Here is a 72,089-nt window from a genome sequence, read left to right on the forward strand (position 1 = left end):
AAACTCAACTTTAATCATGAGTAGATTTTGCTAGATTTATCATCATATCAACTGTGTTTCATTTTATGCACAAGCATTTTGGTTTAAAAATTATACTTATATAGTAACATTCTTAAAGCTCTGTGATATACAGGATTTCTATTTTTATTTTTTGTTGTATGTATTTAAAGCAAAATGCCAAAACAGAAAAGCAGAACAAGAAGAAAGGCTGCTCCACAAAACCTTGAAGAAGATGTTCAAAATTTAGTGGAAGAACAAAGTCATGAGATACCACCATTATACAGGCCACCAGTGCACAGCCGCAAGACCAGACAAGCACTTCCAGAAACAAATACTGAACAGCCGTCTGTGCCAACTGCAAATGACATTGATGATGCTTTGTTCCGAAAGTTCGAAAGTTCCGGCGTGTAACTTGTAAAAGACAATACAGCAAATTAATGACTTAACTGGTATTTTGTCGTCATCATCTATACAATAAGAAAATTCGACAAATACTGACTCTCAGGGTCCATTGTTAGCCGTCTTCCAACCGCCAATGTCTTCAGACCCGAATATCAACACTTCTTCTGATGGTGAACTATTAACTCAAATAACTCATATGAAGAGAATACATATGCATGTGAAATGTTGAGACATTCTATACCTTTAGACTTGATTGATTGATTGTTGGTTATTTAACGTCCAATGGCAAATATTTCATGCATATTCAGGACGAGAACAAGTTCACAATAAATACAATAGGCAGTTGTTTTGAAGGTATCAATTATATTTCATTAAAAAACATATTAAAGAAATAGATATAAGAAGATATAGTATGAGCGCCAATGAGACAAGAGTACTCGGTCGATGCCACTGTCGGTGAAGATTTATTTCCCCGAGGGTATGACAAGCCCAGTAGTCAGCACTTTTTTGTGTTGACATGAATTATCATTGATATTGTTTTATTTATAAATTGACGGTTTACAAAATTTAGAATTTATTGAAATCTTAAGGCTTTTCTATCTCATGCATAGAATAAACTCTTTTAGGAATTATTGATATCAATGCTCTTCAGCGTCACTGATGAGTCTTTTGTAGACGAAACGCGCGTCTGGCGTATTTATAAAATTTAGTCCTGGTATCTATGATGAGTTTATTTATACAAACACATACACTGTCAGAGTTTCGTCTTTCTGGTATAATTTCGTATCTTCCACACAACTACCCTGTATGCTTTCATTTTATGTTCTAGTCTCTAAATATTTGGAAAATTATCTGTGTTGTTTGGATACAAGACAGTAGAGTTGGCAAATGCTTCGCAATTAGTAACTTTGATCATAAATGAGAAAAAAAGGGCAATGCACATCATAGTTTTATCAGTTTATGTCAAATAAACGATTAAATTAAATTTGCATAAATGGGGTTGTAAATTCACTTCTAATATAGTGAGTAATGTGTTTTGGCTATGAATCCATTTAAGTTTCCATATTATATGATGGATATAGGAAGATGTGGTGTGAGTGCCAATGAGACAACTCATCATCCAAATAACAATTTAAAAAGTAAACCATATTATTGTATTCCAATTCAAACGAAAATAGTTTTTTCTTCCCATAGCCACAACAACATACACTAACAGCAAGCAATGGGTACGCCTCATCCCCACAAAGTGCACAACATCAACCTATACTTAGTCTTCCAACTCAACCGCCAGAAATTCAATTTATAGCAACCCAACAACCTGCAAGGTTTATCGCGTTAACAGAAACAAAGAGACACCAGAGTAATGACATAAATCAAAACAACATAACAAAAAAAAACCCCATAGATTACAGCACACTATCAGTATGAGGACGTAACACCAGTTAATCGGGATGAAATTGTTGATAAAAAAAATCCTGAAATGCTGGATGCTATTTGACTAGAACATAGGACTCTCTGGGATAACTTCAATCAACATTTTCAGACATACTTTATAACATTCCATTTAGTCATTTAATTTTAAAATGTCCACATGAGGAACTTTCCAAATGCGTTTATCATCCTGTTTTGACAATGATATCAATAAAAAGTTCGTGATTGCATTGAATTCGTCGTAGTGGTTTCTTTAATCAAACATTGTTTATACATAGCATGACGAAAAGTCTTTTTTCCGACGTAGTAGTGTTTGTGACCTTTGAACTTAAGGACGCTTGACTATGACAACAGAATACGCATGTTCGAAAATCTTTTCTGTGATTGGACAACATGCTGTCATGGTGGGTGATTTGGTTGTGTTTGAAAAAACGTCTCGTTAATTATATCGTGATGGAAAGCAAGTTAAAAACTATAAATATTTAAACTAGATCTTAGAAAGATTTATATTTTTATTAAAATAATTGTTTCTCCAATAGCTCTTTGCATATATGACAGCTGTTTATTCGGGACAATCATATAATTTTTATCTACGCATGTGAAATTTCCGCGTTTTTGTTTTTAAATATACACTCAAATCTAAATACGTGGGATATACTTTTTAAAGATAGTTCTTGTTTAATTCTCATTTTGCTATTCCTTTTCCTTCTCAGATGTAATTATAATGTCACCATTTACATCTACTAGAGTTTCTGCATAAGTAATGCTATACATCTTAGATCTTATCATAACGATACAAAATAAAAAACCATAAAATAAAATGCAGTAATTATTATTGTTTTTCCTCTGAAATACTTTGATCCCCTTTTTTCTCAAAAGGGGGGGCGGTATAATTCATGACCTCCTTTTTATTTTTAATTAAATTGTTCCCATCATGTATCCGAATTATTATCAACGTTTGGCGTTAATGTTTGAAAACTATCATCCATTAATGAAAACAAATTTAAAATAAATGTGTATTGGTCTTTTTTTTCTATCGATTTATGAATTTCGAACAGCGGAATACCATTGTTCCCATTATTTATTTATTTTAATTACTATGTAGTTTTTTGTAAATTGTACCTGTCATGTCTGTTTAGAATGTCTGTTTAGAATGTTTGTTGTATAACATAAATGTCACGGAGATCATTGATGATAAATTGTTAACAGGATACCACTTTCATCACTATATTCAGACTATTAGGGGTTTTCCATAATATTTTGTTTTACCGCTGATTCAACAGTTCACGCAAATTCAAATTATGTGTAAAATATCAACAAAAGAAACGGCTGCCTATCTGCTGGATGTTTATTCCATTGTTTATTATAATTCTAATAAGTATGGCATGTATGGTCAAATCACAGAATGTTTGCTATAAATGTGAGTGCACTATCAGGAAGAATGATTCTTATTCCAGCTAAAACTGACAGCTAACGTAGGCCGTCTGTATGAAGATCATTGTGATGAAACTGCAATTGCAAGAGCAATAGCTATCATTCATCAAAGTAGATATTGCAATTTCATCGTCAGAATGTTTGCTATAAATGTGAGTGCACTATCAGGAAAATGATTCTTATTCCAGCTAAAACTGACAGCTAACCTAGGCCGTCTGTATGAAGATCATTGTGATGAAACTGCAGTTGCAAGAGCAATAGCTATCATTCATCAAAGTAGATATTGCAATTTCAGCGTCAGTGTTTTATAGAGAATTTTGGTGAGTGTAAGCAGCTGCTAAGAGGATTTATTGCATGAAAAGGAAGGAACGACATTTGTTCGATACAATTGTCATGAAAGTGTACTAGTAACAGTAGTGATGTGTACTAGTAACAGTAGTGATGTGTACTTAAACACAAAGGATGAATACTTATTCAAATAGATAATGATAAAACCTATAAGGGAATTTGGCAAATACCTGTCCTTTCAAGTGTGTTATGCACTCCAATATATTCAGTATATCCAAAATCGTACGCCTGGACCTTAATCGCCCCATTTAACCTAGATAATATAAACATAAACCACCTATTTACATTTTTTGGATAACTACAAGGAGTGCGGCTATAAACAACAAGCACTGGGTACCAGATCATTTTGTTCCTATCCAACCTATAGACAACATCATTATAGAAAACAATGGATGTAAAGAGTTCAGGGAAAAGGGAAGAGAAGTTATACATGAAGAGAATAGTGGCTTACCTATTCATTTAAGACTCATTTTCACAATTACACGGAGTAAACCGACAAAACATTTCAAAATTCTACTGTCGGCTGAAAAGTCATGCTGCCAGTATCAAGGATCATCATCAATTTCACGGCTCAGTGAAGCTTCAAGAAATAAATCATATACAGTTTGGGTTAAGAAACGTACCGTATTCCGGTATGAAATTGTACTCTGTAAAACTGTTATGTATGTAATAAATACAACTAACCTTTTAGATATACTTATAGTAGAGTACCTAGAGAATAGTGAAGACGAATTTAAAAATCAACAGTATACGTACAGAATCTGAAAATGAAGTGACCAATAAAGAAGAATTTGAAAATCAACATGGTCACTGAGGCTCGAGTTCCCCCGACCACAGCAAGTATATAGATCCACGGGGGAGCCTTTAATTATTGAATAGATCCCAAAAAAATGTTTGAAATATGGTGAAAACTGTTCGGGATAATTCCCATTAGAGTCGAAACATCCATAATTTTATTTTCATTTAAATACAAGGCAATTCATGAATATTGAACGGCTGAATAATTGGGTCTGTATTGGATATGGATACATTCAAGTTTCCATATTATATGAGGTAATTCATCAGCTGCATATTTACCACTTATATGCTTTTTAATTTCATGTGTGTGTTGATCTATGTTTTTTAATTATTCACGTATTTTTAGTTTATGTATAAGATAACCCATCGACAAATTTTAATTTACAATGACGTTTAAACATTAGCTAAAAGCGATCTATTATTTTATTCCAATTCAAACGAAAAGAGTTTTTTTCTTCCCGTAACTACAAAAACATACACTAACAGCAAGCAATGGGTATGCCTCATCCCCACAAAGTGCACAACATAAACCTATAGCTAGTCCACCAACTCAACAGACAGAAATTCAATTTATAGCAACCCAACAACCTGCAAGGTTTACCACCTCAACAGGAACTAAGAAACACAAGAATAATGATATAAAATTAAAACAACATTACCAGAAAACCCATAACCAACAGCACAGTATGAGCATGAGCACGTAACACCACCTCATCAGGTTGAAATTGTTGAAAAAATACCTCCTGAAATGCTGGATGCTATTCTACTAGAGCCTAGGACTATCTGGGATAACGTCAATCAACATTTGCAGACATACATTATAGTAAATAAATATGTACATCGACATTTCACCAGTATGTTTAGTTAATATTAAAATGAATATGTTCAATAAAATGTATGCATATAAGGGAATAACATTGGTCAAACAGTCATTTAATTTTGAAATTTCCAAATGCGAAGTTTTCCATTAGCATTTATCATCCTTTTTTGACAATGATATCAATAAAAAGTTCGTAATTGCATTGAATTCGTCTTAGTTGTTTCTTTAATCAAACGTTGTGTATACATAGCATGACGAAAAGTATTTTTTTAATTCACATTTTGCTATTCCTTTTCCTTCTCAGATGTAATTATAATGTCACCATTTTCATCTAGTAGAGTTTTGCATAAGTAATGCTATACATCTTAGATCTCATAACGATACAAAATTTAAAAAATAAAATAAAGAAAAGATTACTGTTATTCCTCTGCAATATTTTGATCCACTTTTTTCTCATCTGTTTTAAAATGGGGCATGGGGTTAGAATTCATGACCTCCTTTTTAAAGTTATCACACTAAGACCTACAAATATAAAAGCAGCAAGTGGCATGTCTTTTTCTCATTTACACATTTCATATGCGAGAGATGGCCGCCAAGGAATAGAAGATGTTCTGAAAGAGGAGGATGTAAATGGAAAAGTGCGTGTTACCAAATCACAGAAGATAGTGGATGCAATATCAGACTTTTATCAAAAGTTTAAAACCAGATTCTTGATGTAATTTAACATATTTGTATACTCGAATTAGAACTACATTCCAATTTTACTTTAGATTATTTCATATTCAAAATTTATAATAGATATCTATAGATTATGGTGTTCAGAGGATAAATTGGTGTTCTTCAAAAAATAAATGCCATGTAAAATTATGGTCAGGTAATTTTTGTTATTGAGAACGTTTATTTTTCTTTTTCTTGTATATAATAAAAAAGATAATGATTGTATATTATTTATTGATTGTTGGTCAGAATTCATCTGAAAAAAAACAATCCCCTTGATTAACACCTCGCTCTGAAGTGAATGTAGTACTAAGACCATTTGAAAATTTAATTGTAGTGGTAGTATTTTCATACATTGCAGAAAAATATTAAGAAACTTTTAGGATAAACCTGATTTTTAAAGTTTAAAAAATAAGCCTAATCTCCACATCGTATCAAAGGCTTTACGCAGGTCTATGAAAGCATCAAATACTTTCTTCTTTTTTTACTTTTATAGTGATCAATAATGATTTTAAAAAAAAGTATGCGATCAGCAGTACTACAATTTTGTTTAAATCCTACTTGATATTGACTGATAAGATATATGCCGCTATTATATCTGCGGTATTAATTTTGCTTTTGTGTTTATTTTCTTTATTCTATATTTTGTCATTTGTATATCATTAAGAATAAATAATAATCATTGTAATTAATTGTTTGTAATTATACTGCTCCTTAAGGCGTCCTTGATTGACAAAATATATCATCATCATACTTTATTTCCTCCTATAGGAGATTGACATAAGACAAAATACTAATATTATATACAATAAGAAAAGTTTAAAATCACATAATTAGAAATGTCAATAACTTAATATTTTGAATGGAAAAGTATTTAGTCTACAGTATTTTAGGAAGGAAAATCCCTCGTTAAGGACTTCCAAACGATGTTCCGGTATTAAAATGTCACAGAGATCTTCATGGTTGCCAAGCAAAAGGTCTGTGAAGCTCTCATCCGATTTTGAAACCATTGTGTAGTTTGGCTATATGTTTAGCGGTTAAAAGTCTGCCACTAATTTTTGCATATTGCCACAGGAAATCATAGTTATTATTTTCATATAATCTTAAGAATTTGACGAAATCATTGTCCCTGCGCATTCGCTCTTCCTTTTGGAGTCTTTCAATTGGGTTAGCAGCACTACTGACAATGTTTTGTTTTTCCACAGAAACTTGGTCGGGAATGTGCCTGTAAACATATAGTTAGTCAAATATTTCAAAAGGGAAAACTTTGATTAAATGTTAATCACATCTGGGATGAATCCATATTGTTTTCTACATGTATCTTCGAAAAACTGGTATAGTCTGTAGATGAAAATTTATTTTGTAAGAGATTCTGCCTTCATTTCACATAGTTTACATAGGAACACCAGTTTCCGTTTTTCAACTAGTACTGGTAGTCTCTCGAGGTTGATCATCGATTCGCACATATCTGACCGTGTTCGTCTAGGAAGGCCTTGAATATGTTTCACAATGAAATGTTGGAAATTTTCTAGTGACGTTATATCTTTCATTTTTAACCTTTTCCAAAGAGTACCGTAGGTATTACAATTTTATTGTAGAGGCTACACACAGTTAAGGGATTTAGCAAACAAGTTCCAGTATACCGGCTATAGCAAAATACGCATATCGGCCCTTCCTACATGAAAGATGAATATCTGAGCTTGGCGATAAGTCAACCGTTATTATTCCAAGGTGCCTTGTTTCGGTTAAAATGTTAACATCATTATCTCCAAGATTAAGGTTCATCATAACCTTTTGACTAAAATGGTCGTATTTACACCCCAAATTTTACTCTGAGTACAGACTAACCTATACACCTGCAACAGTTTTAAGGGATGGCAGGAACTAGATATATAAATTTTAAATGCATTTTATGTTTCAGAAAATTATAAACTTTTCTAGATTTTGCTATCCATTTTTTTTCGTTCCTGCAGAAGGTGCAAAAATTAACTAAGTAGTGAAAACGATTGAGAAGCTCCCCTCATATAATCAATGTTGTGAGTAGTATTGATTAAAATGGACAATAGATGGACAAGAGACACCTGTAAACAATAGGTGATTTAACAGGTTTAAACTGTGTAACTGAGTGGACCGTATCAAATGAAACTCGGGTGTTTGTTTATTTTGCTATCTTCTGCAGACTGGAAAAAAATGGACATCAAAATCCAGGTAAGTTTTTAATTTTCTGAAACGTAGACTTCATATAACTTTCATATAACTAGTTCCTGCCATGCCTTAAAACTTTCCTGGATGTACCAGTTTGTCTGTACTCATAGTATTTTTTTAGGTGAAAACACGGCCATATTTTTCAATTCCTTATGATGAACCTTAAATACGTGTTCTAATTCATTTTCGTAGCATAAAATGACAGATTTTAGCGGATTTAACTCAAATCTCCATTTAAGTGAGTAATCGTAAGCACAATTTAGCAAAGTTTGGAGTCTTTGTGGTGAGGTACCGATGCACACTACGTCGTCAGCAAATGATGGATTACATGTATGAATATTTGAAATATTTGCAGTTCCAACTTTTTCTGATTCATTTAATAGATCGTTATATTTTATTGTGATTAGTTACTTTGAAATTAAATTAATAATCTGATGTTATATACAGATTAACTTTATAATTGTCAAGACTTCTTTTAAAATTTCCACAATCCACGAACCGTCAAAATTATTTGTTACCTGATTCGCCTTCAAGAGAAAAACCTGCAGTTAGATAAACCTTGAGTCTGAAATCCTCCCCCAGAGCTGCTTTTATAAATTTGTTCTAATAAACTGGATTATACAGACATAAGAAACAATTTAAATTCACTACAACTCAATTTATGATACATCATAATTGTATACTTTAAACGGGAAAATAATTTTTTGTACACCTGTGTGACGCCGTGTAAAAAGTTCAATTAAGTAAATTACCTGTGAATCGACATGGCTTTGGAAGTCAGCTTAAATAAAGTTTTTTTTCAGCTTTTCACCATATATTTACAATTAATCATTAGTTTTGAAACAGATATACATGCAAATAGGCTTGGAAGGAATGACTCAAATATGACACAAAAAGTAATTGAGGTCATAAACAATGAACGTCAAAATTATTCTTAAAGAATACCTGTGTGACGCGAGTACAAAGTTCAGTGAAGATAAATTATGTATTGTTGTTAAAGAAGCTTAACCAATTCATATGGTTATGAATGTTCATATGGTTATGAATGTGTTTAGCTGATTAAATGTATCAATATGTTGAATTAGTGGTATATCGGTTATAAATAATAAAATAATTCAGACCCAGAGATATATTTATGTCTCAAATTAAAGATAAATGAAATCCTTTATCTAGAGCTCAACGGTTCTTCATAATCTTTTGAGGTCATATACAATGAACGTCAAAATTATTCCTAAAATTACCTGTGTGACGCAGTTCAATTAAGATAAATAATGTATTGTTGTGAATCGACATGGTCTTTCATAGCAGTCAACATAAATTAAGCCCTTGACAGTTTTTCGTGTTCGAATCAGATGTACATGTTTTTAGGCAGTGAAGGAATAAGATTTCTTTTGATTTTGGTTCAAATATGAAACAAAGGTATTTGGACAGGGTGATGAATGTGTTTATTACAGTTAATTTAATGTATCAATACGTCGAAGTAGTGGTACATTAGCTATAAACAATGAAAATGACTAACACCCGAAGATATTTAATGTCACGAAATAATGATAAATGAAAACGTTTATTCTAAGGCTGAAAATTTATTCATTATCTATGAGTTCATATACAATGAACGTCAAAATTATTCCCTAAATAACCGGTATGACCTTAGTACAAAGTTCAATTGTGAGAAATAAATTATTCTTGGTCTTAGCAGTCATCAAATTAATCACAAGTTTTGAAACAGTTATACATGCATTTAGACATTAAAGGAATACGTTTTCCTAAAACTCAATTACGACAAAAAAAGGTAATTGGACAGGGTGATAATGTGTTTATTACAGTTGATTTAATGTTGTGTTTATTACTGTTGATTTAATGTATCAATATTTCGAATTAGTGGTACATAAGTTACAAATGATGAAAATGAATAAGACTCGAAGATATTTCATTTCTAAAAATGAAGATAAATGAAATCCTTCATCTAAAGAACAACGGTTCTTCATAATCTTTCAGCTCATATACAATGAACGTCAAAATTATTCCTAATGACTTACCTGTGCGACTTTAAGAACATTGGTCAGTCCTTGAAACGTTAATTTCATTCAATCGCGTAGGTTGTGGTATTAACTGTGTTTGGATTATTATAAATTCTATATATATATAACTGTTGGACTATTTTAAATCTCGGGTCTCTTTCTGAAAGTTATTCTTACATACTTTTTATTTATTCACCCTGCATGCTAACAGTGCTTATGCAAAATGGTGTATGCACATTGAACGACAAATTTCTGTGACGTTTAAAAAATTTCTGACCTTAGACACAATCAAAGCAGATGTTTTTGAGTTCTGTTAAATTGTCCCTTTTAAAATTGTTTAACGATGATGGCTGATGTACCCATATCTTGACTATTTTATTTACTGTGGTTGTTTATTTCACACATCAATGTTAATATAACGGAGTTTGACGAGACTGTCATATAAGGGAGAGGGTTAGCGCTAAAGCACCAGGTTTAATCCACCATTTTCTACATTTGTACATGCCTGTAACTAATCAGGAATAGGACAGTTCTTGTCCATTCCTCTTTTATGCGTTTTGTTATTTGATTTTGCTGTGTGATTAAGATATTTTCGAATTGATTTTACTCAAAGTATTTTTGTCCCCAATGGTGACTGGGGTATAGAAATATGGTCACTTGGTCTTATCCCGACCGGCAGTAAAACGCTAGCCTAAGTGGGGCGTCCGTTTGGCTGTGCGGGATGTATCAAGTTCGCAGTCACGTCCGGTCAGAAGGGAGACGTTAAATCCGATGCCTCGTGGAAAGAGAGTGCCACGCTCTTTGCACGTTAATAACCCTTGCGACAACTCTTTGAGGGGTCGGTAGGTGGCCTGTTGCAAGGCAAAATTTCTGTCCCTATCCAATATACCCTCATTTTCCAGTGGCAGTCCAAATTTCCCCGACCATCATCCTAGATGGCCTCTATTACAACAACCTACCTATTGTATTTATTGTTAACTTGTTCTCGTCCTGAATATGCATGTAATATTTGCCACTGGACGTTAAGCAACCAACAATCAATCAATCAATCAAAGTATTTTTGTGATTTTACTTATTTTTGGCAACAACCGATCCATTGAAATATGTGTTAATCCTTAATGTCTATTGTTGTTCATTAAGGGGATGTTAATATTAATAAGAATATATTACTCATTGCTATAGTATTGGGTAAGAATTATTGTGTTTTGGTGTTGTGGTATGTATTAACCCGACAATTGTAATGCCCTTTGGCGCAATCTGGGGGAGGCTGAAGGCCGGGAAACAATGGCAAAGAAAAACCAAACTAAAATATCAAGAAATTCGCTATTAACATTATAGCGGCTTGAAAACTTTATATACTAATTTGTGCGTGTCATGAGCCTTATCTATTATCATTATCTGTAATTTCTAACCCTGTTCATTAATAATGCCTAGTTGACCATTGTCCATAGTGTATGACCTAATTTGTTAACCTTTATCACAAACACAAATGGAAGTTTTTAACGACCTTGACTGGCTATACAGCCCTTTATCAAACAAAATTAAGTAACATTTGTACTCTCAGAAAGTCACTTAGAACAGCGTGACATTTACTTGAAACAAAAGTTTTTTTATGTTGTTTTGTTCTTACGTCCAATTAAACATGAAAGTTTGGCTTTTAAGTATATAGCAGTTAAACAATAATTGACTATAAAATATTTTTCACAGAAGATTTTACATGTATTAATGAGTAACTATATGAAATCAAATAAAGTACATTTTTCTATTACAATAATCGCTCTCCCTTTGAAAAGGAGATTGTTCCACCAATCTAAATTACAAACACCATGAAATAACAAACAATAATGAAACAATATTTTTCTTTGTTTAGTTTTGTTTTCATATTTTTTCTTCTTTTTTTTTTTTTTTTATAATATATATAGATATACAATACAATAAAAGACACAATGAAAAAAAAAAAAATTAAATACAATTAAATAGATATATAACATAAATCAATGATTAAAAGGCCTTCAAATATTTACAGATGTACTTAAAGATACTTAATTAAATGACTATTTTAGAAACAATGATCATTATAATATATCATTCAATTAAGATCTAGTTAACTTTCCATGACGTTAACGATTTTCCCTTTCATGCCTAAACAAGGGACATTTTTTTTTACTTTTTGTATAATCTGTACTTATATCACAATGGCAGCGATGATTTCATTTTATTTGTAAACAAGTATTTCGCATTTATTCGCGCACTTGAAGGTAGGAAATTTGAGGATAGTCTAAAATGAAGAGGATATATATGAATGTTTTACTCTGTTGCAATATTGTAAAAAAAAAAATATTATGAGAAACTTTGAATAAATAGTAAATATAATATACTTATCGATTGACAGAATTTAAATTTAACGAAAGTATTTTCTAAGTTGTCTGTTGTATTGCTTGTGTAACATTTCATAATAGGAAATATATAAACTCATAAAGGGGGGTAAATCATTATATGGTATACCCAACTCTTCATTTTTAAATAAAATTTCTAAACAGTCAGTTTGAAGAGATGAATAATTGAATGGATCAAAATTGATATCAACTAAATAATTTGTGGCTTCTAAAAAATCTATATCAGTATGGTTAGTACATAATTTGTACCAGAGCTGGGCCGGCGAAAATGTGGTCACGTCTTTTAGCATAGCAATATCTGGGAAAATAGAAAAAAATATATATACTTATCGATTGACAGAATTTAAATTTAACGAAAGTATTTTCTAAGTTGTCTGTTGTATTGATTGTGTAACATTTCATAAGAGGAAATATATAAACTCATAAAGGGGGGTAAATCATTATATGGTATACCCAACTCTTCATTTTTAAATAAAATTTCTAAACAGTCAGTTTGAAGAGATGAATAATTGAATGGATCAAAATTGATATCAGCTAAATAATTTGTGGCTTCTAAAAATTCTATATCAGTATGGTTAGTTCATAATTTGTACCAGAGCTGGGCCGGCGAAAATGTGGTCACGTCTTTTAGCATAGCAATATCTGGGAAAATAGAAAAAAATAATATTAGTATAAGGTAGAAGGGTATACATTAGTGTTGCGATTGTTTGGTTGACCTGGGTTATCACTTCTTGTTGCGAACCTATTGTCATTTTTAATATTTCGCGTTTATTCGCGCACTTGAAGGTAGAAAATTTGAGGATAGTCTAAAATGAAGATGATCTATATGAATGTTTTACTCTGTAGCAATATTGTAAAAAAAAATAATATGAGAAACTTTGAATAAATAGTAAATATAATATACTTATCGATTGACAGAATTTAAATTTAACGAAAGTATTTTCTAAGTTGTCTGTTGTATTGCTTGTGTAACATTTCATAATGGGAAATATATAAACTCATAAAGGGGGGTAAATCATTATATGGTATACCCAACTCTTCATTTTTAAATAAAATTTCTAAACAGTCAGTTTGAAGAGATGAATAATTGAATGGATCAAAATTGATATCAACTAAATAATTTGTGGCTTCTAAAAAATCTATATCAGTATGGTTAGTACATAATTTGTACCAGAGCTGGGCCGGCGAAAATGTGGTCACGTCTTTTAGCATAGCAATATCTGGGAAAATAGAAAAAAATATATATACTTATCGATTGACAGAATTTAAATTTAACGAAAGTATTTTCTAAGTTGTCTGTTGTATTGATTGTGTAACATTTCATAAGAGGAAATATATAAAGGTACCTCTGAAGGTATAACAATCCAAATAACTAAAACAGCAGGAGCAAATAAATCAATAAATGTTTATCTGTTTGTAATCCAGGATGCACAAATTAATTTTGAAGATGGCAGATTTAAATATGTTGATTACTAGTAATTGCTGTCTTGACGAACAAGTTCTGCAATCTTATTCCTTTCGGTAATCAATTCACTTATTTTTAATTCCAATGTAGTTTTTTCTTCATTCTCGTATGTTCTTTTCGTTGTCAATTTTTTGAGTTTAGTCTTTGCGCTAACTTTTTGTCTTGTTCATCTCAACCAAATCCGTCTTTTGTTTTTATCACCAAAATCTTCTTTAGCTTTGTTTATTCTATCGGTCAACAATTCAATTTCCTTTTTTGTACTGTTTATTTCTGTATCTTGTAAATTTATCGTTTTATTATGTTTTGCTAACAACGTTTCTAATTTTTCTAATTCATCCGACACTTTAACTTAATTACATCTTCTCAAATCAGATTCCATTTTGAATATGAACATGTCACAATTAGGTAGTTAAGATAGTGTTTACTGCAACTAAGTAAGTTTTTACTGCAACTAAGGAGTTGTTTATTGAAACTAAGTAAGTGTTTACTGCAACTAAGTAAATGTTTACTGCAACTAAGGAGTTGTTTACTGTATCTAAGTAAGTATTTATTGAAACTAAGTAAGTTACGTCTTTTAGCATAGCAATATCTGGGGAACAGAGAAAAAACCAATATTAGTATAAGGTAGAAGGGTATACATAAGTATTGCGATTAGCAAGTTGTCTTAATTTCCGAGCATAAGGTATAGATATATCTATCTTAGATGATAACCATGTGTCCCACGTTGTATTGACCTTTGCCGAAAGAAACCAGTCTCTCAAATCATTAAGGAAATCATACAAAATTAAATAGTCCGAACGGTAAACAAATTATGTCCAACTGTAAATCTTCTGGTTCTAAATGTTGAAACACTGTCTTAGTTTCTGGCATGCTGTAAGATAGGTGTCGATGTTTGGCGTCCAATTTTTAGTAACGGCCTACACCAAATATTATAACAAAATTATGGGTGTTATATAAGTACTGTAGTTTGTTCTTGTTGCTCTTTTCCCCTCGGACTCTCGACATATGAACTACATGTGTGAGAGTGGGTTCTGGAATCTTACATTTTGTGGGGGACTAGTCATGGACATCTTGGTTGGGAACTAGCTGGGAACAATGCCTTGGATGTTATTTGGCATTGCCGCTGTTCAGGCAAGCCGCCGGCCGTCGTTGGCACTGTTTACATTCATAGTTTGAATATGTTCTCTTAAGGAGTGTATCTCATTTAAGACAGTTTGATTCATTGAATTTAAATAATTTACATTAGAATCAATTGCTTTTTCTGCTAAATTAGCGGCATGCCTAAACTCTTCAATATTTTTAGGTTCGGTAAACGGCAACAAGAATTTGACTAACTTGTTCCTAATAGGTAACTTACAAACAAGGATATTTACGTTATGTAACTCTCAATGAAGTTTGAACCTATTCTTAAAGACGACTGATTGCAAATATTAATATTGACATGCGTTTGAAATACAAACATTCAGTTCTAATTAACATCATTCTGAAAAGTTATTCAATGGATGATTTAAATGAATAAAATTTTACAACATTTTATGAAAAACATAATTTTATAACTTACATGTATTTAGACAGTTTTTTAGAAAAGTTTTTCTTGAAATTTTAAGACATGAAACGCAATACGATTTGTGAAATGAAAATGAACATTTTGTTTCATATTTAAAAATTTAGATTTTAGATAAGCTTTATGGTGTACTTACAGTTTCATGAAAATATATGTTTACAATTGAAATACACAATAATATAAATTAACTTTTAATGTCATTGATGTTGATAAAGTTCTTTTCTTATGATAATATGATCCTTGATATTCAGCTGATGTCTTTGTTAAATGGTGTATTTCGATTATTCCCCAAAAAGCATTCACTGTACATATATAAAATTAAATAGTCCGAACGGTAAACAAATTATGTCCAACTGTAAATCTTCTGGTTCTAAATGTTGAAACACTGTCTTAGTTTCTGGCATGCTGTAAGATAGGTGTCGATGTTTGGCGTCCAATTTTTAGTAACGGCCTACACCATATATTATAACAAAATTATGGGTGTTATATAAGTACTGTAGTTTGTTCTTCTTGTTGCTCTTTTCCCCTCGGACTCCCGACATATGAACTACATGTGTGAGAGTGGGTTCTGGAATCTTACATTTTGTGGGGGAACTAGTCATGGACATCTTGGTTGGGAACTAGCTGGGAACAATGCCTTGGATGTTATTTGGCATTGCCGCTGTTCAGGCAAGCCGCCGGCCGTTGTTGGCACTGTTTACATTCATAGTTTGAATATGTTCTCTTAAGGAGTGTATCTCATTTAAGACGGTTTGATTCATTGAATTTAAAGAATTTACATTAGAATCAATTGCTTTTTCTGCTAAATTAGCGGCATGCCTAAATTCTTCAATATTTTTAGGTTCCTTAGTCATGACAATTGTTTTTAAATCGGCCTTTTAACCATTCATTACTACTGCCAGCAATATATCATCAGATATATTCCTGTTTGTAGCTAATTTTAACAATCTAGATAAGAAATCTAGTACAGACTCATTTCTTCCCTGATGCGTTTGTAAGATAGTTATATCTTAAAGCTGTTGTTTATCTTTAAATCTATCCTTAAAAGCAAGGATCAATTGATCAAAATTTTGTTTCTTTGCATCAGATATGGTATCATACCAAATTTTAGCATGACCATCTAAATGAAATGGAAATGACTCTGAACTTTTTTTCTTTGACAAATCATAGAAAGAACAATATTGATTAAAATTTGTTAACCAAGTCTCTGGATTTTGTGAATTATCACCCTTAAATTTATCAATTTTTAAAATAGATGACATGTTAAAAATGTTCGTAGAAGGTTGCACTGTACCTGGTGTAGTAGATGTGGCTCCTGAAGAAGTTGTAGCCGCTGTACTTGGTACTGACGTTGTCAAAGCAGGGATTAACGAGAAAGCAGATGATGATGAAGCTGGTGCCGCAGCCGAAATCGGTTGAGCAGCTGGTCCGGTCGAAATTAACTGTGAAACTGGTGCCGCTGGTGGCAATGATGAAGGTGGCAATGTCGGATATAGAGCTGAGAATTGCGCTGGCGTCTTCAATGTTGGTTTTGGTGCTCTTGTTGCCAAGGAAGCCGGAAATTTTGGTTTCACCACCACTGATGGCCGAATTGGTTTAATTGGAGATGGGAGAGAAGATTTCTCCCAAGCAGGAATGTAAGGTTGCTGAAAAATTGGCGAGTCTGGCGACGAATGGTATCTCGGTGGCTGCTCGAGTGGAACCGTGGTATCGTCACTATGCTTGTAGCAGTTTTCTCTATTAGTATTAAAGACAACAGTCTCTTCTCTGTCTTCAAGTTGTCCAAAATGTAACCTCTCAAATGCCGTATCAAGCTGTTGGTAGTTTATAGGCGTTTTTCCTTTTGGTGTCTTCCCTGTTGAAAACATGGTTTTTAGAGGGTCCTCACCATTCTATTGTGTTGCTATTTTTCGTGTTCCAATTGTATTGCTTTACAGCACAATTGAGGGGCAAGTCTCACGGTAGAAAGGCTGGGAACGCTGGAACGCAACAGGAAAGAAAACCAAACTAGAAATATCAAGAAACCCGCAATTAATTTAATAAAGAAAACATCAAAGTAATGACAATATAATTTTACAATATTATTTCAAAGTTAAAATAAATTGAAAACAATAATAAAATACAACATCTAATTACAATAAATTGTTGAATAATATAATAATTATTGTTATAAATTTAAACTTTGTAAATTAAAAAATATCAGTTACTTGTAAATTTTATTTAACTTTTCCAAAATAAAATAAAAAGAAAAATAATTTTAAATATAAATTATTTCCAAACTAAGAACTCACCTAGAAATATCAAGAAACCCGCAATTAATGTAAAAGCGGCTTGATTCACTTTATATAGTATTCGGTTCGGACCTATCAATAATGTTTTCCATTGATTACAAACTAATTGTCAAAACAACCGAATATACAAATGAAAAATAAAATTAGAATGACCAAATATGGTAATGGTCAAGAACCAGGCCAAAACTCAAAATTATATAAAAATAGTTTTTCTTAAATTACTTCTATTTCTTATTTCAAAATTAACCAAATTATATTTCAAACATATTAATAAACATTTTTCTTTTATAATAAAGAACAATTTGTTACTAAAAAATATACACAACATAATATACAACAATCATAATTTATATAATTTAAGATATTTATAAATGTCAATATTACTAATTTATTCTGTTCAAATAGCTTAAAACCACTCAAAATTGCCTGCGTAGTTTGACCATTGTCCAAACACATGCTACTTGGCATTTTTCCCTCAAAATTAAGTAATAGTCAATTTCGGTCCGAACTGAAGATAAAATTGCATAACATCAATGTTATAAATGAATAGAGGTCATTCTGACAACCTGATATTAAATATTCTATTTGCCCCAAGATAATTTAAAGTGACCGCTGATATTTACTTTTTACTTTATACATAAAAGTCGATAAACATGATAAATAACTGTAACAAATGACCATACATAAATTAATCAATAAACTATATGAAACAAATAAATTGCAAAATTCTATTACAATAGTAGTATCACTGAACACCCAAAGCCCCTTGAGTGTGGGTGCATAATTATAACCCCCCTTTCAAATGGGGCCATAAATATGAGGGGGTTATAAAATATTCGGGTCAAAGTTTTTTTCTTTTTAAAAATAAGAGGGGTTATAAATATTTTGAAGTGAAAGTGTAAGCACTATACATGTTCACTTTTAAACACTCTAATAATACACTGATGCAATGCGAACCTTCACACCCTATTTTGAATAACTGTCACTCCTTATAGATTTACACTAAAAAGCATTAGCTACATAAACAGATGTCCCAACACCTGTGTGAATCCCCTCCTATATACGTTTTATCAGAAACAGGTGTCTAAGCATATGCCAAACCCAATCCTTTAAAGGAACGCATTGTATTTTTGTTTCAAGAAGCACAAGTTAAAACAGATGTCCTAAAACCCTAGCAAACCACTCCTAAATACACTGTCAGAAACCAGTGTAAAAGCACACGTTTAAATCATATAAACAGGTGTCTTTTAACACCTAAGCAACCACTCCTTAAATATACTACAGGTGTTTAAACATCTGTGTAACCCACTCCTTTTAAATGATTCAACACCTGAAGTTGGCCCATCCTTATATACTAAGAAGTATAAATAGTTGTGGGTTCTATTTAAGAAAACAAATAAAATCGTGTAGCGACTAAACTATAATGTAAGTATGATTTTGTAATGTGTCTAGTTGTTGTTTACGTTCGATATTTTGCAGTATGAGCAAATGACTTATTGAAATTAACGTAATGTAATCTTTGAGCAATACATTTCTAGTACTGAATGTGTTATTAAAAAAAAACCAATACAAATACTTTATTCATAATGTATGCATAATAATCTTCTGCCTTCTTGGCTTTTCTTTCTCCAACTGGGTTATCATACCCTTTAAGATGTGAATAGTAGTAGAATGATTTTCCTCCATTTTCCCTATCACTTCTGTTAATTGTTTTATCTGGGAGGATTTTTCCCCCCAACACATTGGTCTTATACTGTCTGAATGTCTATCCAATTTATCAATCAATGTGTGTGTCTCCTTTATTTGGGAATTCATATTAGTTCTCATAAAATTTACTTCAGCGATTAACTTGTTATATGGTTGACATTGATAATTCGTAGGATGTTCACATCTGTTTACTAACATGTGTTGTACATTTAAATATGTTTGAATTTCATAAATATGTGTCCAATAGTCTGTAGCAAAATCAATATCGGATTGTTCTTGAAAAACAACTCCGTAGTTTATTCTCTGTTCGTCTGCTTTTGACGTTGACAAAAGTAAGGCAAAAAAGCAAAATTGGCAAAGTCACAAATCCGAACCTTGACATGCCTACAATATAAGAAAAAGGAATTAATTTGTTACTGATGATCAAAAGATTGTGAATAAATTTGTTTTCAGTGATCTAAATAAGGGACAATTTTTGATATAGGATTAATCAAGTGGAATGTGTTTGTCAATTGCTTGCCACGCTAATGTAATAGTCAAATGCTTATTTATATTTCTTCTCTACCTTTTTGCGCGCTTTTTCTGAATGAAATACTATTTTTAATGCTTGACTAAAATTTTTTTCTGGTTCCCAAGAAGGGTCTGAATTATCTTTCCATTGAACTAAATAATGTTTTTTTCCTGACATCCATTTTAATTTTAATAATTTAATAGCTTCATACCATTCATCATTTTTGTCTTGATTTTGATTTGATTCATTTAAATCACTTTGAGAATTGTCTTCATGACTCTCATTTTCACTCAAATCATCATTTTAATTATCAGGATCTTGTTGATTTTCATAACCAGGATCATTTTCTAAATCATTATTATTGATTAATAGATTTGGAGGTGGTCTATGATCTTTTGGATCTTTATAGAGTTTAAGTCTGTTTCCGTGGAGAAATGATGTTAGTGGCCTAAGTGTTTTTAAATTTAGTAACTTGTAAATTAAATCATGCCTATTTTCCAGTATAGAAAAAGGACCTGTCCACTTAGGTTCTAATTTCTTTTTCTTTCCTATGTGAACTTTTTCTTGTTTTAGTAAAACATGATCACCGACTTTAGTTGATTTATCATAATATGTTTTACTTTTAAGTTTTAATGTATTTTTCTGGAGATTGGGTAATTAATTTTCAGGAATTAAAGCTGTGTCTATTGATAAATGCATTTCTCTTCCAAATATCAGATAATACGGCGAAAACCCGGTAGATTGAGTACTTGGACTCATCCTAAACGCCATCATGATACTAGGTAAAACTTCGGGCCATGTTGTTTGTTGTTCAGAACAATACGCTCGTAATGATTGAGCCAATGTAGAATTAGTTCGTTCACATGCTACATTGCTTTGCGGGTGATACGAACTTGTAAAATGTTGTGTTACATTGAACATTTTGCATAGAATGTTGACTAAGTTTGCTAAGATTGCTTGCATGTCTATCAGAAACTAAATAACGACAAGCTCCACATCAAGTGAAAATTTCAGAATTACGTTGTAAAAGTAGATGAAATGGTTGTTTTTGCTGACGTTGATGCAATTGGCACTGACGGAGTGAAAGCAGGTATAAGCGAAAATAAACCTGATGTTGAAACTGGCGCAGATGTTGAAGTATGACTAACAGTTGTTCCGGCGGGAATTGAATTTGTTGTTGCTGCTGGTTGCGAAGCTTGTGTTGTTGATGGCAATGCTGGATACAAAGGTGCAAAATGAGCAGGGGTCCTTAATGTTGGTTTCGGAGCTCTTGTTAGTAACGAAGCTGGAAACTTTGGCCTTTCAATGTGGGCTGACCGGATTGGTTTGATTGGCGACGGAAGTGATGAATTTTCCCAAGCTGGTATGTAAGGATGATTGAATACTGGCGATGAATTGTATTGTGGTGGTTGTTCGACCAATGGAATTGTGGTATCGTCACTGTGCTTATTATGAAAATCTTTATTTTGGTTAAATATAATGGTTTCCTCTTGATCCTGGCAAGAGTCTAATTGGTCGCAATCTGTTTCACGCTGTTGGTAGTGCAACGGTGTTTTTTCTTTTGACTTTCCTGATGGTAACATGGTTTTATTGGGTCCTCACCATTCTATTGTGTGGATGTTTTCGTACTTCTCCAATTGTATTGCTTTACAGCACAATTGAGGGGTAAGACCAGTAAACCAACTAGAAAGATCAAGAGACTCGCTATTTTAATAAAGAAAACATCAAAGTACTGACATTACAATTTTACAATATAATTTCAAAGTTAAAATAAATTGAAAACATTATTAAAGTACAACATGTAATTACAATTAATTGTTGAATAATAAAATAATTATTGTTATAAATTTAAACCTTGTAAGTTATAATACATATTAGTTACTTATAAACTTTATTTAACTTTTCCAAAATAAAAATAAAATAAAAATAATTCTAAATATAAATTATTTTTCAAACTAAGAACTTGATTTAGTTTATATAGTATTCGGTTCAGACTTAGCAACAACAATTTCCATAGTTTCCGAACTAACTGCCAAAACAAACGTAGTATTGGTCAAAAACCAGGCCAAAACTCTAAATTATATGAAAACAGTTTTTCTTTAGTTTCTTTAATTTCTTGTTTCGAAATTTACCAAATTATATTTTAAACATATATATAAACGTTTTTCTTTTATAATATAAAACAATTTGTTATTAAAAATATACACGACATAATATACAACAATCATAATTTATATGATTTAAGATATTTATAAATGTCAATATTACTAATTTATTCTGTTCAAATAGCTTAAAACCACTCAAAATTGCCTGCGTAGTTTGACCATTGTCCAAACACATGCTACTTGGCATTTTCCATCAAAATTAAGTAATAGTCAATTTCGGTCAGAACTGAAGATAAAATTGCATAACATAAATGTTATAAATGAATAGAGGTTATTCTGACAACCTGATATTAAATATTCTAGTTGCCCTAAGATAATTTAAAGTAACCGCTGATATTTACTTTTCACTTTATACATAAAAGTCGATAAACATGATAAATAACTGTAACAAATGGCCATACATAAATTAGTCAATAAACTATATGAAACAAATAAATTGCAAAATTCTATTACAATAAGAACTCCCGGGTGAGAAGAGATATGGGTGTCATACACAGTATTTGACATATATTAGATATACATTGTTGCTTTAAGACAATCACTCTCAAGCATCCTCGTCGCTTTCTACGGTTATCGTGATTTCTGTCTCCGCATCCCTCCTTTTCTTTGTTAGTGGTGTGCACTCAAACTTCACAGTTGACCCACGTTTCAGACATATGGTTTCTCCATGTTCTTCGGTATCCCTCATTGCCCTCAAGGCCTCATCTTCCCGTTTCTGGTTCCTGCTATTCTGAAATGACAACAATCCATGAGTTACAAATATGAGTGGTGATTTTAATTTATAGTGAAAATTATGTGCATCTCCCTACTGCTAGTAGGTTCTATCACTAGTTTGTTTTAATTTGCCCAACTCAAGACCCCTTTTCGAATATTTGTATATGATGGTTTGGGGGATTTTTATTCATTCAAATTAAAATTTCTGGTAAGTTTTTTTTACAAGATTTGTGTATGGATGAACTAAAAACTGTGAGTGGATTTTTCTATACAGATGCAAATTAAACTTCACATACCTGGATGTCAAAATTTTCAGCAATAGTTGCTAACTGGTTGGGTCCAGCCATTCTCACTAGCTCTCTATACTCAGTCATAGACATTGTGAAGCTTTTCCATCCTGTACCATTCTTCTTCGGAGACTTCAGATGGATGTAGGTGATTCCACCAAAGTTGTTGATAGAGACAGTCTTGCTGGAACCAAAGGTTCCACTTATCCTAAGGATGGACTCCTCATCGGTTATGGTTCTTAATTCACTCATGTTTTATCAATGTAGTTTTAAAATTAATTATAAAACTGATACATTTGATAAGTATTTGACCCTTATTTATAGCTATTACTTATCATCCAACACAAACAAAACCCCACTCGTGATATTTTCGTTGGACAATATCTTCTCTCGTGACTATTTAGTGGTGTTGATAATGAATGGACCCCCTTTTAGTGGGAGTACTTATCTTCCCACATTAACAAAATGGTGTTTTCGTTGGACAATTTTTATCACCCCACTTTCTGTTCGTATTTGCTCATTAGTCATTTGATTTAATACCTGACACTGTTGGTCTCCTATTTCAACGCTTATCTGATTTTGTATATTTGTCTTAAAGACGGGGCAATCACCAACTTTGGAATATACGTAACGTAGTCCTGGTGTCATCGCTGCATATGCACTCATTTCAACACCCTCAAAAATTACATCGAACATCAATCACGTAACGAGTTTTGTGCTGTGAATTACGTAGCTCCCTTGTCTCAACACACCACATCTGAATATCGAACTTCTTGGTATTGGTACACATTCTTTGTGCACGTCAACGATAATGGATCACATCCTTTTATAAGAGAACAATCTAAATTGGTTTTAGTGTTTTATATTTTTTGTGAAACTGATAAGTTCAATATATATGAATGAAAAGTCCTTCGGTAAAACCTCGCTATTCAAATTCTGGAAACCTCGGAGTATTGATCTGAGTATGAACTTTTCTCTATATGATCGTTCCTTCTGGTTTTTTTTTCAGTAGCTTACTGCTCAAGATACCAAATGGACAACTCGTGTATCGCTTGTATTCACCTTTTAGAAACCGGAGTTGTCTCTCCTTACACAAGTCATGGTTAAGATGTGGATGACATTCCTCGCATATTTAGTAAAACAATGGTCAAACGAAAGAAAAACACGAGGTCAAGTGCTTCAGCCATCCATTTTATACTACTCATTTGTTTGTTTGACCCGAAATAACTTGATACACACGATGAAAATCACAGCTGTAAAATGCCAGACTGTGACATATTAGATGGTATTTAAATGTTCACGTTGAGTTTATGAAAGAGACAAACGATGATGAGAGGATTTTAGCCAACCATATTTTAAAAGTGGCACTTATACTTTGCTTTCTAAGGATAACTTAACGCAACATGATTTGAATGAAGCATTTCGAAAACAGTTCTCATCGTTTAATGATTATGTGGCTCAGGGATCTGGTTGGACATTGAAGCAAGTTTTACACTAATAAGTTCCCACAATACAATACAAACCATTAGGAGGTAGCAGTTACTTTGATCTACCAAAGTCGTTAAAAGATTCGCATTCAATTATTAACATAAAAAAACAAGACCAAAAATGTTTTCTCTATTCAATATTAGCGCGCACACATCCTGCAACAATAATTATCCTCAAGTTTGGTGTCTTTTTGCTGTTAATTATCAGGTGCATGTCTATATTCGTTGACTTCAGACCTTTATTTTTAAAGTATATTTGGATGTTACTATGACCTTCATTATCACTGAAGTGGTTGTTTAGGGTCCTGCTTAATTATTTCTCCAAGTACTGAATTTTCTAACTGTATTGAAAACCCATTGCTGGCCTTCTACTGTTATTTGCTCTTTGATCGGGTTGTTATTTCTTTGAGGCATTCCCCATATCCATTCAATTGTATTATAATGTAACTTTTATCTATTATAATTAGAACATAGAATATTGGCTTTTTAAACAATTGAATGGAAATGTATCTTGTACTAACATCATTTAGACATAATAAATCAGACATTCTGGAAATTTTTAATAGTTATTACCTTTGTATATTATAATGTTGTTTGCACCAACATTTACGTTGAAGTTTGTCTGTAAATAGAAAAAAATAATAAGCATTTTGAGAGTATTCCAATTTATTGCATATTACACTTTATTTTATAAATTAATTGTATTGGAACAAAATATTAATTTTCATTGTTTAAATTTTATAACAAATATAAAGTCATTTTCTTCAATCGTGACAAATGTGAAAAAAGCAAACTTGTGATATGTAATAATGTCAAAAATTAAAAACAGCATTCATTTTTGTCAACATAATTGAATTAATGTAATTGTCTTATACATTAGAGTTTTTTACATAAGTTTTTTGTACCATGTAAGTAATATCACAGTTTTTTCCCCATTCATATAACTTCTTTTATATTTTTTTATGAAACCTTATTAGTTGTTTGTATTGGTAGTTGCAAAAACCGTATTTAATACTCTATTTCATACATATGTACATGGGTTTTGTCAGAATTAAAATAGTTTTTCCATTTTCATTTCTTGTTATTTAAGGATCTCTTTCAGTTGACTTTGAAAAAATTATTTGCTCATTGTTTAACATAATTAAGTGACCTATTGTAAATATATATATATGTTTCTCATTTTGCAATCATCTCACATTTCTTATTTTAAAATATAACTAAAGTGAATATCTATTGTTAATTAGTTTTAATTAATACTTACTTAAAGCACAGTCTTCTTTGCTATCTAAGCACGATAGCATGGTTAACACCTCTTTTCTGCTTGAATCATCTAAATTGCATATCATACATGGTAGGTGGCAAACCACCAAGTCTTAAATTTCCTCCTTGTGATATCTCAATCTATACATAACATATTCCATTTTTTTTTAATTAACAAATTTTTGCAAGTATGAAATAAACATGGATTTCTCAATATATAAATATAGTCTTTGGAACTAATTAGTTAGTTCATATTACTATTAGTAAATGTAAAGCAGTATACCAGGATCTTCACTTGTGGATGGATCACTTGTGGACGACAGGTAAGCTGTTGTTGTATCTTGTTTAATATCACTTGCTGTTGGATAAGTTGCTGTTGTTGTTGTTGTAAAGTTCTCAAATGGTGCTGAAAAATTATATATATAAAAAAATTACATCCAACACTGTTAACAATACTTTTTATATGTTTTTTTAAATTATTTTACTACAGAACAAAATCATCATTCCTTATTACTGAACTCTTTATTGTAATACATTCCTTGCTACAGCCAATAATATAACTAGTCATACATTCCTTGCTACAGTCAATAATATAACTAGTCATACATTCCTTGCTACATTCAATAATATAACTAGTCATTCACTATTGTTAACATATTCATCTTGATATTATAATTGGTTGTATATTTTGATAACGTTTAAATAAAATAAATAATTAAAAATTCTATTGTTATTATCACTTTTTGTTAATATCTTTGAGGGTTAGTATCCTAATGTTTTTAATATATAACTGGACTCATAATGGTATACAATTGTCTGTCTGTCAACAGAGAGAAAAAACCAACTACATTCCTATAGTGAAGTGTACCTCTAGATTACATATATTTGGTAATTGAAAATGAATATATAATACCATCAGCAATAAAACATCTTATATACAATCCATTGGAAAATACAGATAAAGTTTTAATTCAATAATCTGTCATGTATCATATTCATTAACTGTCTGTCTTTCCTTAATTGTTTTCTTCTATTCTCTTGCACATGATTTTCATATTCAATCTTTGATGCCATGTCCTCAATTTTTGTGTTTTATATAGTTTCTATGTGTCTCATGGCACTCAACTCTTCCTTTTGTTTATTGCTAAATAATGAGGTGTTTGTCCTTTCCTTTTGTTTATTGCTAAATAATGAGGTGTTTGTCCTACAATTACAAAAAATAATATGGTTTATACATTGCTTGTCAATATGATGTCTGATGTTTTTTTTATGAAAATATTCTGTTGTTTTTTTTCATGGACATTTTCAGTTGTCAAATCATTAGGTTTTTTTTATGAAAATGTTCAGTTGTCAAATCATTAGGAATTTATTTTTATCACACATAATACTTAACATTTTTTCCCCAAGGAAATTGTACATCAATTACAAAAAAAAGAAAAATAATTTAGTTTAATTACATTTAATATTTGAAGATGTGATGTCTGTTGGTTTTTTTCATGGAAATAATTTTGTTTGTCCATGTGATGTCTGTTGTTTTTTTTTCTCATAAAAATGAATTTGTTATCTTCATCATTAATGATATGTGATCACACATAAAACTGAACAAATTTACAGGAATAAGATTTAATGTCAAATGCACTTACCCTTTGTCTTCTTTTCCATTTTGAGTCGTTCTTTGTCTTTTGTCTATATGTTCATTGTCATTTTTCTTTTCCTCTTGAGTTCTTTTTCTGTTCTCTGACAGTAAAATCAAATTCCTACTATTTCTGAAAAAAAAAATCCTTATCATAATAATCATTCTACAAACATGTCAAAGTGTTTGATAAATTTCTCAGTTTTTTTAAACATAACATGTACAACAATTATTTTAATAAATTGGTGTTTGAATACATAGTAAATAAATTCAGCTATGTGACTTATACTTACAAGAAGCGTTGGTTGTTTTCCCTTTTGCAATATAATAAATATTCTGATAGTCTTTATTTTACATTTTCAGATCTGAAAATAACAGTTATATATTAAATCTTTCTCTTTTTTGTGTAGGGGAGGAGGTATATGAAATATGTATTGCTCTAATCTATTAAAAAAATATAAAGAAAATGTATGTTTTTTTTATAACTATTCAAAAATATTTATCTCAATATTTATCATACTCACATTTTGACTTGTGTTTCTGTCATTTCGATTTCTTATTTTATCTCAGGAGTAGATCCAAATTTTTGTGATAAAAATCAAAATATTTTTTTCCCTTTTATAATGCTAACCGTATGCCCTATTTCCTTCTATTTTTTTTTCTCTCTAGAACCTCCTCCCAAAAACAATTTATCATTATATCAAATGCGTATTTTTTTTTAATATATTCAACTTTCTTTGTTTGATCTTTTCATTTATTTTTTTTTAATTTTTTTTTTCTTTTTGTACCCTTCTCAACAATGTGCATTCTGTAATATTAAATAAGCTTTTTTTTGGCCCCTTGTGCATGGTTTTTATATGAATATATAATATTTTTTATAAGTTGATCACAATATAAAGATGAATGACCTATCTTATAGGTCATTTATAGGTCATTTAATACTAGGTCACTTTGTTATTACATATCATTGGGGAAAAACACATCTGGACTTATCACTAGTTTATTGAACTTTCTAGACCTTCCCTTTATATTGTATTATGATCTATTTGACTGTTTATTAATTTATCTACATTTTGCTGATATCTAATGATATTTATGTATCTAACATATGTTCCAAAATTTGTCCAAAATTACACAATATATCTTTCAGGAATATACATTTTCAATAGTTCATTCAAGGGACCAAAGAAAGCATAACTATTATATAAGAATTAACAATTTTTTTTATATATAGAACGTTTACAAAGTTCAATAAACTTTGCAAAGTCCTTTTTTTAAGATATAATACCAAAGTAACCTATAGATCATTCAACTTTATATCTTGATTTTAACAAATATTGACCCTCTATACGTCATGATGTATGAATATTTAACACCATTATATATTTTGTTTAGTCATTGGTAGTGTCCATCATTATTAGGTAAAAGGTGTCCCTGTATTAATGTTTATTTTATAGATACATAAACTTATTATAAATTTTTAAGAAATATCACAATTCACATTAGAAATATAAATACATGTAGGAGGAGAAATTTATTTCATCACAAAAAAAACCAAATTCCATCAGTATTAGGTAAGCTGGTGTCCCTGCATACTTACAGTATTGCGAAATACACATGGATACCTTGTGTAATACATGGACACCTTACAGTATTGCGATATACACATGTACACCTTGTGTAATACATGGACATCTATCAGTATTGTGAAATACACATGGACACCTTGTGTAATACTTACAGTATTGCGAAATACACATGGACACCTTGCGTAATACATGGACACTACATTATTGTGAAATACACACGGACACCTTGCGTAAAATGGACACCTTACATTATTGCGAAATACATGGACCCTCAAGTGACCCCTTATGTAGTTAAAACACCATCAATTTTTTTTTTGTTAAAAGTAACTTGTTAATAACGACTGCAGCAAAAACACCTAGTATTACCATATATGCATAAGAAACAAAACAAATGTTTTGATATATTTTAATATGTTATTATAACAATGATATACAAGTCTCTAGCTAATCCATCGGATGGTTGTTTATGTGTTGTCTACTTTGTTCCAATAGTTTATTGAATAATCAGAATTGCATGTCTCTTTTCATAAGTTCCGTTTGCTTAGCTATTAATTTCTGAAAATTTTGGATTTTCATGTTCCTTTTCACAATTTTTTTGTTCACTATGGTCGTAGTGGCTTCAATATTTAGCGTCTCTGCATCGTTTTAAGATTTAATTCTTTATTTTGTATTTCAATTATTTTAAGATCACCCGTTCGAGTGATTTTAAACTTATTTTATCAACTTTATTCAAACTATCTTTCATTTTCCATCCTTTAATTTAAACAATGTTAACTAATCTTCGTAAGTAGTCATGAAGACTGGAATATTCGGATTAAACCCCTTTGTTTTTGCTAGTCATATAAGAAATAGATGTCATCAGTAGTGTAGTATCACTGAACACCCAAAGCCCCTTGAGTGTAGGTACATAATTATAACCCCCCTTTCATTGATTGATTGATTGTTGGTTGCTTTACGCCGCATTAGCACAAAAAGGCTATATCGCGGCGAGAGCCAATTCGAATATTTTTACAATTCAAAGCATATTTTTAAAATAAGACAAAAGGTCCTTCAATATACTAAAATTCTTGACTAAAGCAAATTGAGTATATACAAATAAAAATCAACAGTAAAATAGCGTGATAAAAATTAAAATCGATTTAAATATAACATTTTTATATTTTATAATAAATTCCAATTTCTTTTAAAAAAGCAACAATATTTGTAAATGGAACATTATTAAATAAATCATACATAGTATTGACATTGAAATGCTTCTTACGAATATCAGCAAAGTCAATACAATTAATTAAAACATGTTTAATAGTATACTTGCAGTTGCAAGGAACACATTGTGGTTCATCTTCATTTTTTAAGATACTCGTGTGTTATTCTAATATGACCAATACGACATCTAGTAATAACACACTGATCTTTTCTGCACATAATATTATCAAAAGGTTTGCCTAAATTAGGTTTAATTTCATGCAATTTATTATCGTCTTTTTTACTCCATTTATTTTTCAATATATTAAAAACATATTCTCTAATATTAGATTTAAAAGCAGTATATGGTATATCACAGTTGAAAGAGGGTCACCAAGGGCATTCTTTGCCTCAAGGTCTACAGCTGTGTTTCCAAGGATTCCAACATGACTCGGAACCCATAGAAATATTATTTCTTTCAGAAGAATTTTTAAATTCCTCATTACATATAAAATTTTCAGGATTGTTGGGTTTTTAATTTTAGTATTTCGTATAGCTTGTAAGCATGAAAGTGAATCCGAACATATAATAAATTTGGATTTATCTGAAAAAGCAATAAATTTCAAAGCCAAAATTATTGCTTCTGCTTCAGCAGTAAAGATGGATGCATCAGATGGCAAACGGAGGGTTGCAGCTCTGTCCCTGAAGACAGCAGCAGATGTAACTCTATCACCATCTTTTGATCCATCAGTATAGACAGTTGAAAAATCGAGATAATCCGCTTTAATTTCAAATGGGGCCATAAATATGAGGGGGTTATAAAATATTGGGGTCAAAGTTTTTTTCTTTTTAAAAATAAGAGGGGGTTATAAATATTTTGAGGTGAAAGTGTAAGCACTTTATAAATGTTCACTTTTAAACACTCTAATAATATACTGATGCAATGCGAACCTTCACACCCTATTTTGAATAACTGTCACTCCTTATAGATTTACACTTAAAAGCATTAGCTACATAAACATATGTTTTAACAAACAAAAAGAGATAACTCTATCTGGTTGCAATGTCAAACGTACTTTCGAAAGAAAGAAGAACTGTAAGTAAATGTTAAGAATCCAACATATCTTTCAATTGATGCATGCTTCGGTTATTTTTAATGATGTACCTTTTTTTATTATTTGAAGGTTCAATTTTTACCAGGAGAAGAAATAAAGAAAACACATCACTTGATAGCTTGGTCCTTTGCATACCGACAAGCAAGGAAAGGTCATTGGATGCAGTTTGCAATTGATCACCATCGTTTTAAAAGACGTATTCACACGACTGAGACGATAATTACACCTATTTTGTCTCCAGAACATAGATTGAAAATATACAACTTAATTACATTTAATATACACCATACACACTATAACCCCAAAAATTTAGAATAATAGTTTTTACCATCATTGTGACACTCCCAGAATTTAAATAGTATAAAATCACTGTTAAAAGTTGTTCACGACATCAGTTTTAGTGAAACAAAGTTACTGACAACATTCAGAAAGAACACAAAGATTCTTTTCAGCGTAATTACGTGAAATTGGTTAAAGAAACGCCGGTGGATGTTGTAACAGACCATCTATACCAGGCTGGAATACTTACTGACGAATTGAAGGAAGATATTTTACAACAGTCGAATTCGTATTCAAAAACTAGACAGCTGATATCTACTATTCAGAGAAGAGGTGCACAAGCATTCGAAAGTTTTTGCTCTGCTCTTACTTTAGAGGGAAAATCAAATCTGGTTAATCTTTTGAAAAGTTCAATAACTGATACTTCAGGAGTGAGCAAAAATCGATGTATGTTACCTATAGGTGGAGACATAATTGTTGTGCCTAACGAATGGTGTGATAAATTGTTGATCCATATTCGCAAATACGAGAAAAACTCCACAGGTGCTTATATTCCAACCAAAAAAGGAATAGCTTTGAATTTACCACAATGGGTGCTTTTGGAAATGTATGCTAGTGACATAGATGATGCTATAGGTCAGATGATTGATGATGTTGACGGAAATCCCGAAATGACATTTCATCTTGGTAAAGGTGTGTACGTTACTGTGAATAGAATATATCAAACCGTAGACGTGCGACAGCGTTGGATGATTCCCAATTCAAGCCAAGTTGTTCCAACAAAGAAAGGTATTTCTTTAACATACGATAAGTGGGAAGCTCTTAAAGGAACATTTACTGAAGTAAGACAGGTTGTACAAGAACTGGAAAACATTGTTCCTTGTATTCTAGGAGAAGATCACCAAGAACAAGAGAGCATGTTAAACTGTTCAAGTTGTAATCCATTCGGGGAAATTTTGTAAACAGCTGTGTATAAAAGCATTGACTTCGTGTTATATTGTCATTAGGTCTTTTACTCGTTCAGGAAACAACATGATGTCAAGAACAGTATCATGTGATACTGGATTAGTTGATAAAACTGAGATGCCACCTATAACGTTTTCTATGGGAGGTAGAATACCATCTCAGTCAAGTGTGGTTTCAAATATATCGTCAATATGTGAAAAATACACCATGCATATAAACATTATACAGTTCTACTGGCATTAATGTCTACAAGTTTAGCTTTGACCAGTGGAATGATTAAGACTAGTGCGCATTATAACTATACAGACTGTAAAAAGATCAAAGGAGCAGAAGATTATCAGAGCAGTGGAATCAACAACACATCATGTGGATATCTAAAACAGTTTGATTTACCAGAACAATATAATGATTTACCAGAACAATATAAAGTGACTATCTGCACCCACCAAAAACAAGTTTGGATAGGTATTCGACATTTCATCAGAAATATAACAAGTGGCATATTTTTAAACAAAAGACAATGGAATTACCTACAGAGAATAAGATCAACTATTAACCAAGCCTTGAAAAGAGCCGACAATGCGAACAGATCATAGACAACAGCAATTATTTATACATATATTAGTTTTTGCTTTTAAAAATAAACTTATCTAGAATATGTATCAAGTCTTTTGTTTTTTTTGTTTTTTGTTTTGTTTTACTGTGTATAAACACAAGAAATCATTCTGAACGGTTTTCATGCATATAGCAGTAAATATCATAATGCAGCATTGGAAGTAATTCTCAATAATGGCTAAACAACGAAAAATGAATCACACACACACACACACACACCAACACACACATACACAATCCGCAATCAATTAACATTTGAAGAACAAATGTGTTTAAATATCCAACTTACTTTAAAATATTTTTAGTCAGAATGAGTTCATTAAACTATGAGGACTACTTACACAAAATATGGTATGATCTAAAACATCCGGCATCATTTACAGGCCCTGATAAACTGTATCGCATAGTAAAAAAAGATGGAAAATTTAAAATAGGAAGACATAAAATAAGGCAATGGTTACAGGATCAGGACTCGTACAGTTTATCCAGAAATACAGTGCGTAAGTTCAGAAGAAGTAGATATGTTGTCAACACGATAGACAGTTTATGGGAAATAGATTTGGCTCAATTTGATAGCTTTCAGAGTGAAAATTTAGGTGTGAAGTATTTGTTTGTTATTGACGTCTTCTCAAAACATTTGTGGATAGATAGCCTGAAAGATAAAACACATAAAATTGTGCTGAAAGCTTTAAAAAAAAATCTATCTGGAAGCCGAAGACCAACCTCTATCCGTTCGGATTTAGGTAAAGAGTTTGTCAATAAGTATGTACGCGGTTATCTTTCAAAAGAAGAGATAAACACATACTATTCTCAAAATGAAACCAAGTCAGCTGTTGTGGAGCGAAGTATCAGAAGTATTAAAACAATCATGTACACATATTTCAGACATAAACAAACGTATAAATACATTGACGTTATACAGGATATGGTGGCGAGTTATAATAAAAGACCGCATCGTTCACTAGGTGGATATACCCCATCCGAAGTGAACAAACAAAACGCAGATGAAGTTCGACTGAGTGCATATTTTGCCCGAAACCCTAGCAAAAAAAAAAATTTAAAGAAGAGGACTAAAGATGAGCAAACAATGTCATCAAAGGGAAAAAAGAAACCAGACCAGCTTCAAATACAGAGTTAATGATCTGGTCAGGATTACATTTAAACGTCATCCGTTTCAGAGAGGGTATCAACAGAAATGGACCGAAGAGCTCCTTAAAATTCGACGTCGATATTACCGAGATCGTTTGCCCACTTACTTACTCAAAGATTTGTTAAATGAAAACATACTTGGTTCCTTCCATCATCCAGAACTTCAGAAGGTAAGAAAAGACGAGGAAAACACGATATGGAAAATCGAAAAAATATTAAGAAAGCGGAAACAGAATGGGATTAATCAAGCTTTGGTACGTTGGCTTGGCTACCCCAAAAAATATGACGCTTGGTTACCGATGTCTGATATTCAAAACGAATAAGTAGTTTCAAATCTTTGTTTTTCTTCATTCGGTGCCAAGATGAGTATACGCATGGTTCTTAAATCAACAGATGGCAATCTTCTTTTTGAAAACAACACAGCATGTAACTTTACAATACAACTGGATAGACAAATAGATCTAACAGGATATTGGATGGTGGGGTTGACAGAAATAAGTATCACGTATAAAGATACTTCGAAGCACATAGAGGATATCTACGTTTATTCAAACATCTGTGAAGAGAGTTTTGTGGGGTCCTCAGAGAAACCCCTTCTTCGAAAAGTTTACATAAAGAAAGAAACAACGGAGCAATATACTGTAAACAAACAGAAACACTATAAAACAGACTTAATATTTGGCGTCCCCTATTTTGTCCCTGTACGTCTAGGGCGACTGAACCAAATCCATATCTATATAACTGATGAAATTGGACAACCGAGCTCATTCATCAACAAGAACTGCTGCGTGACACTTCATTTAAAAAAGTATCCGTTTCTGCAGTAATGTTCAATTCACCATACGTAAGCGATGTACTAGCTTGGGAAGAATCAATAAAAAAAGCGAGTAATCGAAAGAAGCGTGTAAACAATCAGTCAGGAGGCGGTTTATCGAAACGTTACAGTAGGAAACGTCGGTTTGTTTTTCCGAAAAATAAATTACCGACAAACGAACCTAAAGTAGAACTGGTGGCTTCAACTGTTGCAATTGAGGACCGCGCAGAATCGGAACTAAAACACCAAAAGCAAGACAAAACTCCGTACATTGGAAAGAAAAAGTCAAGTTCAATATCCAAGGGTATAAAAGGAAAAAACTCAAAAAAACAAAGCATTTTAATCGTCAACTCAAAAGGAGTAAGAGCACAGAAAAGCTCTAAGAAAAAATAAACTCTCGGGAAGAGGAGAAAATAAAACAGAGTTCGCAGATTAGATTTCGACACAACCCCATCCATTTTCGATAGAGTAAAGACAAAATAATGGCTTATTTGAACGATGAAAACACAGACATTAACATACCAATGGAGCTAGATTTATTCGATGAACCTAAAAATCAAGTAGCGATCGACAGGATTTTTTATTCAGAAACAAGACCGCTTTCTAACTTTACATCATCAGATGCTTCTACAGTTGAATTTTTCATTTCTGGACAAGGTCCTGAATACATGGATTTGAGACGGAGTAGACTGTACGTTCGTGCAAAGATCGTCAAAGGTGATGGTAGTGCCTTTGATGACACGGATACGACAAGTATTGTTAATTTACCACTCCAAGCCATGTGGTCACAAATCGATGTGTATATGAACAATAAACTTGTCTCCGTAAGCACTTCAAACTACCCTTGGAAAGCTTACCTTAAGACGATTTTGAACAGTGGTTCAGACGAGCAGAAATCACAACTCCAGTCACAGCTTTTTATGAAAGATATCGGCAATTTAGCTTCTACAGATGGGAAATCAGGAGCAAACACAGGTCTAGTCCTTCGTCGAGATTTTATCAAGGCAAGCAGAGAGTTCGAAATGGAAGGACCGCTTTTTGAAGATATATTTTCATTAGACCATCATTTAACCCCTTCCTGTTCCCATCGGTCTGGTACCGATGGGCTATATTTTTGGGTAACTAACTTGCGCAAAGTATTGAATCTTTGACATTTGTTGACGTACAGAAGTGGTTGATGGCTCAAATCAATCCCCTATATCACAGCTGTGTGATTAGTGGTGCCTTAAACTTCTTCCGAGTACGGTTTGGTATCAAATCGCCCCTAACGGACAACGTTTTCTCCTGTAAAAACCGTGTGTTTTTTTATTAATTTGAACTTAATATTTCCGTCGAGTATGGGAAAATAAACTGTTGATTTTAGGGGCAATATGACTTTTTTTATCAACTTCGCCGTGTATTTTTGAGGGAAACTATTCAAAGTATGATTAAAACTTGTACTTAAGTGAAAAAAGTGATTGAAAGTGTACCAACGCAATCATTTACTTGAAATGCACTCTCAATTTGTGGTCATTTCTTTCCAAATTAATTGAAAAAAAGACAAAAAAGACAAAAAGTCATGAATTTTTTTTTTTCGAAGTTGAAATAGATGTAACAGAACATTGTTTCTGAAGTGCCTGGTTATGGAAATGTCGAAAACACTTTTGTTCAAATAAAGAAACCGGTAAACGTCTAGAAAAAAATGGCAGACTAAAGTATGATATCATCCTATATTTGCTCAAAATAATGGGTTTTACAACAATCCTATGTTATATAGACTTAATTTCAAAACGAAAACAGTAAACAGGCTGATTATTTGATTACTTTCACTTCGTTGCTTTATGAAAGAGTTAAGTATTAAAATTTCATTATTTTAAACTGGAACTCCCGTGGTTCAGTGGGAAGCTGCACTAGCCCACAGCAGGAAGATTGCATGTTCGAACCTCAAAGCCGGAGGTGAAAAAATAATTTCCTATATTAAATGAAACTTAACTTTACTTTCAATTTCAAAAAGAGGGTCATGAATACATACAAAAGTCAACTTAAAAACAATGTTTGTATGTTTTTAAAGAATGTGTGTCCTAATTGCACCCCCCCTTAAACTAAAACATCATAGGCCTTAAACACCAAAGTAATTATTGGTCATTCATTGAATACTTTCAATGTCAAAATTCTATGTGCTGCTTGGAAAAACATAATGTAAGCTAACATTTGTGTCAAGTATAAGATTTTTGACGAAAAAACGGCTGAAAACCGTTATTTTGCATGTTGCGGGCATCAACGTTTGGGGGGCATATAGCACGTATTTCCTCCAACTATACCATAATGGTAACTTTCCTGTGTCTATCAGACTTAGGACATTGCTTTGACACTAAAACTTTATCCTATTAGCCCTTATAAAAGTCTCAACACGACCTTTTTCGGAAGACTTTTGTATTTTTTTACTTTTTTTTCGCAAGTCACGTGACTTTTGGACAGATAACACGTGACTTCAAAAGACAAAATTTCTGATATATTATATTTTTTGAAATATTTTATCAATTATCTCTCAAATGGACCTAAAACGACCTTTATGTAAGCCTCAGTGCGAATGCTATATGCGATTGAACTTTGATAGTGTCTTTCCATAAGTTTACGTCCAATTTGGCGGAACGTGAAATGGTTAATTCAAGGTGTTGACCTCTCGATTAAGTTGTATCGTACTACCAATCCGTTTTTTGTCATATCAGGTGAAGATGGTGCTGCCTACAAGTTAGAGCTATTAGACTGTGTTTACAAGGCCTGTAAAATTAAAGTCGATCCTGGTATCCTCGTTAATCATATGAAACAGATCGAAATAAAACCTGTACGCTACTATTTCCAACGTACTGAAGTCAAAAGGAACACCATCAACAAATCCTCAAGTGAGTTCATTTGGGACAATCTATTTACCATTCGCCCTAGTACTCTGGTGGTTGGTTTAATATCACAAGATAGCGGTAACGGTTCTTATGGGACAAATCCGTTCTTTTTTAATCACTACAACGCCACTGACGTAGGAATATATGTCAATGGAGAGAGCGTTCCGTCAAGACCCTTAAAACTGGACTTTGGAGATAATCGACAATATGCAGTGGCATACACTAATTTATTTGAAGCCTGTGAAAAGTTAAATAAAGATGCCGGACTTACCATTTCCAGAGAAGATTTTGGTAAGGGTTACACCTTACATGCTTTCCAATTGGACCCAAGTGGATTGGGAGATGACTATATAAACTTGGTTAAACATGGAAATGTGAGACTTGAAATGAAATTCAGTACTGCACTTCCTACAGCCGTTACCTGGTTCGTTTCTGGAAATAGACAAATCACGTAACGTTCGTTACGTGCAATCATGAATGGATACGAGTTAGAGTGTGCCATCAGATCAAATCCGTGTTTACAAAATTTAGTGAAAGGAGTGTATGCTAGAAACAGCTTACCAACGGATGATATGACACAGTACCCTAGTGCCTTTATCGTTAACAGCGACAGCGCCGATCGACCAGGAGAACATTGGTTAGGCATCGTGTTCAAGAACAAATCTGAAGGGATATTATTTGATAGTTTCGGGAACCCGCCAGAATATTATGGTGAAGAATTGAATCTCTTTTTGAACTCTAACGTGAGAAAGTACGAATGTTTTAATGTTCAAGTGCAGTCGAAGAACTCTTCTCACTGTGGTTTGTTTGTTTTAACTTTTTTAATGTTGATTGTATGTTTAAATTATTCATTAGAAGATATTGCATGTTTTTTTCATTCAGATGATGATGTTAACGACCGTATTGTTCTTAATTTTGTTAATACGTATTTTAGTTTTTGTTAATAAAATATAGAGTCATTTTTCACAGTATTTAATTGTCTCTTCTCAAACCTATCCTCGCACACATACTTTAGACACCGTCATGGAAACGTCGACAACGCTTCTATCTTTCCAAAGTCCATGCACTTGTATGGTATCGGGTGCAACGCAAAGTGGGAAAACAACTTTCGTTATGAAACTACTAAAACATTCATCAACCATGATCAAGATACCTCCGGTGAGAATCGTCTATTGTTATACTGAGTTTCAACCTACTTTAGAACAAGCTGAAAATACAATACCCAATTTCGACTTGCACGAGGGGTTACCATCTCGAAGTGATCTCATTGAATGGACAAACCCTGAGAAGCACACGGTCATTGTTCTTGATGACATGATGAGATTAATAAGCAAAAGCGACGACGCTTTACATCTGGTTACTGTTCTATCGCACCATCGAAACTGTTCTGTGATTTACATCACACAAAACCTGTTTGAAAAAGGAACACATTTTAGATCCATAAGTTTAAATATTCATATATTCGTCCGGATGGCTAATAACAGGGATAAAAAACAACTCCTTGCCTTTGCAAGTCAGGCTTTTCCAGGTGAAGTGTATTATTTCAAAGAGGCGTACGAAAAAGCTATTAGCTCTGTTTCAATTGGTGGATATCTCATATGTGACTTATCACCGTATACGGATAAAAGGTATCGGCTACGAACGTCGATCTTCCCATCTGATGACGTCACAGTAGTGTATACACCAAAGTGAATAAAAGTAGAGAACACTACCACATGACATCATTGCGTTAGAAAATGCCACTCAGAATCACATCATACAGTACATTTCTTATTTTTTTGTAATATGCCGAATCCCGACAACGTAAAGTGTTGATTCAGTCTGCAACGAATGAGCAAATCGATATTTTATCGGAAATAGCATTGAATATTTACAGGTGTTTTGCATATGAGTCCTCATCATATAAGAAAACTCCGACCTTACCAGTTGAACATTCGTGCCCTGTGTTCCCGATCGATTGCACACAGGCGAAAAAGGAATATTTTGGTGAGACATCCGATTCTGATAGCACTCTTGATCAAACCAATTTTGCCCCTGGTGAACGAACAGTAATGGCCCAGGAACTCATGCTGATATCAAAGGAACGCTATGATCGTTTAATGAAACAGACATCCCTAACGAACAAGAAAGACACAGATGGGAAAAAAATGGATCAATATACCAACGAAGGGGAAAAAAACGATAGTACGTTGCTGTCAATGATAGTACATTCTATACCTAAAAGGATGAACAAACGTGCTGTGGAACTTTACAAGTTCATTGTGGCTCAAGATCAAAACGAGCTGAGTCATAACGGGCAAGGTGAATTGGTCGTTAATGGAGAATGCATTAAGGGGTCACACATTATTGATCTCATTCGCCATTATGTGTGTCCTGGGGAAAACACGCCAATTGGTGACAAAACGTTCAAAGACATTTTAGAAAAACTACATGTACCTAAAAGATTAATAACAGGAAAAAGAAAGTGTCAATTCAAACAATCAGGTGGACTGTTCGTTAAGAGAAGAGGAGGAAGGCGTGACGTTGTACCCGGCATGCGAAATACGAACGAAAAGAAACACTGGTTAAAATATTGAATTTATTTGTTTTGACAAACACTATCTACATTTCTCAATAAATTGTGGTAAAACAAAAATGTCTCTCTTTAATCAATATCCATAAGGAATGGTGTCGTAATTGTCTAGTAAAACTCGTTTATTGTATGTGATACAGTACTTTTTGTTTTCCTCTCGGCTATATATTTTTCTGTGCGTTGCAAGGCGGGTGATTTTGCTTGGGTTAGTCAGTGTTTTATGCACACTCCTATCACGAGAAATCATGCTTTTAATAGCATCGAAATTCACTATGTTTGAATTCGTAAAATTCAGAGTAAAACCTTTCACCTTGCATGTTTCTGTACTTAAAGTTCTGTATGCATAGTTCTTAGGGCCTCCACATACAAATTCCACAATGTGACCTTCCTCTGGTGATATTTCGGACGTCAGGTCGCCAAGGTAATTTCCAATGTCGGTATCGTAATATAAACATTCACTACCGACTAAGTCTAACACCGAGTACAGTTTTAACCGTGCCCACATTGTGGTGAATATTGCAATGAAAATGTTCGTTTTTACATCCACAGGTGGAAATAGTGAGTTTTGTGACCATTCTAATTGTATGGTATCGTTCGAAACTATGTGAAAGTTTTCTACCATTTTCGTCGGATCTGACAACACCTGAAAGAATTTGTCACATTCCGTTTCGTGGAAGTATGAATGCCTCTTTAGGATCAGTCTCTGACCAAATTTTCCCCAAAAACTGTTAAGACATAACTTCGCCAAACTTCTCAAACCGGGGTTTTCTTTGATGTTATCATAGTCAAGATGTATGCCTTCGTTTTCTCTATAGAGTCGAATGTATTCTTGCTTTTCTAATTCTGTTTTGCACTCTTTTGGAAATCCGGAACTCTCCTTTTTTATTTTGAGAAACAATTGCACATAGTCTGAAAACAGACCCCCGGATTTCGTTTCTTTGTCATATTTTGTAGTTTCAGGGAAATGCCATATCTCATAAATCTTTATAATTTTATATCCTTTTTTAACGGCTAAAAACACCTCGGGTGTAGCATAAGTACCGATGAATGCTCGCGCTTCCTCTGAACACGTGCATGTACTTCTGTTTTCCGCTTCTACACAAGTCCTGCAGAGAGGAAAAGTGAGTTTCTTGTTGCATCGATATGGTAATACAGGGTGGTAAAGTCCTCTTGGTGGCAGTATTTTCAATTTACACAGTCCAAAGTAATGATGTATGTCTTTGAAATCGTTCGTTATGATTTCGGGATGAACAAGAGGATATCGAGAATATTTATTAGTCCATGGATACAGGGATGTAAAGTCTACATATTTAATCTTTTCTCCAATATCTGCTTTGCAGTACATTTTCGTCCCGTCGCTTCTTCCGCCCATGAATGCTTCCCTCTCCGAAATTCTCTCCACCAAATCCAAATTATCAATGAACGTTTTAAGATCGTCTTTTTTGTCAATATCTTGTCTAAATTCATGCTCCCATATATGACGATATCTGTATCCAAGATCTCGAATAGTTGACTCTCTCGTTTTTGTGACAACATATAACTCCTCCATGGATTGTTTAGTAAGTGGATGTTTCGTTTCCGATCTATCTTTTGGGTAGCATACACGACAACCATGAAAACAGCAACTGTAAAAAAAAAAGAAAATTGAACAATACCATGAACGTTTGAGCATGCAATGACACACATGAGTATGCAATATGGTACACCAACAGCAAAACATTTTACCGAACTTTTTATGAAATTAACACACGTTTTCGGTACCATGAAATATTTATACCCGTAAATGAATACGTTCTGCACTACGCGCAACTTAGAACGCGTCATGAATAACGCGTAACTTATAACATATGATGGAATACGCGTAATTGATTACGCGCGCGTGCGGAGGGCGGGCGGCGGCGGCGGCGACCAAATTTTTAAGAATATGTTAAGGCACAACTTCATTCACAAACTCACCCTAAAAATTCGTACACTGTATTGGTCTCCTGACAGTAACCATCGGTGTGATAATTCGTCCCTGGTATCTTGAATTCACCTCCATTCAGACCGTGTTGTATATGAATCTTGGTCTGTTTCTTGACCCATTCCAACCAAGCAATCGATATTTTACTGTGATTGTATCTTTTGGTATATCCCTCAGAAGGTACATGTGCGAGGGGGCTCTTGACGAATTTTCTTTTTCCGAATCTATGTTGAGGGTTTTTAGATAAATAGGTATTGGACGAATACCAATTACCATCATGCCCTCTTCTGTAGGTTTCATACGTTTCCATTCGACATGGTCTGCAGTGAGAGTAGTTACTTGTATGTCATAGTCCTCGGTTAAAAACTTCGATTTGTATATTCCCATGCATACACTGGCTATTGTAACGTAATCAAGTGGATCTACCCCGCCTGGATACGTTATTTTTACATGTCCGGTTTCGGGATCGGTGATCTCGGTTTCTGTTCCAGTAATCCCCAAGGGTGACTGGGGTATAGAAATATGGTCACTTGGTCTTCTCCCGACCGGCAGTAAAACGCTTGCCGAAGTGGGGCGTCCGCTTGGCTGTGCGGGATGTATCAAGTTCGCAGTCACGTCCGGTCAGAAGGGGGACGTTAAATCCGATGCCTCGTGTAAAGAGAGTGCCACGCTCTTTGCACGTTAAGAACCCTTGCAACAACTCTTTGAGGGGTCCGTAGGTGGCCTGTTGCAAGGTAAAACTTCTGTCCCTATCCAATATACCCTCATTTTCCAGTGGCAGTCCAAATTTCCCCCGACCATCATTCTAGATGGCCTCTATTACAACAACCTACCTATTGTATTTATTGTTTAACTTGTTCTCGTCCTGAATATGCATGAAATATTTGCCACTGAACGTTAAGCAACCAACAATCAATCAATCAATTCTGTTCCAGTGACTTGTAACATTAGATTTCTGAATTTCAATAGACCTTCTCTCAAAATTGTCGTGTCACTAACACATTACGCCTCCATTTCTTTTGCAAAGTCAAAAATTTCATTTTGGCGTGACTTGTGCCAAGTTAAAAAGTTTTCCCTGTCTGATGTATTCATGTAAACGGCTCCATAATACCTGGTGGGAGGGTAGGAACCAACGTAATTTTGATTTTCCTCTCTGTTGAAAAAATGGGGAAAATAGCCTTTTTTCAATTCCGTCAATCCAAATGCTTTAGGAATTTTCGAAAGTTTCATTGGAAGAAAGTTTAAGGAGTCCAACACCTTGATGTTCAATCCACGTTGCACTAACATGTACATAATTTTACTCCCGTTGAAAATTATTTCTGGACGGATGGAGTTGGAGAGTAACCATTCAAGAAGAAAATAGTTATCGTAACCACTTCCGTTGTGACTGAGGACAATCCCATTTTTATATTGGTCAGAAAATACTGTTCTGCAGAATTCGGCCGTTGCGGTACTACCTTTGAACAGTTTCATTCGAAACCCACAAGTGTTAGCACAAGGTCCGCCTTTGAAAACTTTCTTATCACGTTGAGAGCAAAGCGGACAACGAACATTTAGTATTGTGTAGTATTGGCTTATCTTTACAGAGGTCACAAGCCGTCTGCATACAAATAAAGTTTACTGTGTGTTCGCTAGAACCACACCAAGATTTGCTACATGTCTGACACAGTTTACATTTTTCTCATTTTTTACCTTTGCCCGTACAATTTTCACACCTTGTATTTGTAGGTTGGTAGCCGTTTTCGCACTGTAATAATGTATCTTGCTTCGTTTCGGTGTCGAAAAAAATCATAACATTATCGGTAAGTTCCTTGGTAATTCTTCTCTGATAACACAGGTGTTCTCCCGTGTAATATTCGTTGCAGCAAGGACATTTCCATTCCCCACATTTGTGAATGGCGGGAGAACGATCGTCCCAAACTAGTATTTTTTTGCATATTTTACATTGATATCGTTTGTCGCATTCCGAAGGTAATAATCCTCCTTTTCGTGTTTGTTTTTTCTCTACGTGTTTTCGAAAGCATTCCAGTGATCTGCAAATCCTGTTGCATGTACGACAAGACATTATACTGGACGTGTTTATACAGTCCGAGCTGCAGCAGACAGTACATGTTGTTTCACACGAATGCTGGTCTCTATTGTTGTACGGTTTTAAGCATGTACTACAGAAATAATTGCAGGAAAAGAAGCCCGTGAGACTAACAATAGCTGTAAAATGTTGGAAATCATCTTGTTCAACCAGATAGAGAAACACTTTTTAGCGCAGTGAATCGTTTTCCCCGACTCGAATGAATTTATTCCCTAATTTAGCTGAAATAACAAGAATTTGTATGTTTAACAGTCTTTCAAAAAGCTCTATTTCATTGATATTACACGGTTTTTCTGTACTCACTCCAACCAATTCACAAAGACGTCTAGAAAATAAAGTGCATTCTTTCCTCCCCTTTTCTACAACGTGTTTATAATACCAATGCGGGTGACATTTGTGCTTCAAAACTTTATCTGGCATGGAACTAGAGTCTCCCTCTGTAAGAAGACGCCATTCTACGGGAGAAACTAGTTGACATGTTTTCAGAAAACACACGACTATAGCCATCGGCATGCACATAGTCGTACTGGGTATGTTCACAATAGAACGTTTTCTCATTAGACTGTTGTTTTCCCCCGTCAATTTGGTGATACGGAGTCGCCCGCCTCCCGATGGAATATCTATTCGACCCACTGTAATCGTACAACTGTCGTCAACAGGTAGTTCTTCGTTACTTTGTAACACCTTGCTTATTTCGTCCATCACTATTGATGAGTCCATTTTGTTCAGTTCACGTAGAGAGACTACAATCGGATCAGTCAAGCCGTTGTGTTCTATGATCACACGAGCGAGACTATTGGCATCTGAATCTTGACGTACTGTATCCAGGATATCGTCGAACAAACCATGTAGGTCTTCTGTTATGTCTGACAATTTCTTGTCGTGCAATTGACTGGTAAATTTGGCCTGAAAAGTCTTGTCAATGGCTCCAGTTTTAGCGTATGTTCGCTCTTTTATTTGGCTAAATGTGTATGCAGGTTCACTCTCAATGCCCGCCCCAAACTGATGTGTAGAGATTGCTTGATTTTGGGATGATACACGAGATTTTTTGTACATGGGCACATCAGTGTCGGTGTTTCTTGTTGTTGAGTTTGAACAATCGGTGTTTTTTTCATTCCGACTTCTTTTTATCGTTTTCCGTGTAAAGGAATTTCCTGAATTAGTATCCATATGGTTAGAACTAGAATGTGGATAATCAAATAGGCCCAAGTTGAATTCCGTTATTATATCGTGCTCAAGTGCGTGTAATTCGTACTTTACTTGTGTAGTAGACACCTCGTCGCATATTGAACACTGAAAATGCGATGTGTTTGCTTGCCTCCTCAAATGGTTTAATCTGGAAATTACGCAAGGGTCATCATTCATTCCATAGGCGTGAGCAAACTTCAATAATTGATCAATCGAAGTAAAACAATTTATGATATCCTCTAAGACTGGGCAGTCGTTCATCTGAAAATAGGATACAGGTTTTAAACCTAGATAGACATTTGAAGTTGAACCATCATCATAACCTACCTTCTTCATTGGCACAAAAACACAAGTTTGGAGAAACATCTGTTATTTTGACGATAAGGGACTCAGTGCTGGCTTCCAGATTTTTACCAATAACCATTCATTTTAAGATTCAGGAATGAAGCAATGCATGTTTTGTTAGTGTGGGTGTGTATGTGTATATGTTTTTTGTGGTGAGAGTTGCTTACGTTGGAATCATGTTATTGTTTTGATAAAGCTGTAAGATTTTTTTTCATTGGTATTTAATGTCTCACTGCAATACCCAGATCCAGTCTTCTGTCTTGTATGATAAGATGTTCGTAAACAATTCTTTAGAACTACTGTTTCATTAGCCCTACCTCCCCCACTTATCAATATTTTCTTTTCGTCAAATCAGCAAACAAACCAGCTGTTTCCACCAGGTAAAGAAGAAAAATCTAATTTAAAAAAGCTATTGCTCATTTACAAATAAAGAAGAAATAATCACAATTTGTACATTCAAAAATATGTTTATTACATATAACAAATACAAACAATACATTACAAAGACTCAAAATGAAAATTTATCAGTACAATCATGTCTAATTAAGAAAAAAAAAATGAAGAAAATAACTAAGTCGTGTAAAGATAAATTAATATGTTAGAATATTTTAATAAGAAATAAGCGAGAGAGAAAAAAAACATGGGTTATGCTTTTTATATTTATTTATTGTTAAAAACATAAGTAATCAAAATTGAATAAGTAAAAAAAATCAGATTTTTACATTACTAAAAGAATCACCCCCGTGAAAAACAAAGTTATCTCTCCCTCTCCACATGTTTGACACATTAATACTTTCCTTTAACCATTTAAATAAAACATGTGATAATACAACAAATACAACTACAATAACATTTATAAAACACAAAAAGTACACCTGGTACTGAATCATTCATAACAAAGCATAACATCATATAATACTAACTAAACTAATCATAAAAGAATAGGTACACCCAGATACTGTTTTATTCATACATTAAAAAAAGCTTCTAATCATGAAATAAAATAAACATTTACCACAAAATAAAAACAACATTATTACACACAGATAAAATGTTTATTCAAGGTCACATTATGACAGAGTAAAATTGTTTATATTATTTTCTGTAAAATTTATTTGAAGGACTTTTTTTCAATGGATATCAATGTTTACTTTCTAAAAACAAACCAGTAAAAAAGTGGTTCAATTGTATCAATATTATTTAAACCCGTGTGAAAATATTTGGTAAAATAATAAAAAAAATCCAGTTGTTTTCTACTTAAATATTTGAAATTAATAATAATCAAATTAAAAACATTAAAGGATGTTCTATACATTGAAATTGTAATTTGCTCAGTGTTCAAGACAGTACAATATGTTGATCAATAGTTACATATCGAATCCTTTCACTTGGTGGATAGCTCCCTCATTAGCAATCATACCACATCTAATCTTTATAAATGTAACCCTAAACAAATATTTTAACTTAAAACCACACACACACACACACACACAAATATGTACATACAAAAAACTATTCTACACTCTATTGAAATTATATCTGTGGTTGTAATAACAATTTTGATTGAAGATATAAAAAAGATATAAAGAAAAGTGTATATACATACATTTAACCCTTATATTTATACATATTTAAAATGTTTTTATTATGTTTTATTTTATCAAAATCTGAATACCAATATATTTGAAAATATTAATAGATACTGTACCAAGGGAAGTAATCCCAAAATGATAGTCTCCCCCTTTTTAAAATTATTACTTTTATACAAGGGGGGCATGATTGTGATTAAAAAAAATTATAGGTATTGCATGCAATGACCAAGTCATTAGTATAATACTATGAGAAATCCTTTATTTAATTGCATTTCACAAAAGAGTTTGTTAAAAAAAAACACAGATATAATTTAAATTTTAAGTCTAAATATATTTACATTACATTTAACATAAAAAATCACAAGTTCGGTGTGGAGGTCCACCTCCTCATGATGGGTCTGTGGGGTGTTCTCCGTGAGACCCTTCTCCTGGCCACCTTTTGCCTCCTCTTGACCACTCTGATCACAAGAATGGTTATCACAGTGAGTGTAATTCCAGCCACTGCACTGATGAGTTTATCTGGAAAAAAATATTTATGATAAGAGTAACTCGATAGTTTTATGTGTTAAAAATAAAAACACTGTGTATGATTTTCAACTTTTTTCTCATGAACGTTTTACTCTCTAATGTGTAATAAGTTTTTTTTGTTCTGATATTTGATTACGAATGCTCCGTGTTGAAGGCTGTACCTTGACCTATTACGGTTTACTTTTATAAAAATGGTAACTTGATGGAGAGTTGTCTCATTGGCACTCATACCACATTTTCATATACATTTGATATATCTATATAAAGTTAGAGGCATATATATGTCTCTGATAAAAGACTTACTTCTAGATCAGAGACTTTTCCAGATGTGCATTAATTCATTTAATAACAGGAGGGCACTGTAAACATGTAAAACTTGAAGTAGTCTTGTCTTCAACATCCAATGCATTTGTAGTTACACAAGTAACCCTCATCTCTAAAGTCTACATCTTTCTTATTTTTTATAATAAAGTCTCACATATAACAAAGGATTTTCCTACATGATTATAAAATTGTAGAGGGAAATATATATATTTTTTTATAACATGGTTGTAGATGAGGGGATGTATATGTTCTTGCTTTTCACATTTTTTTTATTCTTTCTTTATTATGAACATACCAAGGATGGTCTCTTTCTCCTCACATGGAGGTGGGGTTGCCACAGACCACCTGAAGGCAAATGTGGCCTTTTCTTTTACTTCCTCCCCAGTCTCTGTGCTTTCTTCTGTGTTCTTCATAATAATCTCCTCTTCTCTCTCCACACCTGTCTTCTTTCCCAGAACTGTTTTAAGAAAAGTGTAAGAATTAACTTTACATTCCACTTGTTTTTACGAACCAGATGTTTCTAATAAAATCAAGGAGCCGTTTCAAAACAATTTGTATGTATATAAAGGCTTGTATCATATTCAATTTATAAATACAGTTTCTTTATTATGAATCTAGCTGGTATCATATTCAAATCATAGGTGTTTTTTTTATGTAGCTTGTTTGTATAGTTGCAATCAGGAATAAAAATAAAAATTTAAATATAAAAATCCCTTACCACCCCTCTAAACACTTCGGAAGTTTATCGGAAAGGGGTCATCTCAAAATTCATTTAGATGTTGATATAAGCTGTCATCACTTCTTGGATGTTGTTAAAACTTTTAATTGTTTACCTACGACTGGGACATTTTCTATCATCGTTTTTATGACAAATGAAATTTATTAGTTGGATACACTCGTTCGTAAAACGATTTTTGTTGGTAAATTTGACAATAAATTAAAATAAATATTTTTGTATAATTTTCTGGGCATACGTTTAAGTATTTAGTTGTAATTTAACAGTGGTTTCGAAGATACTTTGAGAAATAAATATACTTTTGTGTCTATATGCAATAAACAGAAAGGGACAAAAAGGGGGGGGGGGATGATTAAAGACATCAAAAGATACAATATATATATTTAGACAGAGATTCATAATAAATCTTACCTTCAACTTTGCACCCATTGATGCTTATGCCAGCCCCTGACCCAACCCGTACTACTGTTGATGGGGACTGGCATATCACAATGGTGGTGGGGTGGTGCACTGTGATGCACCTCACACCCCTTCCACATCTCAGCATGGATTCGGACACTCTATTGCAGACTCGAAAGCCACGGACACATGATTTCTCTTCCTTTGACAATACGAAGGTGGCATTAATATACATCAATAATAGTCCCAATGACAAAATTACGTGACGTCCTGCCATTTTGATTTCGCGGTCAATAAGTATTTCGCGGTCAATATGCGATAACGAGGGAGGACGGATACACGATGCATGCATTTTTTACTATTTATTTAATAAGTATTTTTTATTATTATATGATTTTAAAAATAAAAAGTGAATAAATGAATATTTTTACGGAAAAACTATTCGAATCTAACTTTTACACATATTTTTTTATCTTGTTTCCCCCCCCCCCCCAAAAAAAAATGACCGCGAATGACCCATTTACGCAATATAAATTAGGTCGCCCTAATTTTGGTTAAAAGTTAATGGATTGAATTTCCTAAAGTACAATACATGTGCTAGATAGATTAATAAAATTTAGGTTAATCATGAAACTATGTTAATCACTATTTTGATTGATGTTTCGTGATGGGAAAAAAACGAGAGGAATTTAATTAGACTGTATAAAGGACAAGGTTGGCCTTAACTTGATATAAAAACAACTGAAAAAAAGTAAGAATTTCAAACTACATTCGACTCACCTTAAAGCTAAAACTTGATTCCGGGAAAGGTATATGCATTAATTGATAACTTTACTTTTTTTTGTCTTAAAATAAGGGTTTCAATTTTTTCTTTTCTTTTTTTTAAATCAATATTTCGATACAGTTTTAGACAAACTAGTTTTGATTCCAATCAATTATAAGAATATGTGAAACAAAAAGATTTTTAGTGGTTAAACAACTTTGACTTGCTTAATTTAGAATAAATATTATTTCTAATAAATTTCTGAACTTCAAATGTATATGTACAGATGGGTGCGGTCCTAACCTTGACAAAAGTTAACTTAGAGTTAACTTGTTGACTGCTTTCTAAGTTAACTTGAGAATTTTTAAGCAGTCAAGCAAGTTAACTTCGTCGTTGGTGGACCAGACCTACGGTCTGCTTTTTTAGGACTGCTGCAGACCTATCGACAAGTCTGCTCCAGACCAGACCTGTGGACAAGTCTGCTTTTGACCAGTCCTGAGGACAGGTCTGCCCCAGACCAGACCTGTGGACAAGTCTGCTTTTGACCAGTCCTGAGGACAGGTCTGCCTCAGACCAGACCTGTGGACAGGTCTGCTCCTGACCAGACCTGAGGACAGGTCTGCTTTTGACCAGACCTGTGGACAAGTCTGCTTTTGACCAGTCCTGAGGACAGGTCTGCCTCAGACCAGACCTGTGGACAGGTCTGCTCCTGACCAGACCTGAGGACAGGTCTGCTTTTGACCAGACCTGTGGACAAGTCTGCTATTGACCAGACCTGAGGACAGGTCTGCTTATGACAGATTATCGTTATAAGAGTTTTCATATCAGCCTTGAGCTTTCCGCATGATTAAAATATGTAAACAACATTCGCATTGTTTTTCCACAGATATCATTTATTATTTACTCGCTAGACTCTACTAAATATTATACAAATGCTCTCTTTTATTTGATATATTTGTATTCTTATATAAATAAAAAATGGCTATACGATCACACAGAGTTTTTTTTATTAGAAGGCGGATAGAAAGGTTATCCAACGCATCGGAACAATATTCTTATATCACGGGATATCGGCAACATTGTTCACGTTACTTCGTTCCCCGTTGTTTACCTGTCCCTTCCTAAATTTTACTTTATGCATAAATTTACACTTGCATGGATATTTCATTGATATTCAACTTGTTTGCATTGGATTTACTATTCTATTTCCCGCAGAATATTCTAACAGAAATTGTACAGTGTCCGTAAGCATACGGTGTGGCAAAACTATCAACAATCTCGTCAAATTCGTCAGATTTATCGAGAGATTTGTCATTGCCGATATTTATATGGGACATCCTAAAATTATACTCAATGCGCACTCTAATGAAATAGTTGCCACTTGACGTTTATTTATAAACAAAATCAATCAACCGACATAATAGATTCCAAGAAGAGAACCTCGTATATTTGTTTTTATTAAATCATTGTAAATAGTACAAATGAATTCAGACATGTCAGTGTTGGTACTTTGATGATGTGGCATAATAGTTTTGTTTTACACGTACACCATCATGAACTCCTATATATGATCTGACTGATATAATGAATAAAGAGATGAAATTCTGACATTCTCAATTTAATCAGAATATTTTTTGCAATAATAGTTTTCCAATATTATTGATTACGTGTACATTTACGGTCCTACTAAAATGTGAACAGGAGCGCCAGGAGAAGACATTAAGGCGCTCGGTACAATGGTATGCGGGTATATAAATTTGCAAATAAAAGTGCACATATGATCAGTTTTGGTCAACTAGTTTTATTTTCCAAGTCAGCATGAGGTATTAAAACTACTGAAATTTTGTTACGTATCAATATTTTGAATAAAAGGAGGACACTGTCACGGAATAGAAGTTCCTTCATAATATAAGTTCCAAATGGAAAAACTATTCTGGAATATTATTTCCACAGGAATAAATATTACAGTAGATGTTCCTAACGGAATAAATAGTATAGAATAGTTGTTCCAACAGGTACAGGTATTATGACATTGTTTATAATAAAGTTTCCACTGGAACTTCTGTCAGGTGGAACAAATATACGTTGACAACACGCTGGTATCCTAAATTTATGCGAACAAAAAATTGTTGTTATTAAATTGCAATATTGCTGTCCATTGTCATGATTATATTATACATTGATTCCTGACATAAAAAATATGGCTGATTTACTACTATGCGGGTACGTCATGGTGTATATAGATTTACAAATTAAATACACATATGGTCAGTTTTGGTAATGCGGTCAAATAATTTTGTTGTACAAGTCAGCTGGAGGTATCAAAACTACTGAAATTTTGTTATGTATCAATATTTTGAATAAAATGAGGACATGCTGGTATCCTAAATTTATGTGAACAAAAATTTGTTGTTATTATATTGCAATATTGCTGTCCATTGTCATGATTGTATTATACATTGAATCCTGACATAAAAAATAAGGCTGATTTACTATGCTGGTATATAGATTTACAATTTAAAGTTCAAATATGGTCAGTTTTGGTAATGCGGTCAAATAATTTTGTTGTACAAATCAGCTGGAGGTATCAAAACTACTGAAATTTTGTTACGTATCAATATTTTGAATAAAATGAGGACATGCTGGTATCCTAAATTTATGCGAACCAAAATTTTTTGTTATTATATTGCAATTTTGCTGTCCATTGTCATGATTGTATTATAAATTGAATCCTGACATAAAAAATATGGCTGATTTACTATGCGGGTATATAGATTTACAATTTAAAGTGCACATATGGTCAGTTTTGGTGGATACAGTCAAACAATTTAGTTGTACAAGTCAGCTGGAGGTATCAAAACTACTGAAATTTTGTTACGTATCAATATTTTGAATAAAATGAGGACATGCTGGTATCCTAAATTTATGCGAACCAAAATTTGTTGTTATTATATTGCAATTTTGCTGTCCATTGTCATAATTGTATTATACATTGAATCCTGACATAAAAAATAAGGCTGATTTACTATGCTGGTATATAGATTTACAATTTAAAGTTCACATATGGTCAGTTTTGGTAATGCGGTCAAATAATTTTGTTGTACAAATCAGCTGGAGGTATCAAAACTACTGAAATTTTGTTACGTATCAATATTTTGAATAAAATGAGGACATGCTGGTATCCTAAATTTATGCGAACCAAAATTTTTTGTTATTATATTGCAATTTTGCTGTCCATTGTCATGATTGTATTATAAATTGAATCCTGACATAAAAAATATGGCTGATTTACTATGCGGGTATATAGATTTGCAAATTAAAGTGCACATATGGTCACTTTTGGTGGATACAGTCAAACAATTTAGTTGTACAAGTCAGCTGGAGGTATCAAAACTACTGAAATTTTGTTACGTATCAATATTTTGAATAAAATGAGGACATGCTGGTATCCTAAATTGATGTGAACAAAAATTTGTTGTTATTATATTGCAATATTGCTGTCCTTTGTCATGATTATATTATACATTGATTCTGGCATAAAAAATATGGCTGATTAACTATGCGGGTATAAAGATTTACAAATTAAAGTGCACATATGGTCAGTTTTAATGGATGCAGTCAAATAATTTTGTTGTACAAGTCAACTGGAGGTATCAAAACTACTGAAATTCTGTTACGTATCAATATTTTGAATAAAATGAGGACATGCTGGTATCCTAAATTGATGTGAACAAAAATTTGTTGTTATTATATTGCAATATTGCTGTCCATTGTCATGATTGTATTATACATTGAATCCTGACATAAAAAATATGGCTGATTTACTATGCGGGTATATAGATTTACAAATTAAAGTGCATATATGGTCAGTTTTGGTGGATGCTTTCAAATAATTTTGTTGTACAAGTCAACAGGAGGCATCAAAACTACTGAAATTTTGTTACGTATCAGTATTATAAGTAAAAAGGGGACATGCTGGCACCCTTAATTTAGGCGAACAAAAATTTGTTGTTATTATATTGCAATATTGCTGTCCATTGTCATGATTGTATTACACATTGAATCCTGACATTAAAAATAAGGCTGATTTACTATGCTGGTATATAGATTTACAATTTAAAGTTCACATATGGTCAGTTTTGGTAATGCGGTCAAATAATTTTGTTGTACAAGTCAGCTGGAGGTATCAAAACTACTGAAATTTTGTTACGTATCAATATTTTGAATAAAATGAGGACATGCTGGTATCTTAAATTTATGCGAACCAAATTTTTTTTTATTATATTGCAATTGTGCTGTCCATTGTCATGATTGTATTATACATTGAATCCTGACATAAAAAATATGGCTGATTTACTATGCGGGTATATAGATTTACAAATTAAAGTGCATATATGGTCAGTTTTGGTGGATGCGGTCAAATAATTTTGTTATACAAGTCAACTGGAGGCATCAAAACTACTGAAATTTTGTTACGTATCAGTATTTTGAGTAAAAAGAGGACATGCTTGCACCCTTAATTTAGGCGAACAAAAATTTGTAGTCATTTTTTAAATGAATTAAACTATTGCTGATTGTGGCTGCATAGTTCAAGGATGTATAACTAACAAGGACGTATACACCTAACATCAAATATACTTCTTTTCAAAAATATACATAATATGATTGAATTTGATCTCGGAATATATATATATATTCAGTGCCTGTTATCATTGTAACCGAGATCGTTTTTATAATAGATAGATTGCCAGATCACAGATAAATTTGTGTTACGTTCTGTGCGTACTTATTTTCAAATATTTGTATTTAATCCTGTTCATAAAACGGAAGTATTCATTTTCAAATTACTTTATTTTCGATGTTTATACTACGAATCAAAGATATTATTTTTTTTTTAAATCAACGAAGAGCGGTCCTGGTTACAAGTTAACTTAGTGTTGAGCAGACCAGTCAAAAGTTAACTTGGGAACAGGTCTGGTTTTGATCGGATTTGTCCAAGCAGAAGTTAACTTTGAGGCAGGACCGGTTTCCAAGTTAACTTAAGTTAACTTTATGACAGGACTGGTTCCGAAGTTAACTTATGTTAACTTTATGACAGGACTGGTTCGAAGTTAACTTATATCAATAGCGGACCTGTTTCCAAGTTAACTTTTTGGCAGACATAAAAACAGTCATAGGACCAAGTCCGCTTTTCAAGTTAACTAGATTTTGGTCCTAGGACTGGTCAGAGCAGTCCTATATTCGGTCACAGGTTAACTTTGACCAGTCCAAATGACTGGTTATCAAGTTAACTTGCTGTACAGGTTAGGAGTGCACCCATCTGTATATGTGTGCGTATGTGTCAATTTACGAAAGTTCTGATGTTTTATACTTTTTTACAATAGAAAAGAAAAATGGCAAATTTTTTACCAGACGAGGATTCGGTATACAACTGGACCGAGTGAGTACATATTTGATTTATAAACATTCAAAGTGCATTCTAAAATCGTTACCATCGATTTTATTCTTTTTTCATTTATTTCATAAACATTCATGGTTTTTTTCAATTTAAGTTCTTTTACATAATCAATTTGAATAATGGAAGTTTGATATCTTTTCAACTACCTATAACACATTTTAGTTTATGTACAAGAAAACATTAATGATTTATCTCTTTTTTAGTTCGCAGACTGATTTATTTTTACAAGACTTTCCATGGAGTGGGGGAGATGCGAGAGGGGAGGAGAGTAGCCCCATTCATTTTGGCACGGTATTTAAAGAAGAACCAATATCGTAAGTTTCCTTGTCTCTTCTTGTATTTTTGTAGGAATATTGTACCTAACTAAATGGAAATTAAGAATTTGGGACACGAATGTATCGACAATAACATTATTTTTTTTTGTAACTCTGAGACATTTCAATATAATTAAACACATGCTATTTCGGAGTAATGGATAAAAATGTCAGTAACTGCAGGTATAAACTTTTGCTTAGTCTATATTTTTTCGCGATATATGCATTTTCTATCTGTTATGTGAAACTACAACATTATATCTTCACAAAAATGGGAATGTGCTGTTAACATTTATATCCTACCTTTTTAGTTCATTTTCATTCCAAGAATAAATATAAAAAATAACCATTCGTTGATATTCAGAACTTGACGATTAATTTTGTAGTGGTGTAAAGAGATTCTATGAAGTGGAATCTTCAAGAGAGAGTTCACTTTTATCACCAGAAAAAAAGAAATCACCTAGGTAAGTTTTAGATATGTGAATTTTCGGTATATGATGTACAAATTTGCAGTTACGTCCAGTCAGAATAGGGCCGATAAATATGATGTCTCGTGTAAAGAAAGTGTCACGCTTATTGCACGTTAAGAAACTTTGCAACAGCTCTTCCAGGGGATCCGTAGGTGACCTGTTGCAAGGCTGAATTTCTGTCCCTATGTAATATACTCTCCGATTTCCCGTGGTAGTCTAAATTTCTCCGACCTTGATCTCCCGCGGACCACCTTATTACAAAACCCATCTATTGTGTTTATTGTTAATTTATTTTTGACCTAATGAAAATGATATCTTTTCCAACAACCAATGAATCAATTTTGTATATATTGTATATGATTTTTTTATTCAGCAAAAAAGGGGTAAAACGACGGTTGATAACAGAGGATAAAGAAAATGATCAGAAAATGAAAAGGTAAGTTTCTTTTTTATTGTTTTTTTCCATTTGTTTACAAACCAAAAATCAAGATTTAATGTCATAACGTAGTATATTTATTAAACATATGAAACCGTAACACGAGATATGACCTTAATCATTATTAAAAGTAAAAAAAATGGGGTAGGATACTTTAAGATTAAGCGCTGAACAAAAAAAAAAACTCTGGCTGATAATCAATGATTATCTTTGAACGTTGTTAGATTGTAACAGTGAGAAAAATAGAGAAAGAAGCATTAAAAGGAAAAGATATTGTAACCATCAACGATACAGATACTCACAACTACATTGTTTATAGGATAAAAATATCGAGTTATCTCTCTTTATACATAGTCTCAATTATATATAAAAAGCATTTTTTTTATTAAGGTGTTATTTCTTCAATATGCGTTTTCTGTCTTAAATTAATAGACAATGATATAACTGTTTTTTGCTGGATCAGTGTTTGTTTTATATATGTCTGCTTTGTTCTTTTTATTTTTATAATATTTGTTTTTCAGAGAACAACTGGATAGACATTCGGACAGTATAAGACCAATGTGTTGGGGGGAAAATTCTCCCAGATAAAACAATTAACAGAAGTCATAGGGAAAATGGAGGAAAATCATTCTACTACTATTGACATCTTAAAGGGTATGATTACCCAGTTGGAAAAAGAAAAGCCAAGAAGGCAGAATATTATTACGCATACATTATGAATAAAGTATTTGTACTTGTATTTGTATTGGTTTTTTTTTAATAACACATTCAGTACTAGAAATGTATTGCTCAAAGATTACATTACGTTAATTTCAATAAGTCATTTGCTCATACTAGAAAATATAGAACATAAACAACAACTAGACACATTACAAAATCATACTTACATTATAGTTTAGTCGCTACACGATTTCTTTGTTTTCTTAAATAGAACCCACAACTATTTATACTTCTTAGTATATAAGGATGGGCCAACTTCAGGTGTTGAATCATTTAAAAGGAGTGGGTTACACAGATGTTTGAACACCTGTAGTATATTTAAGGAGTGGTTGCTTAGGTGTTAACAGACACCTGTTTACATGATTTAAACGTGTGCTTTTACACTGGTTTCTGACAGTGTATTTAGGAGTGGTTTGCTAGGGGTTTAGGACATCTGTTTTAACTTGTGCTTCTTGAAAAAAATACAATGCGTTCCTTTAAAGGATTGGGTTTGTCATATGCTTAGACACCTGTTTCTGATAAAACGTATATAGGAGAGGGTTCACACAGGTGTTGGGACATCTGTTTATGTAGCTAATGCTTTTAAGTGTAAATATATAAGGAGTGACAGTTATTCAAAATAGGGTGTGAAGGTTCACATTACATCAGTGTATTATTAGAGTGTTTAAAAGTGAACATTTATAAAGTGCTTACACTTTCACCTCAAAATATTTATAACCCCCTCTTATTTTTAAAAAGAAAAAAACTTTGACCCCAATATTTTATAACCCCCTCATATTTATGGCCCCATTTGAAAAGGGGGGGGTTATAATTATGCACCCACACTCAAGGGGCTTTGGGTGTTCAGTGATACTACACTACTGTCATCACTTCCAAAAAAAACTAAACGAATCACCGGGAAAAAAGTTGTGTGAAAACAGATTTAATTCTTAATTTTGTATTTCAATTATTTTAAGATCACTCGTTCGAGTGATTTTAAATTTATTTTATAAACTTTATTCAAACTGTCTTTCGTTTTCCATCCTATTATTTATGCAATGTTAAATATTCTTCGTAAGTAGTCATGGAGACTGGAATATTCTGATTAAACCCCTTGGTGTTTGCTAGTCATATAAGAGATAGATGTCATCCCTTACAAAAATGAGAGTTAACAACTTAATTAATCACTCAAAGCAATGATTTCAGTTTCTTATTGCTTGAAAATGCTTTTTCATGATAATTCTTAAGTGATTTGCAAAAATAGTATATGTCATATAATGAAGTTTAGTGATTTTAATTGGTATTATATTCTATGTCAGGAGACATATTGTTGTATGAATCCTAATGGCAACTTGCAAGAAAATCCAGAATTAAAACCAGTTCAACTGTTGAAGGTGAATAATGTATCGTAAAGTAAAAGTACTTGTAGCTCAAATGAGGAACAGGATAGTGAAAAACTGAAATTGGTTGTGGACAATATTTTGACTGAAAATTCTCCACAATTTGCAAAATTTGAAAAAGACCATTCTGAGCAACTAGACCTCTTTATCAAATCAGCTATCGAAACTGTTTTACTTGAACAAAAGGACGAGGATGGAGAAATTATTGATGACTATGATGACATAGCTGCGAAAGAGTCATTGGAAGATCATATGATTCAGTGTCCTTGTGGAGAATGGAATGCTGACAGAAAAATTGTATGTACAAAATGTAAAAGGAGAGATGAACTGAAAAAGGCAAAAGAAAGTAAAAAGGGGTCTACTGCTGATTACACACCAAAACAGAAAACCAGGTTGAAAAAGCTTGTGTTTGAAAAAGATTCAGACAATAGCACAGTCGTAAGAGAAGAAGAATTACGTTATGCCCAGGTTAGCAGTAACCATAAAGGAAAACAGTAGATCATTGTTACTGATCCAGTCTTTTGTAATCCTAACAGCTTGGAAACTGTTGCAAGAGTATTGAGAATGATTGGCACCGAGAATGGCATTGTACGGTATGTTGGATCTCATCGCCATTGGATCTGTATAAATTACAGATATTACTTCCTACAGGTAACTAGATTCTCCCTAGCAATTATCAACTTTAGAATGACGGTTCGTAGATCATCAAAAGTGCTAAATATATGACAAAAGAACTATTCAATGGACGTAGTCCTCCAAAATATCAATCAATAGAGGTTAATGATACCAGAAGCAGTTATGCATTTAAATGATGTGTACACATCAATCACAACAACAGGCAATCATTCAACAGGGGAAGATTTTGATTTTATTCTTGAAGAAAAAAATCGACAAGTCAAATCATGGATCCCTAAAGGAGTTCCTACAGATTCCATTTGGCTTAGTGTTTGCAGGAATAATGACATGCTTGAGAAATTAAAGCGTTCATCGCTGTCATTGTTAGGCATACATGCCACATAAGGAAAGATAAAAGAATTAGATCTTGAGGAGGCCATTACTGGGTACAGATGTGTTTTAAGAAAACAAAACTACCTCGGAAAGAAAGGAGATCATTGGATGATGGTTTGGTTGACTTCTTGGAGGAATCTTCAAAAAGGAGACTTTATTTTACAAGCACTGAGATATTGGGGGAAGAAATTGACAAACCACTAAAGCGTCATCCAGTAGCTATCACTCCAGAGGAAAAAAATAAGTTATCAAGTATCCTTATTATCATTTTCTTACAAATATATACAGGTCATGGCATGCTTCTTTGGCATAGAACTGATAAATGTATTTATTTCTAACTGAAACTAATGTGCATGATAGTTGAAAAGTTACTGTATGATTTTTTTGTTTGAATATAATTTAAAAAGATCAAAAGTTCCATTGTGATTCCATACATTTTATATATAAAGTGCATGAATACTAAGCATGATATTTAAATTTTCTATTTTAGAAATCACATCTTTGATGTATGCACTTGGATTATTTTTGTGTTTTGTGGTTCCCATTTTGGTGATTGTGTATATTAGACAAATAGCCAGAAACCTAAGATTTCAGTGTGAGGCTAGGTAAATTCACAATGTTGAATTCTGTTTTTAGTACTTAGAGTGTTAGTTGATTATTGATGTTTTAAAACAGTTTTTCACAGCTTATATATGATACAAATATGCAACTGTCAGTTCTAAATGATTAATCATCAGTATTGGATCAACATGTTTTAATATGTGGGGTCAACTGATCACCTAAGAGGGGGCCTGCTTTGGTCATGCTTCAGTGATTCCCTCTATAATCAACAAAAATTTTCCCAGAAGAGTGAATGGGAGGGGGGTTGCCCCCTGGACCCCGTCTACATTTGTCTTAGATCATGGTCTGTAATAATGTAGAAAAATCTTCGCATATCAAATTTTATTTTAAAAACAACAAAACTCATGAGAACAGAAGGTAAAAAGTTCTGTATTTGAAAAAAAATAATGTAATCATGTTCATGATAACATTAATTTACAAAAACAAATTTAAAATCTTAATTGGTCGATCTTGATTTATGCTAAATCATTTTTGAGATTCAAAATGTACTGCTGAACTGCATTCAACTGGCCTGCATTGTATATAGCATAGGGGAGGACTGATGGTTATGATATTGTATCTATTTATGCCTTTGCATGATTTTATTTAGATCTTGATGAATTGTTTTATGCATGTCAAAGCATGTCTTATAGTCATTTTTATTATTTGTTATGTTTGTTATACAATAGCAATATTTCTTTATCATGTTCATAAGTACTATGTTAGTTCTGATGAAAATATCAATCACATTATGTAATAATAAAAAATAAACAAAATATGGGTTGATTGAATAGGGGTTGCTTTACGAAATCTTAACTCAAAGAGTCTATATCACAGGGAAAAAAGGGAAAACAGATTTTCTTGTCAAATGTTGACCTTTGAAACATTAACATGATTAACATAATAAACAAGTGTACACAATTAACTACTTTTTTAAATTTTACTTATCATGTCTTATGGATTCTGCTTGTAAGCACACGACTTGAGAGAGATTAATGGGTGCTTAAAGTGGCGCAGGCAAATACTTTTTGAACAACCACACTTATCATGCTCATAAACTTATAAAATAATAACATGTTTAAACATTCCCCATTCCCATTTTCAATTTTATTAAAGCATTTTTTTACAGTTTCAGATACAACCAACAGAGTGGCGGGGCCTCAGATTTTATGCCCAGATAATATGGATAATATACCAAAACAGATAAAAAAAAAAACTTAAACCCGGTTTTGTGAAAAAAAGTAAAAACAAAGACAAAGGCAACTGGCCTCCGAGTAAAAGCTTTGAGAAGCTCCAAATGTAGAATAATAAATAAAATAAAAACAAATCTATGAAAAAACTTCACAAAGAACAGGTGTATGAGCCAGTGGAGGGACTGGTAGTGCTTTTTGATGTAAAGCGATTTTTTTTTAAAGTATTTTGGATCTGGTGACCTGGTAATAAGATTTGAGGAAGGACAATCATTGGCCACTGGCCATGATCTTCGGATATCGAAGAAATCTAGAAATTTTACTAACATAAGTAAAGATCCGGTGGAGAAAGATCTGTACTTCACGCCAAACAAATACAAATACCTTTCATAGGAGGAAAAGACCTTGCATTTCAACAGAAGAAATTACTGGACACTCTTGCCATTGATAAGACATCCATATTACATTTATGTTCAGGCCGATAGGTGTTTTAAATAAATATATCCCTATGGAAGAGTTTCTTTTATCGTAGTTTTTTTTATGACAGAAAGGTGATTTGTATTCGTTTCATCTGAGTAATTTAAACATTCTATAAAGACACTTTCACGATACAACAAGTGGCTGTGTTGAAATAGTTTTACGCACTTATCATTGTATCATGAATGTGCTCAATACTAATTTGGCATTGCACATTGTTAACCTTTTCAGGGACCATTGCTCTAGTGGGTTACAAAAAGTCGACAAAAAACATATTGGCATTTTATCTTTCGGTTGCATGGAAGTGTCGCTTGTAGCACAAGTTTTGAGTTCAACGGTTTCTAATGCTTTGAGACAATTGAAACAGTTTGCTTTATGACACATGAACACATTCTTCGATTGTTTGAACACCATTAGTTTGTATGCAGCTAGAAACATTAGTAACAATAATGTAGCACCATACACTTCAGAAGGTGACGAAAGATTACAGTACCTGTTAAATGAATTTTTGCAATACTTTAGTATGTGGAAAGCGAATGTCACCAACAGAGCAGGCCAATACCTTTTAAATGATTTTTTGCAATACTTTAGTAAGTGGAAAGCGAATGTCACCATCAGAGGAGGCAAATACTCTAAATCAGAAATATAAGATATGCAGCTTAGTTGCCAAACACTTCAGGGTTTAGAAATGACAGTAAAATATGTTGTGGAATGTGTAAAGATCATGGTAAACAAACGAGACCCTTATGTTCTGACTGACCATTTCAATCAAGATCCTGTCGGAACAATATTTTGGTATTGTCAGGACAAGTGGTGGATGTAACACCAATCCAATATATTAATAGTTCAATCACTCCATGGTGAATATATGAGTTGCTGGTTCGCAAGCCCTTGCACCATTTGGGCAAAATTATTGGCGAACTATTGAGCGTGATTTTGCATAAATGCCGTTAATAATGTATATAGTTATGACATATATCCTTTCAGAAACTAATAAGGAATGAGAATCTACTGGATTTGTTTATGTTTGTTCCGTTTCAAACAGTGCTTTGAGCGCGGACATCAGAAATAAGTTCAGTTAAAGAAAAACAAGAATATGCAGCATTACTAGCATATTTCGACACATTCGTCGGTGTGAATCCTACAATTGTCAAAATTCCGATTAACCTGCAAACTAAATGGCGAGATAGAGCAGTAAAATACAAATGGATACATTCACTTCTATATCCACCATTCACATACTTTAGTGACTTCATCAATGACATGGTTTCAACTTTAAACGACCCTTGATTTGCTGTTAAAAGACAAATGTTTCACAGGATAATCATGAACAACATGCCAAAGAAAATTCGAAAATGCGTTGTGCCTTACATAATAGCGATCACTTATTGGATGAGTGATTATATGAAGACAGCAATTTTTGTACAACTCTTTAAATCAAGTCAGTACTAGTATAGTACATTCCCCCCCTTTATGCTCCTGACGCATTGAATGTTTTTAATGAATAAATGATCTATTTACATATATATGGTTTAACTCTCAGCGCCCAAGGCAGAACATTTGCTTTGTATATATCTTTGTCAATTGCTTCAAAGGGTATTATCCTGCAATTACTTGCCTTTTGTTTTGTTTTATATGTCTTTTTCACTTCGTATATCCTTTGAATGTTACTAAGACCAGAGACATATAATACAAGAGATTGGCAACTCGGCGAAATCCCGTGATTTCATTCGGCCAGATTTAAATCTCGCGAGATTTCTGTGGTTAATAGAGTCTTTATCAAAGTATTAAAGGTACTCGAAGAAATGGTGAAGTTGAAGCATGAATTAACTGTTTCATTGTTAAATTTAACATAATTAATTGAATAATTTTAGTTCATTCGTAATTATGTATTTCAATGTCATTTTAATTTTGATTATTTGTATTATTGAAAAAAAAAGACATTATTTGATATTGTATTAAAAATACGATATTAAATAATTAATACGTAATAAATTGTGTCTTGTATCAGAGTTAAATTTATTTGATTGTTTCATAATGGGTTTCTATTAAAAATACACCTGTCTCGGAGACATAATGTCACAGTGTGACAGGCAGTAAAACGCTTGCCGAAGTGGGGCGTCCGTTTGGCTGTGCGGGATGTATAAATTCGCAGTCACGTCCGGTCAGAAGGGGGACGTTAAATCCGATGCCTCGTGTAAAGAGAGTGCCACGCTCTTTGCACGGTAAGAACCCTTGCAACAACTCTTGGAGGGGTCCGTAGGTGGCCTGTTGCAAGGCAAAATTTCTGTCTCTATCCAATATACCCTCATTTTCCAGTGGCAGTCCAAATAACCCCGACCATCATCCTCTATTATATCAACCTACCTATTGTATTTATTGTGAACTTGTTCTCGTCCTGAATATGCATGAAATATTTGCCACTGGACGTTAAGCAACCAACAATCAATCAATCACAGTGTGACATGTATATTCGGCTTGAATTATCCGATGGTCAGGTAAATCACAACCTGTGAAAATGAGTTTTATTTGACACCTGGTACAAGAGACATATAATACAATTTGTATTATATGTCTCTGCTGGTACACACGAAGTAGTTACACCACACAAGGACTTATATCTATTTACGTCCCTGCACCACAGGTGTACACATTCCTTCCGAAAATATTATTTACAGATTATAAAATTAAATAATGTGTAGAAAAAAAAACTTAATTTGTTTGATAAATATCGTTTATCATGATCAACTTTGTCTTATATTTCTAATTTGTATAGATCATTAAAAAATGGTTACTTTCTGGGTTCATTATTAATTAGGGCCCCGACTAAAAGTCGGGTCGCCCTATAGTGATCAGTCTGTCCGTCCGTCCGTTCGTCCGGTTGATACACAATGTGACTTTCTATAGGACAATTTCATACATTGTGAGTCTTTTTTGTGTTGTGGGACAAGTCCCACAACAATTTGAAAATCAGAACAGTATGGACATCCTTGTGGGTCTTTAGTTCATTTAAGAACAGTTGCACAATGAAAATGTCCAATGATGGACACATAGTAACTGTCCATGTTATGGACAAGACCATACAATTTTGATTTACAACTTTAAATTCTTAGCTAAGCATGAGACCAATGAAATTGGTTGTTTTGTTCAACCAATGAAAATAACTTTTTGTTCAACCAATGACAACCATTCTTTCAAAAAGACAGAAAGACCAATAATGTAGTAATATATCATGAACCATAGACAGGAAGTGACTCAGCCAACCCAGAATTAAATAGAGTGAATGGTGAAAGTTGGACATTCTTCAGGTAAGATTTAAAACTTATATAAGATTAAAAGCCTCATTGTTCAGTTCCAGTTAGTCTTTAAAATGGAGTCAGCTGTGACTTTTCTTTTTGCAATTTTGATTTTATTGTGCTTACTTTTGGTCTGTGCCTGCACAAGTTTTATTGTAAATATCCTTTACACCAGGAGAATACTTTCATTTTTTGGAAAGTGGGACAGTCAGGCCTCTAATAACTGAAATTAAAGTAGGTAACCATTTTTGAAAATTTCTTTGGTGTGTTTAAGAAAATGCATTGTGTTACTCTAGAACTTATGAGCCTTTTTTAAACAGGAAGTAAAACAAAACATGTGACAATTTTTGGTACCACTGTTAAAATGGAATCATCCCCATTTGGAATCATTTTTTTTTATAATGATAATGATTTTTCAGAAGCTGAAATGTTTTGTATGGATTTTGATTTCGATGTCTGTGAAATTTACAATGCTGGAGGATATCCTAGTTTGATATTTTATCAGGAATTTGAATTTAAAGCAGCACATTTTTTCTGCAAGATTTCAGACTCTGCAATAACTGCTTTAAAACAATTTAGTTCTGCATGACTGAGGAGGGAAAATACCAAAAGAATTTGTAGAAGCATTTGTTTTTTTTGTTTTATTTAAAAGAAATAAAATGAGCACATTAACTAGTATTCAAGACATTCCTGCTGGATTTTTAGTTATGATATTTGACTCTGACGATTTCAAAACAATTAACTTCTGCAGTGCTAATGGAATACGATACCAACATGCTTATATGGACACGGTTCATTGTTTCGGTTTTTTTTCATACCATGAATATCATGCAACATGCATATTTTGTAGCTCAGAAAGAGTATTAGGATTTTGGCATAAATTGCAGGACAGATTATAGGTAAAGGGTGAAAATTATATTGGTCTTTACTTAATTTACCTCTTTGGCTTTTTATAATTTGAATTATTAATGAAAATGATGATTGTTTTTGAAGAACTAGTACTTCAGAATCTATATTATGTAGATCATGCAGTGATTTTAAGTAGGCAACCCATAAGACCCATTTATACATATTTGTTTAAATTCGGGAGTTCAAGTGGACAGTCTCACAATAGTTAGCTATAGTATACAGTATCATTTAAACAGATCAATTCAACATAATTTTTTTCTGATTTCTCTATTTTTCTGAGTCATACTGCATACCGCAGATTATTTCATCCAAAGATTCTCTCCCAACACCACCTGGCTGTTTATTGGTTTATTGCCCTTCATGACAACATATCTGATTAGTCAGATTATTTACTTATGTTCATTTAATCGATCTTGATTACTCCTGTGTGCTTAAAAACATGGTGTCAAAATTTGAACACAAATGTTTCCCTTTCTTTGACAGATAAAAATGTGATCATTCAGCATACGATAATTATTCTAATATATTTTTGACCCATGTCATTGTCATTTGAAAGAAATGTAAATTAAATTAAAATACGAAGAAAAACCCTATTTTGTATTTCTATTATAGTCCCGTCAGGTCATACTTTGTGTTCAATCAACAGAGACAATTTTACCACGATTAGGATTAGGAAGTTTAATGATTTACTTATTTTGCAATTCTGGTGCACATTCATTTTACAATGTAAAATATCATGTTTCAGTACTTCAGTACATGACCGACTTGAATTATTTGAATTCAGAAAAGAAACAGTAAAGTTAGAGAGTTATGAAGTTAAAAAGTCTGTTAATGCATTGTTTCCCTGTGCACTTCATAAAAAATCTAATAAAATTTATCTAAATTCAGAATTTTCCCACAATGAAAAGTCTCATTGTGAACAGGTAATGTTAATGTCATGTAAAACTTTGTCTTTATATTTATATAGATGATAATGCCAAAAAGAAAAAGAAAGACTGAAAATCAAGTTCAAGATCAGGTTTGTACTGCCTCTGTCATTCAAAATGTTTTTTTTTCCATGTATTTTGTAAATTTGATGTTCTAGATTTTGACTTTTGCTTTTACCTCATATGTCAGGACATCAGGCCTAGTCATAAAACTTTGGAGCATGTTTATTGTTCTCAGACTCAAGACTCAACTATTGAGCGTGATTTTGCATAAATGCCGTTAATAATGTATATAGTTATGAAACAACATGGGGTTCGTGTTGTTTATTCTTTAGTTTTTCTATGTTGTGTCATGTGTACTATTGTTTTTCTGTTTGTCTTTTTAATTTTTAGCCATGGCGTTGTCAGTTTGTTTTAGATTTACGAGTTTGACTGTCCCTTTGGTATCTTTCGTCCCTCTTTTATGACATATATAATTTTAGACACTAATAAGGATTGGGAATCTACTGGATTTGTTTATGTTAGTTCCGTTTCAAACAATGCTTTGTGCGCGGACATCAGAAATATGTTCAGTTAAAGAATCAAAGCCTGAAAGGCTGTAAAAGCAATTGCTGTCATGTTTATGTTTTGGGGACTTTTTTTTCATCCACATATATTTAAGAATTAAACATGACAGGAGTGTTGTCTAGTGAGAATTAAGAAGGTTTTAACTTTATATCAATTACAGACTTTAGCAGAAAGTCATTTTTAATATGTTTTATATTTCACAAGGAGACAACACATTTACCAGGCTAAAGTTGGGGTCAAATATACATGTGCTGAAACATATAACTCCAAGAGAAATTATTATGGATTATCCCCTAGTAGTGTTTGTGACTGGGCAATAATTTCCTTTATTGATTTAATTTTCATAATTAATTTAAATTTAACACTTCAGTTAAAACATTACAACTTTCCAGACGCAAATGTTGAAAAACGGGAAAGAAAAAGACAAACATGTAAAAAATAAATATATATTTCAGCTGACTAAAAATATTTTCATAATGTTACTTTGTCATCATTTCTTAAAAACTAAGTCCCAAACATTATTGCTCAGTTGATATGTGTCATCCTCATGCGGTACGAGATAACTATAATTCTCATGCAATCCCGAAAAGAGGGGCCATCACAGACAAACATGACATCAAATCGTCATTATACGAACAAGAACAAACAGCTCTAAGTTGCTTTGATATTTATCCAATTTTCCGGAAACATTGTGAAAATGATCTTCAATCTTTCGAAAACATGTGAAATAAATTTGCAAACACGGTGGACCGTCGAGGGTCAACAAACGTAGTAGACTCGTCCATTGGAAAGACCAGGATAATGGTTTCATCATTTGTCATTCATACCCAGTTTTGAATATGATATCCAAAAAGGATGTACTTTTTTTAATCTATGAAACTAGAAAATTCCAAATTGTAAATATCTCTTCATCTGGACTTGGCATCTATCACGTTTGGACGGGTCCATTTCATTAGTAAGGTGATCGATAAATCTTACGGAGTTATGACAAAAAAGGAAAACAAACGTATTGTTATGTGTTTTTAACAAGGGTTTCGTTCCTCTAAATTATTTGCGCAAACAAATCAACTACAAGCACCACAACACAATTAAGTTTCTCGTTTCCATAACCCCAACTGGTGCCATATCATATGTTTCAAGAGCATTCGGTGGAAGGACATCAGACAAAGTCATTACTCAACGCAGTGGGTATCTAGACAAATTAGAACATAGTGACCAAGTTTTAGCTGACCGTGGATTTTTGATTTCAGAAGAATTAGCTAGTCACGGAGCTACTTTGATAATCCCAGCATTTACTGGTGGCAAATCTCAACTTAGTGCAAAAGAAATTGAACTCACAAGACAGATTGCCCATGTACGTATACATGTTGAACGTGCCATAGAAAGAGTGAAAAACTTCAACATTCGGAGTACCAACATGAACCTCCATCTTGTACCGCATTCTGACAGTATCGTGACGATTTGTTCGTGTATATGTAATTTACAGCCAGCTCTTGTATCTTAATTAGTATAAACATGTATTCAAAAAGAAATTTGAAGATATTGCATAGTGTATGTTCATTTATTTTGGTACAAATCATATCATAGTCATCATAACATCTATTTTATAGAAGAATAATCATTGAATCAAATTAAATGAAATATATGATAATGTATATACATATATGTACATGTGCAATAGGAAACCTGTAAAAAAAAATTGAGTTGTAATGTTGCGACTCAAATTAGTTCATCATGTTCAGGACAAAGTAAAGTGTCACAAGATCCTGTTTTCAGGTTGTAAATTTGTGTTATATATAACATGCATAACTTAATCTATAATAGTAGCGTTTATCCTTTTATCTTAAACAATAGCCTTTACTGAAATAGTAGCTCTTACCAAGATTTATCACAGAAAGTAATACATGTACATGTAGTTGTAACATAACTTGTGCTTTAATAAACCTCAATCATAGCTTTTCAAATGTCTGATGTAACTGTTTTTTTTTATCATTTTCTTATTTACCATTTTACAATGTTATATATATATATACATGTATAACAAACATTAGTTGTTAGATAGTGCTCATTTGTCACAATATAAAGCATAAGCATGTAAGGTTAATTATATCATGTATATTAGTACTTTTGTTTTTCTCATGAAAAATAAATGATATATATTGTTACAACTAATGTTTATTTTATGAATTCATGAATGATTGAATGTCATTTTCACATCTGCTATTTCAAAGTCTTTTGATTATTGTTCACAACTGATGCAGTACCATTTACCCCTGGGCTTTCTCCTAACGTTGACACATTTATAATGAAACCATTGGTAAGGGCATTCTCGGTTGTCGCATTTAATCATTCGCCCATATTCTGGTTCTGCGCAAAGGCACCATGTAGACGGCTGGTCATTTGGGTTAACAGTTTCAGTGGTTGATGTTGGCTCTTGTGTAACTGGCATACTGTTTAACTTCTGAGTAATTAGTTCATGTATAACATGGTCTTTGACAAACGATTCACATTTACTAAGGAGAGTTTTACAGAAGTATAAGTCTAAGTTTAACCTAACAATAACCATACTCGGTGGATCACATTTTGTATACACAACAAAGTCACAATAACTGCTTTCTGTAAGGTACATTTGAAGTTGTACTTGGGTGTAGTAACGGTGGTTCTGTTTCAGTCTCAGCATATTGTCCAAAGTTAGAGTCTTTGGCAGGAACTTTGTCGATAGGTTTGTCCTTATGCTTAAACGGGCACTTGACTTCAAGGGTACCTTTACCACAGCAATCGCAAGTAGTTATTCCGTCTGGACTTGCTCCAACAAATGGATGCTTGGAGTTAACAAAGAATCCTGCAAGTTTACATTCAAAGTTTACATGTGTGGTTTTCTGGTGACTGATATAGGCTACACGGGCTTCATCTTCATGTTCAATACCCCAACGGACTGCATCTTTTCTTGATAAGACATAGCTGTTGTAGCCACACACTCGTCTCACTAGGTTATCTGGTGCTGTTTGTTCTCTCATGCGCTTTTGATGCAGTCACGCGACCTTTTCTGTGTTCATATAAGGGCTCACTGCTTGATTGCGTGTTGCTTCTTCAAGGTGATAGGCCTGAGAATCTGTGACAGTGTACTTTTGATAAGTGTCATTAATATATTCTGAATTTGGAGCAGTATCAGGCTGATGAAGGCTATTTTTATCAGTTTTGGAAATTTTTCTGTGAGTAGCGTTTTTTCTACTGGAGGTAGCATTTCTATGCCTGGTATAGTAACGGAGGTAAAAAAGACTGATTTTGGTGCTATGGCATAAAGAAGTTGCAGGTTAAAGGTGATGAGCCATGAGCATGAACATTAGGGACCTCTTTCTTGCGTCTGCCTTTAATTTGATCGTAAATTTCTGTCACGGTTGCTGGAGTGACCTACAAAAATAAAACTTATTAGCATTTTTTTTTATTACTGAATGGAAATATCCCACAATCTTAATAGAACAAATTCAATGAATAAATGTAAAAAAACAACAGAGCAATTGAACAAATTATATTTTTCATGATATTATATTCCACCTATTTCAAATTCAGTTGGTAACATGTACTTTAAAACT

The 72,089-nt window shown here is 32.9% G+C and overlaps 3 protein-coding genes and 1 long non-coding RNA gene across 4 annotated transcripts; 3 read left to right on the forward strand and 1 right to left on the reverse strand.

Moving 5' to 3' along the window:
• Nucleotides 1-6,166: 6,166 nt before the first annotated feature.
• On the reverse strand, nt 6,167-9,501 carry LOC134718661 (uncharacterized). The gene is made up of 2 exons (XR_010107413.1): nt 8,674-9,501; nt 6,167-7,175 (listed from the first exon to the last, which is right to left on the reverse strand). It is a non-coding gene; the product is annotated as an uncharacterized LOC134718661 (long non-coding RNA).
• A 22,288-nt stretch (nt 9,502-31,789) lies between these two features.
• LOC134719511 (uncharacterized) lies at nt 31,790-32,872 on the forward strand. The gene has a single exon (XM_063582504.1). It carries the CDS (start codon nt 32,274-32,276, stop codon nt 32,784-32,786), a length of 513 nt encoding a protein of 170 aa, XP_063438574.1. The 5' UTR covers nt 31,790-32,273; the 3' UTR covers nt 32,787-32,872.
• A 2,978-nt stretch (nt 32,873-35,850) lies between these two features.
• Nucleotides 35,851-38,702, forward strand: LOC134717742 (uncharacterized protein F54H12.2-like). The gene is made up of 2 exons (XM_063580235.1): nt 35,851-36,343; nt 38,077-38,702. The coding sequence occupies exons 1-2, from the start codon at nt 35,851-35,853 to the stop codon at nt 38,700-38,702; spliced, it is 1,119 nt and encodes a 372-aa protein (XP_063436305.1).
• A 17,362-nt stretch (nt 38,703-56,064) lies between these two features.
• LOC134719512 (uncharacterized) lies at nt 56,065-58,054 on the forward strand. Its single transcript, XM_063582506.1, has 5 exons — nt 56,065-56,186; nt 56,408-56,518; nt 56,905-56,982; nt 57,362-57,424; nt 57,946-58,054. The coding sequence occupies exons 1-5, from the start codon at nt 56,140-56,142 to the stop codon at nt 58,010-58,012; spliced, it is 366 nt and encodes a 121-aa protein (XP_063438576.1). The 5' UTR covers nt 56,065-56,139; the 3' UTR covers nt 58,013-58,054.
• Nucleotides 58,055-72,089: the final 14,035 nt, after the last annotated feature.

This window comes from Mytilus trossulus, chromosome 5, assembly GCF_036588685.1.
Source record: "Mytilus trossulus isolate FHL-02 chromosome 5, PNRI_Mtr1.1.1.hap1, whole genome shotgun sequence".
Lineage (NCBI taxonomy): Eukaryota > Metazoa > Mollusca > Bivalvia > Mytilida > Mytilidae > Mytilus > Mytilus trossulus.

Bases quoted from the DNA above. Each gene is read 5' to 3' on its own strand.
- LOC134719511 (XM_063582504.1), top strand. From the start codon at position 32,274: ATGTTACCTATAGGTGGAGACATAATTGTTGTGCCTAACGAATGGTGT.
- LOC134717742 (XM_063580235.1), top strand. From the start codon at position 35,851: ATGGCTTATTTGAACGATGAAAACACAGACATTAACATACCAATGGAG. The intron at 36,344-38,076 runs GTCTAGTCCTTC...TTGTCATATCAG, and splicing joins GAAATCAGGAGCAAACACAG to GTGAAGATGGTGCTGCCTAC.
- LOC134719512 (XM_063582506.1), top strand. From the start codon at position 56,140: ATGGCAAATTTTTTACCAGACGAGGATTCGGTATACAACTGGACCGA. The intron at 56,519-56,904 runs GTAAGTTTCCTT...TTAATTTTGTAG, and splicing joins TTTAAAGAAGAACCAATATC to TGGTGTAAAGAGATTCTATG. The intron at 56,983-57,361 runs GTAAGTTTTAGA...TTTTTTATTCAG, and splicing joins GAAAAAAAGAAATCACCTAG to CAAAAAAGGGGTAAAACGAC.